The following is a 72,089-nucleotide window of genomic DNA, read 5'->3' on the forward strand; positions in this document are numbered from 1 at the left end:
CTATTTCCTGTGCTTTCACCTTTACGACATTTTTTTATTTTTTTTAATCTCTTTTTATTTATTTATTTATTTATTTATTTTTTAACATACTTTTTAGTATGTTTTAAAGTGTGTATTTTGTGTTTCTTCGTGTGTTTTGTGTGGGGGGTGGTGTGGGGGGGTAAAGGGGAAACCGCTTTGGTCGCCTCCTCCATGGAGAGGCGACTTTTTCCAGGTCGCCTCCCCCGTGGCCTAACATCAAGGATCGACGCGGCCTTTCCCGGAGACGCGCCCGGGGCTTCAGCGGCGGGCGCAGCGTGGACTCTCGGCGTGGAGCGGGTGACCCTCGCTGGGGCTCGCTGGAGGGGAGCGCTCCGTTTCGCTGGCCCGGGGCAGCCGGCAGCCTGAAGTCGCAGCCTGAAGCCGCGGTCTGCAGAGCTCCAGCTGGTGCGGCGTCTATAGCCCGGGATCTCACGTTGGGGACCCGGGGGAAGAAGAAGCCATCACTGCCGGCCCGCGGCCAACTTCTACCGCGGGTGCGGCATGGACTTACCATCACCCCTGGAGGGGAGCTTTGACCGCCGGCCCTGCAGTCTACGGTGCTTCTGGCTGCGGCGGGGACTTTAAATCTCGACCGCCGACCTGCGGCCTACAACAATCTAAAGCCGCGGTCTCCGGTGAGGAAGAGCCGATCCTGGACTGACTGGACTCTGGTCCTGTACACGGGGGGGAAATGGAGGAGGACTGGCCAAATTTTTGTGCCTTCCACCACAGTGATGAATGCTGTGGTGGATGTTTGTGTTACAGTTTTATTGTGTGTTCTTTATTATTGTACTGCTGCTGACAACCCAAATTTCCACCAACCCTGGTTGTGTGGCAAATAAATTATATCTATCTATCATATTATTGTGAATTTATACTCTTTCCATCTAATTTTAAATTTACAGTTAATAATCTTGCTAATTATTTTGCTCACCTTGAAAACCTGCATGATGAGGAAACCTGTTCAAGATTTATTTAGACTGCGTAACATTATTTACCAATATAGGCACAGTGCACGGAGGTTGTACGTTCTCCGTGTGACTCCATGGGTTTTCTCTGGGTGCCCCAGTTTTTTTCCACATCCCAAAGACGTGCAGGCTTGCAGATTAATTGGCTACTGTAACGATTATCCCTGGTGTGTAGCATAGAACCAGTTTACGGGTGATCGTTGGTCTGTGCGGACTCACTGGACTGAAGTGCCCATTTCCACACTATATTTCTAAACTAAACTAATATACTAATTGATAGTTTGTTCTGAAAACATATCTTGTGCATGATATTGTAAAATTATTCGGTCCTGGTTATTAAATTATCTAGTTTTGTGCACATAAAATGACGCTGGGAAGTTTTTTGGGCATCAATAATGGGTTCTTCAAATTTGCTTTTGGGAAATTTCCACATCAGGCAACAAATCTTAAAAGCAGACTAACAATATTACAAAACTTATCTTGATAAATTGTTTCAAGCTCTTTATTTTAGAAATGTATGCAATTGGGATCATTACAATTGAAACAAACATGAGAAATATCCTGCAGGTATAATTTCACACGTTTGGGTGTAATTTTAACATTTAATGAGGCTTTGTGATGTTACTGAGAAGGTTTCTCCTGTTGTTATTTTCCTTTGTGTTTTCATTTGCAATAATTGTATTGTTGCCAGGGTATTATTGTAAATTAGACTTTGGATGGATGAGCAGTTAGATACTGAGAGCAAGATAATGAGATAGATAATTACAATAATGCAGTAATATTAAATTGAATCTAACAGAAAAGGTTACCTTTTTCATTATGGGAACAAAATAATTAATCAAATATTAAAATAAGATTAATATATCACACATGACTTTGTGCTGTTAATTTTGGAAGTGATGAAACATGTTAGGTACAAACACAATAGATAATAGACAATAGATAGGTGCAGGAGCAGGCCAATTCGGCCCTTCGAGCCAGCACTGCCATTCACAGTGATCGTGGCTGATCATCCACAATCAGTACCCAGTTCCTGCCTTCACCCCATATCCCCCAACTCTGCTATCTTTAAGAGCTCTATCTAAAGGGCCTGTCCCACTTAGGCAACTTTTTTGGCGAGTGCAGGCGGCTGTCTTGTTGAATCGCCGAAAAGTGAATGTATCAAACACATCCTACGACTATGCAGAAGACATCCTACGACTAAGTAGAAGACAAGCTATGACTATCTACGACTTAATCGCCGATGCACTCGTGACAATTGGTGACCCAATAGTGGGGACTGAAGACGACCACCTTCGACTTACGGACGACTACACCCACGATCACAGAAAGCAAGCTACGACAAGCTACCACTGGCTACGACTCTATAGTCGTAAGATCACCTAAAAAATGACGTTAGATTTTTCAATGTGTATAAACATTATGTTTGTTTAAATTCAGTGTATTGCTTGTTTTAGTGTTAGATTTATCGAAATTTATAAAAAATGTTCCTTTAAATTTAGTGTATTGCTTGTTCTAGTGTTAGATTTATCTAAATGTATAAAAAAATGATCTTTTAAATTCAGTGTATTGCTTGTTTTAGTGTTAGATTTATCGAGATGTATAAAAATAAAATCCTTTTAAATGCAGTGCAGTTGAAGTGCTTGTGTCTGTTTTCTTCATCAAAATAAATGTGAAAAGTCAAACTTTAAATACAGTGCATTCCTTCCTTGCGATTGTGTGCGTTTCATCTAAATGATGTCCTTGAGACTCTTTAGGTGTCCTTGAGACTCTTGAAAGGCACCCATAAATAAAATGTATTATTATTATTATTAAATATATGAGGGATGAAATATGAGATATAAGTGATGACATGAGGGACTACTATGAAAAAGAATGATATTCATACATCAATTTGAGGTTAAAAAGTCTTGAAGCCTTCTCCTCGGAGCCATGTCTCACACCGTCTGAAAGAAAAATTGCGCAATGATCGCGCACTGGAATGACAGCGCATCACGTGCTGTTTACAAACCTTTTTTTTGAGCCAATAAAAATGACGGGTCAGCAAAGGCGATTAACTAAGACTACCTATGACTATCACGACTACCTACGGTTACCTACGATAACATGGTGACCCCACTACGACTAGACCTACGACTACAGGATTATCGATTTTCTCCATGCCATCCAATTTTTGGTCGCAGAAATTTTTTCAGGCCGTGACAAGTTCCCAGAATGCGGGAACTCCTCGCGACCATGAAGGAGACTCACCAGAGGCCACCAGTAAACATGTGGTGACCATGTGGCGATTCTTTGGCGAGCACAGATTCTCCTGCACTCTCCAAAAAGTCATCTAAGTGGGACAGGCCCTTAACTCTCACTTGAAAGCATCCAGAGAATTGGCCTCCACTGCCTTCTAAGGCAGAGAATTCCACAGACTCACAACCCTCTGTGTGAAAAGTTTTTTCCTCATCTCTAAATGGCTTACCCCTTATCCATTTAACATGATTGATAAATATGAATACATTGTTCTCAAAATTAGATCTAAATAATGCGAGGTTGTATCAAATTAACAGGACCAGGAAATAAAATTAAAAGGATAGGAGCAAAATAATTTAGTCTGAAGAAGCGGCCTGACCTGAAACATCGCCTGTTCATGTCCTCAAAGATGCTGCCTGACCCATTGAATTACTCCAGCACTGTGTGTGTGTGTTTTTTTTTAATTGCTTGTAATTTGTTAAACTAAATGGATGACATCTCTGCCCATTCTTTAAAATGCACGTTAATTATTTCCAAATCAACTTTGGATTTATCATAGTATCAGAATGTAAAGACAAAGAAACAGGAGGAGGGTGAGGTCAAAGAGTAGGTCAAATGGATCATTAAGCATAGTCCTCCAATCAATAAGATCATGGTTATCCTTTAACTTGTCCACTTTCCTATCTAATTCTCGATGTGATCAAAATCCCATCCTAACTTTGAATAGAAATAATCATTGAGCATCCTTGAGGAAAGATTTCTAAGAAAAAAAATCTTCCAATTTCTGTCCTAAATGTCCAATCTTTTATCCTGTCCTTTAGCTGCAGTCCCTTCAGCTCAAGGATCAGCCTCCCAGCATCTGCACTGTCAATCACACAGAGAGGTTCTTTCATTGGGAAAACTTTGTATTCTTCCAAAATCCAGTGAGAATAAACTAACCTTCCTCAATCGTTGTACCTAGGCAACCTTTTGATCCAGGGACAAATGATTACCATGTTGAAAACGGAGGTAGTGTTGAGATCATCAAATCCTTGACATTTTAAGATGGATTAATAACCCATTATCTGTTATTTGCACTTTATCAGTTTATTTATTCATGTGTGTATATATTTATATAATGGTATATGGACACACTGATCTGTTTTGTAGTAAATGCCTACTATGTTCCGTGTGCTGAAGCAAAACAAGAATGTCATTGTCCTATCAGGGACACATGACAATAAACTCACTTGAACTTGAACTTGGAAGATATGGAAGATGTGTTTGAGAGCAGAGGGGAAATGGCAGAAAGTGGTGTTGTTAGGAAGCCAGCTCTAACCCAGTAATTTCTGCATTTCTTTCAAATGCATCAGGCTGCACATTGTAATAAACATCTGATTAGAGCGAGAATGTAAGGACACGATAAACAGGAGTCAGAGTAGGCAAGCTGGCGCCTCAAGCTTGCTCCATTAGGAAATAAAGTCTTGACATCAAAATAATTTTTCAGCTTTCGCCTCGTAGTTTAAATGTCTGGTCATTTTCTGCCCTGAACACGTTTAAATATTTTACATTTCTACATTCTATTCTACATTTTCCTTGATTGTCATCTTCTTTGATGTCTTGTTTTCGCACCTTACCACTCCTTATCTCTGTGCTTCCGTTTCTCCTTACTCAGTCTGAAGCACGGTCTCGACCCTAAACATCACCCATTCCTTCTATCCAGAGATGCTGCCTGTCCTGCTGAGTTACTCCAGCATTTTGTGTCTATCTGCAGTGTAAACCAGCATCTGTATTTCCTTCCTGCACATTTAATTATTTCACAGTTCTCTGGGTTAAATAATTCCAAGGATTCACTTTGTAGGAGAAGTCCCTCATATCTGCCTGATATGGACAACCTCCTATTCTAAAAAAGCAATAAAAATATCTCAGCAGTAAAGACTAATAAATATATATTTTTTAAAGTAGCATTTATAATTACATCAACGCCTTTTTTTTAAACCTATCCACATAGTGTTGAGACCCATTCAATTAAAATGGCAAGTATATGGGATTTCAGTCCTCAGGAGTGATCCTCTATTTGTCTCTCATTTTAATTCCCCTTCCCACTCCAACTCTGATATACAGTATCTGCCTGTGCCGCATTACCCTGGTGCAATAATGTCTAACACAAACATGGGGGGCATCTCACTTTCCTTCCATGTAGATGGAAGCCTTTCAGACTCAATATTAAATTATTCTACTTCAGGTAACCTGGTCTTTCTTACCATTTGTTCCAGAATTAGCCATTTCAAGTCAAGTCAAGTCAAGTCAAGTTTATTTGTCATATACACATACAAGATGTGCAGTGAAATGAAAGTGGCAATGCCTGCAGATTGTGCAAAAACTACAGAACAGAATAGAACAGAATCAGTATTTACATATTATTTTTTTTTAAAACAGCAATTTTAAAAAGACACAACACAACAGTAAATTAGTCCCTGGTGAGATAAGAGTTCATAGTCCTAATGGCCTGTGGGAAGAAACTCCGTCTCATCCTCTCTGTTTTCACAGCATGACAGCGGAGGTGTTTGCCTGACAGTAGCAGCTGGAACAGTCCGTTGCTGGGGTGGTGGGGGTCCCCCATAATGTTGCTGGCTCTGGATCTGCACCTTCTGATGCATAGTTCCTGCAGAGGGGCGAGTGTAGTTCCCAGAGTGCATTCGGCCCGAACGCACTACCCTCTGCAGAGCCTGCCATTCATTCATGATTTTGGTGCAGTTTTATTTTCTCTCCATTAGTATAGTTCAGCCTGCTATACCACAGCCCTGCCATTACTAACACAGTCAAAAAAATAGTTTTGCTAATTATTTGCTGCACCTTCATACTAGGTTTTAATGTTTCAGATGCCAGGAGCCCCAAATCCCTTTTTACTGCAGCACTTGATAGACTCATTCTGTTCAAATCGTAATTGATTTTTTTTCATTTACGCTGATAAGGTGGAGCCGCACATTAAACTCTATCTGCCAACTATTTAGACGTTTAACCTACCTATATATTTTTTACAGGCTCAATGGATCCTTCTCACACCTCGCTGACCTATTTATCTTTCTGCAAAGTTTACTGCAGTGCCATTGGGTTCTTAGAATCATGAAATCATGGAATTATACAGCATAGAAACAGGCCTCTTGACCCAACTCATTCATGTCAACTAAGTTGACTAACCCAGCTACTCCTACTTGCTTGTGTCTGGCCCATATCCCTCCAAACCTTTCCTATCCATCTACATTTCCAAGTGATCTGAAGAAGGGTCTCAACCCAAAACATCACCCATTCCTTCTCTCCAGAGATGCTGCCTGACCTGCTGAGTTACATCAGCATTTTGTGCCTATCTTTGGTTTAATCCAGCATCTGCAGTTCCTTCCTATACCTATCCAAATGTCTTTGAAATGGTATAATTGTACCGCCTCTACCACTTCCTCTGCTAGTTGCCCCTCAGGTCCCTTTGAAATATTTCCTCTCTCACTATAAACCAATACCTTCTAGTTGTGGACTCTCCTACTATGGGGAAAAAGAATACGGCTATTCACATTATCTAAGCACTTCATGATTTTATAGACATTTATACCCCTGAACCAACTACACTTTAAGGTAAAAAATAATCCCCTATACAACTGTTTTTTGTAATTCAAATGCTATATACCCAGTAACATCCACACAGCTCTTTTATGCACCCTTTCCAGTTTAATGACATCCTTCCTACAGCAGGGTGACTCTTCATCCAAGTAATCAATGTGGGTTATAAATGGTTGAGGCCCCAACAGTGATCCCTGTGGCAGCCCATTAGTTACAGCTGGCCAAGTGGAAAATTACCATTTCATCCTGATTCTCCATCCTTGGTTGGTTTTCATTTCCTTGTGCAGTGACATTTTATCTGGGACCTTATCAAATGCCTGCTAGAAATTCAAATGCACTCCTTCCTCTTAATGCACATTGTTTATTACATCCAGGACACTGGTTTCAGACCCAAGTTTCTCAACCACAAATTGAGTTTGATTTTCTGCTCAGCAGTGATCACTCATTCCTTGGATATCTTTAACTATGAGGGCGGCATGGTGGAGTAGAAGTAGAGCTACTGCCTTACAGCGTCAGAAACACGCGTTCGACCCTGACTATGGGTGCTTATCTGTACCGAGTTTGCACGTTCTCCCCGTGACCACATGGGTATTCTCCAAGTTTTTTTGTTTCCTCCCACACTCCAAAGACATACAGGTTTGTAGGTTCATTTGCTTGGTGTAAATGTAAAATTGTCGCTAGTTCTGTAGGATAGTGTTAGTGTGCGTGGATCAATGGTCGGCGCAGACTCGGTGGGCCGAAGGGCCAGTTTCTGCGCTGTATCTCTAAACTAAACTATGAGTATTTTATTCAAAAGGCTTGTGCTGGCCCAGCTGACAAATATCACAAACTCCCTGCTGGACCCTCTGCAGTTTGCATATCGGGCCAATAAATCTGTGGATGATGCAGTCAACCTGGGCCTGCACTTCATCCTTCATCCTAGACTGCCAGGGGACCTATGCGAGGATCCTGTTTGTTGATTTTAGCTCTGCATTCAACACCATTGTGCCAGAGCTACTACACTCCAAACCTTCCGAGTTGACTGTGCCTGAACCTCTCTGTCAGTGGATCACCAACTTCCTGACAGACAGGAAGCAGCATGTGAGGCTGGGAAAGCACATCTCGGACCCGCAAATGTTCAGCATAGGAGCACCGCAAGGCTGCATACTCTCTCCTCTCCTCTACTCTCTCTACACCAATGACTGCACCTCCACAGACAACTCTGTCAAGCTTCTCAAGTTTGCGGACGACACAACCCTGATTGGACTGATCCAGGATGGGGAGGAATCTGCCTACAGACAGGAAGTGTCACAGCTGGCGTCCTGGTGCCATAGCAACAACTTAGAGCTCAATGCTCTTAAGACAGTGGAATTGATTGTAGACTTTAGGAGAGCTCCCCCTCCCCTCACCCCACTCACCATCAACAACTCCACAGTCACATCTGTGGACTCTTTTAAGTTCCTGGGAAACATCATCTCCAAGGACCTTAAGTGGGGGCTACCATCGACTCCACAGTCAAAAAGGCACAGCAGAGGATGTACTTCCTGCGGCAGCTGAGGAAGCGCAATCTGCAAATGGATACTGTTTTTTCAGCTCTAGTCATAAGGTTCTGATTATATGTTATCAGCGAAATATATGAATAACTAGATAATGCATCTTCCGCGGCAAGAGAAGCAAAACATTTTCCGTCCGTATGGTCAATAGAGGTCAATAGAGGAATGTTGGTTCCAAGTGGAATCAGTGACATCTCACAGAGGATGAGTAGTCTGCCCAAGAACAAGAGGGGTATATTTCTGATATTTCTCAAGATTACAGAAAAATGGAGCATGCCAAATCAAGTTAGGATTTGGCTAATCTGATCATGTGTTTAGTTATCCAGTTTGAGATGGATGATTGGCTTTCGGCAATTTAGCTGATTCAGAGAATCAATCTTGAAGATGCATACTTTGCCATATCTTATACACAAGCACAGATTATTTGGTGTTTTGATAACACAGCCAGAGGTGGAAGCTAATGCTGCCCAACTCAGATCTAGGGCATTGTGTCATCGAGTTTTAGATAACATGCAAAATTTGCAGCTGATAAAACTTAGGGGGTTATACTTAGTGGTATGTGCTTTCAAGCTTCTGTGTTATCTATCCAACAGGAAAGAAGAGAAAAGAGAATGACTAGGGTGACAGAGGTCTTTGACTATGTTGGTTGATTCCTGAGGCAGCATGAAGTGTGAATGGAGTCAGGGGGGCTAGTAAGTGTTAGGGACTGGGCTACACCCACAGCTGTGCAATTTATTTGCCATTGTAAATTGTTTCTTGTGTGTAAATCAGTGGTAGAATCTTGAGAGATTTCATGCAAGAGTAAAGAGAATGAAAGGAAATGTATGCATGCTAAATGTAGGAGGATGCTGCAAGTTCAACACGAATTTGGTAGGGTGTTATGACTCGAAGAATGATTTTGAAGGATTTCCTTTCATGCAGGAAAACTTAAGGAAGGAGTGCCTCCCTAGTTCTTGTGTATATTTTTAAGTAAACTTAGGGGTCTAACAGTAGCCTCCTGGAGAGAAAGCTTTCTACCTGACTTCTCACTCTCTGATTATATCATGTTGAAAGAGAAAATGATTAAAAAAAAAGTAAATAACATAGATTTAAAATTCAGATGGGAGGAGTAATAAATATAACCAAGGGTCGATTATTTTATAATGGGGTCAAGGAAAGAGTGTTCACGTCGCGGCCCTGTTTCCACCAATCTTTCCACCACCACGCACAAGAAGCACAAGAAGCGACAAGACAGACACCATTGTATGCAGATGCAGAGAAGTGTGTTCAGCTCTGGCTGAACAACTCTAATCTTGTGTGTGGACTCGATAAGAAGAAGATTTTATAATAGTTAGCAATCAGAATAGATTCCAGGGTTGGTCAGCAAGATTTCAGTAAGGAGGAGCCTCTGATATATGGTATTGATCATTGCACTAATGATGTGGTAAGGGAGCTATTAAGTCAAGTCAAGATCATGGTAAATGCCACAAATTAACACTCTAGAGCAATGAGATGATTCATTATGCAAAGAGATGGTAAGAAGAATCAAATCAATTATTTTGTGCCAATCATTCAATCATTAATTAGACATTTAGAAAAAGTACTATTTCTGAATTTACTGAAGATAGATGATGGAAATAAAGTAAAACAATCTGGATGTATTTTTCTTGGGAACCATCACCATCCAATGTCTTTTCCTCAAATGCATATTAATTTATGAATACATGCACATACTGTCATTAATAATTCTTCATAAAATCTTTCTATGTAGACGCAGCCCCATGTAATCTTATAACCTTGAGAATACTTACCCTTCATTTTGCATTTTTGAGTTTATATTAAACCTGTCTTTGCCCTCAACCCATGCAGTGCACAGCAAACTGCAACTCATGGCATTAAATGTTATTCTAATCTCCTTTTGGTTTTTATCCTATATCTGTGTTATCGTATCAAATCTCCTGCTATTTTAAAATAGTTTATCCTCTTAATTATTTATCACAAGCATTCATGTTTTTGAACATCTTTGACAGAGTTTCCCTTAAACTTCAGTGCTCTAAGGAGAACATTCAAGCTTCTTTGGAACACAACAGATACTCATGTCCATAGATTTAATGTGCTGGTCTCCTCCAACTCCTCTCCTAAAAGTCTGATGCCCAGAAATGGATACAAGAGTTCAGCTCCAGTATGTTAAAAACAGTAATTAACAATGGCAATTATTTTAATTTATCCCTTTATTTGCAAAGTAAAAGATCCTGTTTCTATAAACTGCCTATCAGCATGTCTTGCTGCCTTTAAAGATTTGTGGATGTTAGTCCCCTGGGCATTCTACTCTTTTCTTAATTGAAGTAATGGTATGCTGTAAATAATCATGTCCCGTTTACTTGATCTTTAATGGAGTCACAAGCATGAGTATCAGAAAGATTAGCTCAACAATGTAATCTGTTTATGACCCAGTCTCAGCCATTTGTAAATGAAACCCTCATTAAAGCCTGTGACAGGTATGGCAGTGGGCTAAGGCAGAGGAGATGGTTAGCTGTTGTCAAAGACACTTTCAGCGACACTTTCAGCTTGTTCTGCAGTCTGACACCCTTCCTCCCTCAATGCTCCACTGCCAACCAATGGAAATAGTCTATTTATTTATTCCCCATCACTCTTTGCTAAATAAGGGCAACACAGTGGCTCATAGGTAGAGTTTCTGTCTTGCAGTGCCAGAAACGCAGGTTCGATCCTAACTACAAGTGCTTCCTGTATGGAGTTTGTATGTTCTCTCTGTGACCGCGTGGGGTATTTTCTGGGTGCTCCGGTTCCCTCCCACACTCCAAAGATGTACAGGTTTGTAAGTTAATTTGCTTTGATACAAATTGTAAATTGTTACTGGTATGTAGGATAGAACTAGTGTACGTGTGAATTCTGGTCAGCGCGGACTCAGTGGGCTGAAAGATCTGTTTCCGTGCTGTTTCTCTAGTCTCTAAAGCCTAAATTCTAAAGTAAATAAAATGCGCTCGTGGGAACCAAATGCCTCCCAAATTAGGTCTTCACCATCACGTTTGACATATTTCATGCCATTTGCATCCCTATTTCTGTAATCTCCTCAACCACTCTGAGATTTCTGAATTTTACCAACCTCACTCACAGCCCCATGCATTTGGTGCCTCTCATCACACTGGCTTGGAATTCTCTTCCTGAACTTTTCCTCTTGTTAGCTTCTTTAGTCGTGCTTCTTACGATCATCTTTTTTCCTATATTGAAGGAACTAACTAAATAGAAGCTGGTTTTGAAGTTGATACAAGCTATTATTCACCCCAGAGAGGTGTTACTATAACATATTCACTTTCTTTGAAAATATGAATTTAGGATGCAATGATTACTACGGAATAATGGACAATAAAACAAAATTCTGTTCTTGATACATCAATTTAATATAACAAGTCAATAAATGCTGACCACGTCTTTTGGAAGTGGTCTGCTTTGCCTGCAAGGAGGAGTCTCATATCTTCCAGGTGTAATGTTTCGAACATATTTGAAATCCACATATTTATTGTTGGTATAGGAGCGTTTTTCCAGAATTTGAGTATAAGCTTTTTTCCCGTTATTAGCCCGTAATTAAATAAATTATTTTGAAACACGTTAAGTTCAGGACTACCTTCCATTATTCCAAAGATAATCCATTCTGCTTTTGGTATCAGTTTTATTTTAAATAATTTTGTGAAGATTTCAAAGATTTCGGTCCAGAATTTTTGAATTTTTATACAAAAAACAAATGAGTGTGCTATGGTAGCTTCTTGAGACTGGCATTTATCACAAATGGGTGAGACGTTAGGGAAAAGTTTATTTATTTTGGTTTTTGAATAGTATAGTCTATGTAATGTTTTGAATTGAATTAGAGTATGTCTTACGTTAATCGAGCTTTTATGCACATATAGTAAGTGTTTATCCCAGCTCTCTTTTGAAAATTTTATAGCTAGTTCTTGTTCCCAGTCTCTTCTAATACCGTCAGTTGTAGGTATTTCTATATTTAAAATAGTGTTATATAAGTATGATATTAAGTTTGCTGATTCGGCGTGGTCTGCATTTATTGACTTATTACAGGTATAAGGTGCAACAGTAATTAAAAAAATAAATGGTGCCAGGATCTGGTATTGGGGGATGAAAAATATGAAGTTGGTATATCCCTTATTTGCGTGGTTTTTTATAATAGAGCAATTGTTTCTCTTTCTTTCTTTCTTTTCTAGGGTCTATTTCTTAACTTTCTTCTCTAACTCTTTTTCTAATGGGCTTTTTTTTTCTACACTTTCTCGCACTATCACGACTCTTTCTCACTTTCCTTACTTCCTTTATTTCTTTCTTAAAGCTCAAAAATGAAGGGGTACAAACAAATGTAATAAGATATATGTGGTGTGTACTACTGTAACTTATTGTACTTCCAATAAATAAATAAATAAATAAACAAATAAATAGATTTAAAAAAAATTTAATATGACAATATAACAATCTGGTAAATATATAATATGCAAAATGGCCTCATGTCTGAAATAAAATCTGTTTCAATAACTGAATAACTACAGATTTGTGAAGTGGGGAATGTCTGGCCACATACAAGGCACATTCCCAGGAGATGGAAAGGAAGGGCATCAGAATCGAGATGACTAAAGATATCAAGGTTAAATCAAGACAGAAAAGGAGTCCGATGACAAATGCAAGCTTCCTGATACATTAGAGAACCAAGCTGAATATAGAAAGCGCAGAGAAGATCCAAAAAAAGAAAGTAGAGGCCCAAGGAGGAATATGAGAATAGGATCAGCTACTGACACAAAGTGAAACCCTGATGTTTTGTTCTGATAAATGTATCAAGAGTGAATGTACAGACAAAGGGAGGATGACAAAGGAACCATAATAATAGCTGAGGGCATAGTTTTGCAATGTGAATACTTTGCAATTGTCTTAACTCCATCATAGTAATGGAAAAGGTATTAGCAGCCTCTAATTACATTAATCCTCATTGACTACAATTTCTCCTCCAATAATCTGGGATAAACTGACTCGGTTTTGGAAACATGTGAATTGATAAAGGTCAACGTTGGTCTTTTCAAGGGCAACTCACATTCAATTAGGTTATTTGATAAACAAACCAAGAAGATTGATGAGAAAACTACAGTTGACAAAGAACCACAAATAGACTTGTAAGAAAATAGGAATTCTTGTGTACATAGTTAATGGCAAACAGACTCAAAATTGGACAAGAGTAAATAAAAACATACAATAGTGGTAATACAGTTGTCTCAGAAGGGGCAAGGGAATAGTGTGGTGTACCTCAGGGATGGATCAAGGATCGTTGGTCAATTTGATAGAATTACATAAATGTAGTAATGGATTTAAGGTTTTTTCAAAGTGTAAAACTCAGAAATGAAATGAACAGTGAGGATGAAAGAATCCAGTAGTGCACAGAAAAGCTGCCAGAATGACTGACACCTGCTAAATGAGCGTTAATGTTTAAAATTGATACATTTCAGGAAGTTGAAGAGTGCCAATATAGTTAAATCATACAATTCTGAAGCAGGCAGAATCGACAAGATTGGGGATATATATGCATGAATTATTGAAAGTAGCAGGACAAGGTTAAATAGGTGTAAAAGCTGTGAGTCTTGGTTTCATTAATAGAATATAACAACCGAGGGAGTGATGTTAAACATGTATTGGAACAGACTTTTCTCCATTGTCCATGTCAGATTTCATTGAACAGGAGAGTCTTGCAATGTATTTTCTTTCTAACAGTGTAATGTTACTTTAAATACTTAGCTTGCAACAGTAGCTTAGAATCTCCACATGTAAATGGTCTGCTGCCTTGTAATAAATTTCTGCCACTGCTGTGTCTCGATGTGTTCATGAAGACATGACAAAACATTTTATGAAACACTGATTAGGTCTCAGCTGGAATAATGTACTCAGTTTCAGTCACTGACCCTTTAGGGAAGGATGTCAAAGCTTTGGGGAGATTGCAGAAGTAATTTACTTGAACAGTACCAGGAATGAGAGACCTCAATTATGCGCAGAGACATGGCTTTGAGATTTTGATCCTAAATCCAGTGATGGCCAGGAGAAGATTTGATAGAGGTCTTCACAGCCATGAATGATTTTTGATAGAGTAAATAAAGAGAAATGGTTTTCACAGCAAGTAGGTAGGAGAGGAGCAGTCAGTGATTTTCAAAAGTACCGGAGGTGACATGAGGAAATAATTTTTTCACATCAAGTTATTGTGACGTGTGTCTGATAGGATAGTGGATTAGGTGTCAATGTAAGTGATATAGGAGTACTGGGTAAATGGAGAAAACATTAAGAGGTCAATGGAGAAAAGATCGAATTGGACAAGCCAAATCAAATATCCACAACAAGCTCAATGGGCTGAATTAGTTACTTTTATACTCTGGTTAGATGTTTCCATAAATAAGGGTACCAACCTGTGACATGGGTGACCAAATTTGAAAGTTATTAAATCATAATGAAATACCACAGCATTAAAAATGGGCCTACTTATGATCCTTTTGAGCTAATTTGTGATCAAAATTTGACCACATTTTAATACTTTCAAAATTTGAAGAAAAAAAACAGATTTTTAAAAACTTTTATAAGAGATACAAGACATATGGGACACTGCCTCTTATACTGATTTTTAAACTCCATTACAAAATGTCGGCACATAACCCACCACGAGGCTCTAGCCCACGTCAGGGTCTTTAAAATCGCGTTGTTTTAATTTTTTTTTAAATCACCACGAGTGCTTCATAACATTGACGACGTCAAAAAACGAAAGGGACTACAGAATGAGAAATATATAATATAGGTGAGCAAACTAGTTTTATTTCATGATTTTAAGATCTATTCATTATTAAGTATTTCACTATAAGCTTAAACGCAAAATATAAACAATAAAAAAGAAACAATAAATATAAAAACGGTTACTCTGCTTTTAATTCACACAGTTCACACTTGACCAAATGGACATTGCAACTCACATTGTGCTTCAAAAACGTGGGGCATCAGAAAGCCATCTAATCGGGAGATAAATGATAAAAATCATAAGCATAATCAGAATTTGGCTTACATAGAGTTGTTTATTTTTCAAAATTAATGTAATCATTCTGGTATAAATTAGCCTAAGGATTTGATGAAATCCTGCTTGAAAAATGTTACAAAAAAAAGGAAAAAAAACACAGAGATATATCTGATATTTTTCTTTGTAAAAACAGATTTATTTATTTTTGCTTCCTCTCATTATTTTGGCTCTACACCATAATCTATCATCGTAATCATAATCATACTTTATTAGCCAAGTATGTTTCACAACATATGAGGAATTTCATTGGCCATACAGTCATACCAATAAAAAGCAACAGAACACACAAAATACATTTTAACATAAACATCCACCACAGTGACTCATACCACATTCCTCACTGTGTTGGAAGGCAAAAAAAAGTTCAATCTCTTCCCTTATAACCATATAACCATATAACAATTACAGCACGGAAACAGGCCATCTCGGCCCTACAAGTCCGTACCGAACAACTTTTTACCCTTAGTCCCACCTGCCTGCACTCATACCATAACCCTCCATTCCCTTCTCATCCATATGCCTATCCAATTTATTTTTAAATGATACCAACGAACCTGCCTCCACCACTTCCACTGGAAGCTCATTCCACACTGCTACCACTCTCTGAGTAAAGAAGTTCCCCCTCATGTTACCCCTAAACTTCTGTCCCTTAATTCTGAAGTCATGTCCTCTTGTTTGAATCTTCCCTATTCTCAAAGGGAAAAGCTGGTCCACATCAACTCTGTCTATCCCTCTCATCATTTTAAAGACCTCTATCAAGTCCCCCCTTAACCTTCTGCGCTCCAGAGAATAAAGACCTAACTTATTCAATCTATCTCTGTAACTTAGTTGTTGAAACCCAGGCAACATTCTAGTAAATCTCCTCTGTACTCTCTCTATTTTGTTGACATCCTTCCTATAATTGGGCAACCAAAATTGTACACCATACTCCAGATTTGGTCTCACCAATGCCTTGTACAATTTTAACATTACATCCCAGCTTCTATACTCAATGCTCTGATTTATAAAGGCTAGCATTCCAAAAGCTTTCTTTACAACCCTATCTATATGAGATCCCACCTTCAAGGAACTATGCACGGTTATTCCCAGATCCCTCTGTTCAACTGTATTCTTCAATTCCCTACCATTTACCATGTACGTCTTATTTTGATTTGTCCTGCCAAGGTGTAGCACCTCACATTTATCAGCATTCAACTCCATCTGCCACCTTTCAGCCCATTTTTCCAAATGGCCTAAATCACTCTGTAGACTTTGGAAATCCTCTTCATTATGCACAACACCCCCTATCTTGGTATCATCTGCATACTTACTAATCCAATTTACCACACCTTCATCCAGATCATTGATGTACATGACAAACAACAAAGGACCCAACACCGATCCCTGAGGCACCCCACTAGTCACCTGCCTCCAACCCGACAAACAGCCATCCACCATTACCCCCTGACTTCTCCCATTCAGCCACTGTTGAATTCATCTTGCTACTCCTGCATTTATACCCAACAGTTGAACCTTCTTAACCAACCTCCCATGAGGAACCTTGTCAAAGGCCTTACTGAAGTCCATATAGACAACATCCACTGCTTTACCCTCGTCAATTTCCCTAGTAACCTCTTCAAAAAATTCAAGAAGATTAGTCAAACATGACCTTCCAGGCACAAATCCATGTTCACTGTTCCTAATCAGACCCTGTTTATCCAGATGCTTATATATATTATCTCTAAGTATCTTTTCCATTAATTTGCCCACCACTGAAGTCAAACTAACAGGCCTATAATTGCTAGGTTTACTCTTAGAACCCTTTTTAAACAATGGAACAACATGCGCAGTACGCCAATCCTCGGGGACTATTCCCGTTTCTAATGACATTTGAAATATTTCTGTCATAGCCCCAGCTATTTCTACACTAACTTCCCTCAATGTTCTAGGGAATATCCTGTCAGGACCTGGAGACTTCTTTGTTCTCCCGCGGTTGGAGGCCTCGAGCCATCCATTGACGGGATGATCTTGGCTTCCATAGCCGGCGGCGTTTGGGCCCTTGGGCCCAAGCTCCTGCATCGGGGGGGGGGGATTCTCTCAGCTCTCCCACGCCGGACGATCTGACCTCGGGTCGGGTCTGGTCAAAACTTTCTGCTTGGTTTGGAGCTTCCCGACATCGGTCTCCACCTGAGACTGCGAGCTCCTCGATGGCAAAATCCATAGGCCGCGTTTGGAATGTCGATCCCAGGCAAAAGATCACCTCCGTTGGTAAGTCCACGTCCCCGCGGTGGGGCTCAAAGTCAGTGTAGATTGGTTATTTCCTACCAACCAATTGTAGTGCTTGTCAGTAGTTGCTCCGCCTAATAAGCGATTTATATTACCAAGAGTTTGCTTACGTAATTCAGTCTGAGTAGCTGTTAGGTACTGTAACATTCTGCAGACCAATGCTGTAAGTGGACTTTAATAAATATGTGTTGTGCTTTGATGTGTGTACGACTCCACTCATTAGTCAGATTCAGATTCACATTCAGATTCACATTCACATGTATTGTCACATGCACCAATTAAGGTACAGTAATATTTGAATTACCATGGAGCCGTACAATTAAAAGAATACAACACAATTAAAAGAACATAAATATCCAGCACAGTGATCACTGTGATGGAAGGTAATAGAGTTCAGTCAGTCTTCCTCCTTTTGTTCAACCGTGTTCGTGGCGACCCTCTGCAGTCGCCGCTACGGACGGCTCAACGTACAAGCCCTTTCGTCGGGACAATTGAAGCTCCGACTTCGGGATGGATGGAACACAATCTTGGAATGGCTTGGAATGCCCGAATTGGCCACTTTCTTACCGGAGACCGCGGCTTCTCGATGTTATAGACCGCAGACAGGCCAGCGGTCGGAGCACTTCTCCGGCGAACCCACGCAAGGGATCCCTGGCACCAGGATGGTAAAGTCCGCTCCCTGCCTGCTGCTAGAAGCTCCACAAAACGCGGCTTCATGATGTTAAAATCAGCAGGCCGGCAGTCGGAGCCTTTCTTCTGGCTCCATGATGGAAGTCCACACCGTGACAGCTGCTGAAGTTCTGAGCTGTCTCTGGGAAAGGCTGCACCAATCCAAGTTGTTAGGCCGCGAGGGAGGGCGAAAATGCGACTAGGAGAAAAGTTGCATCTCCACCTAGGTAAGTGACTGGAAACGGTTTCCCCATCCCCCACATAAAAACATACCGAGAGACATTAACACATACATTTCGAATTACAAAAAAAACAAAAAAAGTTCAAAATGACAGACCCACTGCTGGAGGGGCTGCCACCCGATGCCATTGGGTAGTTAGTCCCAAGCAAGGTCTCCAGCTCCATGATGTTAGGCCGCAGAGCAACCGGAGATACGATCTGGAAACCAATCGCATCTCCGGCAAGGTAAGAGATTGAAAAAAAGTTTCCCCCACCCCCCACATAAAACAAACCCGAGAAGATTAACACAAACTTTTAACACACCCTAAAAATAACAAAAAAAAGACGAAAAGACAGACAGACTGTTGGCGAGGCTGCCATCATGCAGCACCCCCTGGGAGTTCTGTATGTTCTATACTACTTAAAATACAGGATATGAAACAATGGGGATATTACATAAAAAACAGGAACATAACTTGGAAGTTTGGAGACCTTCAGTTTCACTACTGAGTGCTGTATTTCCAGAAACACCCATATTTCTATAATTCTCGGACAAGAAAATGAGCTGAGACTTGTGACTGAGTTGTAGTTTATAAACTGCTCTAATGGCCCCTCTAATTCATTCTATTCAGAATTATAAAGGGAAGGAAAACATGGTTATTGTTTCAGGTTGCTGATCATCATTCTTATGCAAATCGGAAAACTGATCATTTTAAACTATTAATTGCAACCTGAGGGGCTGTAATATATCAAATCAAGTCAGATGCTCTTGCTTGAAAATAAGTCAGGCTTCTTTGGGAGAATGCAAGAGGCCAAAGACAGTGTTCAGAATGGGAGTGGGGCGGAAAACTAAAACGACAGGCAAATGGAAGTTTACAGGCAAATTTCAGACCTCGGTCTGACAATAAAGTGCCATCGTATCGTATTTACACTGTTCTGCAAAGCACTCACCCAATCTCAACAATGCAGAGGATACCATATCATAAGCAATGAATGTAATTCTCTGAAATGAGTACAGATACATTGATAGGCAAAACATTTTGTTCTCAGAATTGTGGAAAGAGAGAATGTAAAAAGTCAGTTTGTATCTTCTGTTGCTGCATAGGATGTCATCTTGATAAAAGGCATTGGTATTAGTGGAAATGGAAAAGTGAATCAGGGAGTCAGGAAGGGAATGATCCCTTTCGAAGAAAGGGGTATATGGGTTGCTGTTGTCATTATTTTGAAGGTAATGGACTTGCAGAACAACAGCCCCATGTGTGAAATTTGTTGTATTGAGATCTGAACAAACAGCATCAAAGAAACAAGAAGAATAGACTGAAGTTCTCACTGGATATAGGGAGGGTGGAGATATAGTCAAAATAGCCGAGGACCCTGTGGCACTATAATGAATATTGATTGTTAACCGTTTCCCTGAGAAAGGGAAGGAGAGAGTTAAAAATTTGCAGCATCTGCTTTTTTTTTTTTGCTTCTTGATGACTGATCTGATCATTAGCCTCAATGTATTGGAGCAGACCGATAGCAAGGGACCCAGAAAGGCAACATGGGAAATTGGGCTGGACATATATTTAAGGGTTGGTGGAAATTGAGAGGAATTAATTTTTCAGACTGAGCACAGTGACTGCCCAATCCTTTCTTTTAGATTTCTGTAAACCGGACACGGTGAAATCCGAAGATAAGCACTTAATGTTTCACACTTCTCAATTCCAGGCTGATTAAAGACTGATTATCCACAGAGCCATATATAACAATCAAACTGTTCCAATTCAGGTTTTCAAAATATTTTACTTTCCTGCAAGACAATTTTCCAAGACTTGCTTGCTGTTGTTTTATGCGAAGGTTTCTTTTCTTCAATGCTGACCGTAGCTAATTCTTTGTGATAGAGATGTTTGCTGGTGTGAATACATTATGTGACTGTTTTATTTACTGAGCTTGCAGAATTATTGCAGCGTGGAAACAAGATAGAGATCGGGTCTGAACCATAATCAATTTGCTTAATTTCAGATGTGGCTTTGCAGCCATTAAGTGAAACAGACTGTTGGTCTGTTTTATGGTAAGTGCCAATTCTTTATTATGACCTGTAACATTACAAGGTGGTTTCAATTTACTTGCAAAATATACTCATTTTGCTTCTGAGCTCTGCGACTTGTTCGGGACGGACAGATTCTACCTCAGTACATCTGAGGTCATCAGTCTCATGGGGAGTTACCTATCATTGTGGGGAGAAATGATAGGTACCATCATAAAACATTTGAGTCGGAAGATGTCATATAAAAAGACTGAAAGAAGAGACAGTGTCAGAGTAATGAATATTGTACAAATAGGATGACTATACAGGGGAAACAGATGCACTGCTGCAAATAAAACTGTGATATGAGGCAACAAAATAATGATATGAGACAATAAATAAGACCTAACACAATGAAGGGAGAGAATGCAAACCTAATAAAAGTTAAGAAGAAAAATCTTGGGACCACATTGTTCCTAGCCAACAATTGGCCCATCAGAACCACCCTCCCTGATGCCATCTGTTGCCAGCCCTAATTTGTCGTAGTCTTTTCTTGCTTCCAGTTCCCCCCCTTCCTATCTCCACAATCAGTCTTTAGAAGGGCCCCAAGCCGAAACATAATTAGTCCATTCTCTGCTCTGGTACTCAAATTCACTAGCCTTCCAAATTGTGTGCTGAACCTGTATTTTAACTTCCAGCGATCCATGTACATGGACAGTCAAGTCCTTCTGAATAACAACACCTTTCGACATCTCATTTTACAAAACATTACATCTTTCCATTTTTGCTACCAAAGTGGACGGAAAGCATGGTTGAAATCCAAAATGAGTATATTACATTGGTCTTCAGTAAAAATAATGCTGACAAATCTTGAGGGATATGGGTAGATAAATTGCACTTTAGACTGTTTTGACTGTTTCACTGTTTTACTGTTCTTGTTATAAATCTTGTTATGTTTCTCGGGGTATCTAAATCTAAATGTTATTAGTTGTTAAGTTATGACATCGGATGGAAGCTGCATACCAAATCTCGTTGCACATATGTGCAATGACAATAAAAGATATAATTATTATTATTATTATTATTATTATTATCATTATCATTATTATTATTATTATTATTATTATTATTATTATTATTATTATTATTATTATTATTATTATTATTATTATTATTATTATTATTATTATTATTATTATAAGAAGAGGCAGTAGAAAGCTTTGTGATCAGTCAATTAGAAAAAGTGGAATGAATGTTAGGATTCTAATAGAAGTATATGAAGAACATTTGCCTACAATCTTTAACTACCTCATATGTGGAACTGGAGGTTTCTGAAAGTTATGCTTCTGTCCAAGTTCACCACTTTATTTACATTCCCTGTGAGAACTTGCTGGATGAATCTTGCTTCAGGCTCCACAGTGTCGTATAGAAATATAAAAAAATAGGTGCAGGAGTAGGCCATTCAGCCCTTCGAGCCAGCACTGACATCCACAAGTCCAACCTCCGCAGTTTTGGGGACAGAGCCTTCTCCAGGGCAGCTCCCAGGGTCTGGAACTCCCTCCCCCAACTGATCTGCAATTCCGTGTCCCTCACCATCTTCCAGTCCCGCCTCAAGACCCATCTCTTCACCTCTGCCTATCCTTAGCCCCACGTCCCCCTCCCTTTTCATCTGTGCATTAATTGCCTCATATTGTGTTTTGAATTGAATTCTGTTTTTACTTTGTGTACTAGTCATGTCTCTACTATTTATTTCATTCCCCTTACATGTTTTTCCTCTACATGCTAAATTTTTGTAAATTTTCCTTGAGACTCTTGAAAGGCGCCCATAAATAAAATTTATTATTATTATTATTATTATTATTATTCAATATGTTCATGGCTGATCATCCAAAATCAGTACTCCCCCGTTCCTGCTTATTCCCCATATCCCTTGATTCCGTAAAGTAGTGGCACAGTATTCCTGGAGTATGTTGGGCCAAAGGGCCTGTTTCTGTGCTGTATGACTCTCAAAATAAACATATACATTTAAGATCCTTGATGCATTTAAAGACTTCCAAAAATCTTTAAACAAAGTATAGTAAAAATCTTCATTCCTCAAATTCATTTTCTTTGAAATGATGGAGAGCTATTTTGATCAGATCTAGCAAGGCTCCCTTTGTTTGCGTTACTTCAGTGGAGAATTGCAACACTTTCATGTCCTGCAGCTAATTTCATTGTAGAGACGGTTGTTGGAAAAAATACTATGAACTATGGTCAAGAATTTTGAGACTCCACATTAATATGTGCATAGATAAGAATCCTGAACCTATTGGCACTTTAATGGCGAGTCCAATAGTGATACAGTGTGGAAACAGGCCAAGAACATAAAGGAATATAAAAGCTTCTTTAGGTATGTGAAGAGAAAAAAATTAGTTAAGACCAAAGTTGGACCCTTGAAGACAGAAACAGGTGAATTTACTATGGGGAACAAGGAAATGGGAGACAAGTTGAACAGGTATTTTGGATCTGTCTTCAATATGGAAGACAAACAATCTCCCAGATGTACTAGTGGCCAGAGGACCTAGGGTGATGGAGGAACTGAAGGAAATTCACATTAGGCAGGAAATTGTGTTGGGTAGACTGATGAAGTTCAAGTGTTCAAGTGAGTTTATTGTCATGTGTCCCTGATTTACACACAGAACATAGTAGGCATTGACTACAAAACACATTAATAAATAAACTGATAAAGTGCAAATAACAGATAATGGGTTATTAATGTTCAGAGTTTTGTCCGTGCCAGGTTTAATAGCCTAATGGCTGTGGGGAAGTAGCTATTCTTGAGCCTGGTAATTGCAGTCTTCAGGCTCCTGTACCTTCTACCTGAAGGTAGCAGGGAGATGAATGTGTGGCCAGGATGGTGTGGGTCTTTGATGATACTGCCAGCTTTTTTGAGGCAGCGACTTCGATAAATCCCCTCGATGGAAGAAAGGTCAGAGCCGATGATGGACTGGGAAATGTTTACTACTTATTGTAGTCTCTTCCTCTCCAGGGCGCTCAAGTTGCCGAACCAAGCCACGATGCAACCGATTAGCATGCTCTCTACTGTGCACCTGTAGAAGTTAGAGAGAGTCCTCCTTGACAAACTGACTCTCCGTAAACTTCTCAGGAAGTAGAGGCGCTGATGTGCTTTCTTGATAATTGCATCAGTGTTCTCGGACCAGGAAAGATCTTCAGAGATGTACACGGCCAGGAATTTGAAGCTCTTGACCCTTTCAACCATCGACCCGTTGATATAAACGGGACTGTGGGTCCCCATCCTACTCCTTCCAAAGTCCACAATCAGTTCCTTGGTTTTGCTGGTGTTGAGGGCCAGGTTATTGTGCTGGCACCATATGGACAGTTGCTCGATCTCTCATCTATACTCGGACTCATCCCCATCAGTGATACGTCCCACAACAATGGCGTCGTCAGCAAACTTGATGATGGAGTTCGCACTATGACCGGCTACGCAGTCATGAGTATAGAGTGAGTACAGCAGGGGGCTGAGCATGCAGCCTTGAGGTGCTCCTGTGCTGATTATCGAGGTTGACATATTTCCACCAATATGGACAGACTGTGGTCTGTGGACGAGGAAGTCAAGGATCTAATTGCAGAGGGATGCGTAGAGACCCAGATCTGAGAGCTTGGTAACTAGCTTGGATGGGATGATGGTATTAAATGCCGAGCTGTAGTCAATTAATAACAACCTGACATATGAGTTTTTGTTGTCCAAGTGGTCCAGAGCGGAGTGGAGAGCCAGTGAGATCGCATCCACTGTTGATCTGTTGGCGGTAAGCAAACTGCAGTGGGTCGAGGTTCTTGTCGAGGTAGGAGTTGATATGCGCCATAATCAACCTCTCAAAGCACCTCAACACCTCAGACGTTAGTGCCGCTGGTTGATAGTCATTGAGGCACGTTACCTTGCTCTTCTTGGGCACCGGTATTATTGATGCCCTTTTAAAGCAGTTGGGAACCTCTGACCTCAGAAGTTTTTTGTTGGGGAAATCGGTATTTCTCACATAAATGCAATAGAATGTACTACATAGAAACTGGATTTTTGAAAATCAGTATTTTGCATGCAACCTCATGTATTCTCAAATATCAGTACAGAATACTGAAAATCAGTACTACTGAATTGTGAAACCATTTTTGAAATGTGAATTTATAATTCTTGATTTTGATTCAATCATATCTCGATACTTATAAAACTCTGATCTTGGATGAGTGTGTGTGTGTGTGTGTGTGTGTGTGTGTGTGTGTGTGCACACATGTGCGCGTATGTGTGTGTAATCATACTGCTCAAAAAAACGACACCCTGACTATAACTTTTTACATATCCTGTAGAGATTTATCCAGTGAAGTCAAAAATCGGCCTACCTGAAAATTTCGACCTTTATTTCTTGTTATTAATTAAAATGTTCAAAAATTTCAAATAGCTTTGAAAATGAAATCGCTTTGGCTGATGATGTGATGACGTCACAATGGCTGCAGGTTGTGTTCACGCGCTGAGAGTCACGTCGCCCGGCCGAGACTCTCACAAGACCTTTGAAAAAAACCCATGTAGAACAAGCCTCTGCCCTCTCTGTCATTGAGCACAACGCCAGGGTCATCCAGTGGCTGTATGGCTGCAACGGCAAGGCTCACTCTGTCCTGGTGTAGAATAAAAAAATATTGCGCCCCAATTTAAGAAACATCTTTTCACTCTGGATTTTTTTAAAAGGTGGGTGCGACCGCACCCATCACAAAAAAAACAAACAAATGCCGATCGTGAATTCACAATCGGCATTTTATTTTTTATTTTTTGCTTGCCAAGCCGGGCAAAATGACACGGCTTTTAGGTTGCCCGGCGGGACTTTAGGTGGCCACTGGCAACCGGGCAACCGTTAATTTCGAGCCCTGTACAATGTCCTACCTAACCCAAATCAAGACGCCCTTAAGGTCACAAATGACGGATACCCATCTAGAAGACCAGCTGAAACTGCGTACCTCCATGTTGCAACCAAATATTGAAATGGTTTCCCACAAAAAGCTGTTACAAGAAAGTCATTAAAAGGTTAGTTAACTTTTGAATTAACACATTTTTTTCATTTTCTTGAAGTTAGTACACAGTAGTTAGATTTTTACAAAATAATGTACATTTTGAAGTATATCTAATTGAAGTTTCTTGGATGCAGCCTTATTAGATTCCAGTTAACTTAATGCGGCACTCCAACATGAAAAGGTTCCCCACCCCTGTTCTAACTCCATCTTCTGCCTAGCTTCCACAGCAGCAACATCATCAATGGACTGCTGCATTACTGCGGACAGATCCTTGATGACCCTGAAAACATGCAGATTTTTATAATATTCAAATTATATTAAAAAATATTATGCAAAAAGAATTCTGCAAACTATGAAATTCATATTTTTCAGTATTGTTATTAAAGAAAATAAAGCAGTTCCAATTGTTTGATATTATTCATATGGAGGTGAAAAAATAATTGCTCTAAAACATACCTTAATTTTGCAATCTCACGGAAGATAATCTCCCTTTAACTCTCCCCTTCCCTCTTCCCCTCCACCTCTCTCTCCCTCCCCCATCTCTCTCCCCTCCTCCCTTTCCCCTCTCTCTCTCTCTCTCTTACTACCTCCCCTCCCTCTCTCTCCCCACACCTCCGCCTCACATTCCCCCCTCTCTCTCTCCCACTCTCTCCCTCCATGGGCCCGGCGGGGGAGGGGAGGCATGGGCCCGGCGGGGGGGGGGGGACATAGGCCTGGCAGGGGGGAGACAAGGGCCCACAGCGGGGGAGAGGTGAGGTCCCGCGGCGTGGTGGGGGAGGCGTGGGCCCAGTGGGGGGGAATGGCGTGGGCCTAGCAGGGGGGGGAGGAGACTTCGAGGTGGCGGGGCAGGGGAAGGCGAGGGGCCGGCGGGGGTAGGCGTGGACCGGGGGGGGAGGACGAGGGCCAGCAGCGCGGGGTTGGGGAGGCGTGTGCTGGGTGACGCATCCATCACACCCCACTTTGGACGGCCATGATCCATATACCTGTTTAGCTGTTTTTTAAATGATGGGATAGTCTCTGCCTCAACTATCTCCTCTCACAGCTTGTTCCATACACCCACCACCCTTTGTGTGAAAAGTTTACCCCTCAGATTCCTATTAAATCTTTTCCCCTTCACCTTAAACCTCTGCCCTCGATTCACTTACTCTGTGCAAGAGACTCTATAATGTTCTATGCAAGACCAAACCAAGTAAGACTTGAGGGTTGTGCATGCACAAACCTTTGAAGGTGACAGCAGTAGCTGATAAGCCAGTAAAAAGCTGTGCTTCATTCATTGGCTTTATTAATCGTGGCCTAAAATAAAAGATAATGTTAATTAAGTTTTGCTAAACCTTTATAAAACACTGGAGGATTGAGCTCAGTTGAAAGCACCACCACACTTCTGGAAAAATATCAACTCTTTGGAGAGAACACTGGAAAGATTTGCAAGTACAGATTGTTAATTTATATTGCAAAGATCAATACAGTGAATAACGAGCTTGTTCTAATTCCATGCTCAAAGTCTGCCATCCACCACATAGGTTAAGATCAGCCAGTCTGAAAAAAGGATACTTATTGGCTAATACAAAACAGCATTTTTGGATATCCCAAGGCTGCAGAACTAAACAGCACAGGTTCAAGGTTGTGAAAGCCAATTTTATTTTAGACAGCAGCAATCATTTCTCGGCACAGCAGGTGATCAACTGATAGAATGGGCAGTTCCTGAGACCCGCTCACTGGGCTCATTTAAGAAACAGCTGGATAGAGTAATGAGGAGAAAGGAGCCTATCTCTTCTAGCAAAATGTAATCAAATGAATCAGTCTTACTTGAACCAGTTTTTGTGATCTCATGGTGCACTTTTGTGCAGTTTCTGAGCTAATTGGAGATTTGGGGATGAGATATAATTGGGGAAGGGATGCATATTGTACATGAAAGGTGTAAAAGGGAAAAGCAATAATTAATATTGAAGAACCATGCATGAATTCTATTAGTGCTGAGTAAGATACATTTAAGTTGCCCATTTGAGAAAATCTTCCAATCTGTCAATTCCACCATGCATCTTATTATTGTAAGATTTATGGCATCAATGAGTCAAAGAGAAATAAATATGAACCTCATGACAAAAATATACGCAGTTTGCAGATTTGGAGCTTTAGTTGGGACAGTTCTGATAACTTAAATGCAATGCAATATCAGTCCCCATTTTCATGGTGAAACACATGACAAGAACTGGAAGCAGCTAAATAACCACATGATACACTACACAAGTCGCACAGATAATCACAATTAGTTATCAAGATGCAATGTTGTCATTTATTAGCAACTGCCTGCCTCAGTGCAAATCAGTAGTAATATGATAGCTGACACAACATCTTCTGGAAATCCAGTGTCACCATCAACTCAGGCATAATTAAGGTCTCCCAAGTCAAACCTTGAATGCTCAAAATGGTGGCCTGAAAATTACAAGAGCGCTATGATTTTTGATTGCTTCCCGTTCAAAATATAGTCTCACTGCGGTGAGAGTGACTGCTGAATTATGATTTGATTTATTTCTAAATTGTTATAATAGAGATTTGAGTGAAACAATGTTCCTTGAAACTTCCATACATAATTTAAAATGTGGACAAATAATAGTCCACAGATCTCCTGGGACCATGCTACAGCACACAGCTTTTCCCTGCAGTGTTACAAGGCATTTAAGTGAAATTGACTGCTAATTTAAATCTCACTACATGAGAATTGAATGGATCATTAAATTTGGAGTGATCAAAACAGAAGCTTCTAAATAGGAATCGCCTATGATAAATATTCAGCATTCAGAAATTAGAGATTAGTTTAGAGTTTAGAGATACAGCGTGGAAACAGGCCTTTTCCTGGCCACCGGGTCTGCTCTAACTAGGCCCTTTCCGCTCACTGGGTCCGCTACGACCAGCATATTAACACTATCCTATACCCAGTGGGGACAATTTTTACATTTACTAAGCCAATTAACCTACAAACCTGTACATCTTACGAGTGTGAGAGGAAACCGATGATCTCGGAGAAAACCCACGCAGGTCACAGGGTTAACATACAAACTCTGTACAGACAGCACCCGTAGATGGGATCGAACCCGGATCTCCGGCGCTGCATTTGATGTAAGGCAGCAACTCTACCTCTGCGCCACCGTGCCTCCCTATTATAATGAACCTGAACTAATTATCCTACAAAATCGCGCATCTTTGGGACGTGGAAGGAAACCAGGAAGAAACCCACCATGGGGTGAACGTACAAACTCCATGCGGACAGCATCCATGGTGAGGATCAAACCTGGGTCTCTGGCGCTGTAGGCAGCAACTCTACCAGCTGTGCTATGGTGCCGCCCAAAATAATTTTGCCGCCCATTAGAATGAAAGCATTATGGGCCTGTCCCACTTAGGCGACTGCAGGAGATTATGCAGTTGCCACATGGTCGCCACGTGTTCGCGGATGGTTGCCAGGGAGTCGCCTTCATGGTCGTAAGGAGTTCCCATGTTCTGGGAACAAGTCACGGCCTCATTATGGTCGCCGAGAATTTTTCAACTTGTTGAAAAATTAGCGGCAACTAGAATGAAGCCACCATGGAGAGCAGCGAGAATTCTCGAGCCGTAGGTGGGTCGCAAGGAGGTCTTAATGGGTTGCCAGGCGGTCGAAGGTTCTCGTAGGTTCTCGTAGGTTGTAGCCGGTGCTGACCAGTGAATTTCATTGGCTCATTGGGGAAAAAAAATGTAAGCAGTAGTTTTCAGAACCAAGGGGAACCGACTGGTAATGTTAAATGTCCACCGAGCTTCATAGCTGTGCATCTCTGGCTTATTAATAGTTGCTGGCTTCTTAAAAGTTGTCCCCATTTCTTCTCCCTCCTTCTCCCCCCTTTGCCCCCCTTCTCCCCCCTTCTACCCCCTCTCCCCCCCCCCTCGCCCCCCTCCCAACCCCTCTCCCCACCCCTCTCCCCACTCCTCTCCCCACCCCTCTCCCCACCCCTCTCCCCACCCCTCTCCCCACCCCTCTCCCCACCTCCCTTCCTCTTTTAAAGGACTTACTGTACACTGTGCTAGCCGTCTTAATTACAGCGCCAACCTTCCTGTTCATCATGGTGTGTGTTTGTATCACCTTGGCTTTGCACTGTGTGAATTTCAGGCAGCACTCCTCCCGATTGCCCTGGCCCCCGCCTTTGTGATGTGTTTGCGTGTGTGTGTGTGTTCAACTCTGACAGTTGCTGTTCCAGTTCCCAGTTTTTCAGGCGACTGCCGGCAACTTGACAGTCGCCGGCAGTCTGCTGAAAATGGCCCAAGTGGGACAGGCCCATCAGGAGCAACATAACACACAAGGATGTGGAGACCAAGTCAGTGGATATTTTTAAGGCAGAGATAGATAGATTCTTGATTAGTACGGGTGTCAGGGGTTATGGGGAGAAGGCAGGAGAATAGGATTAGGAGGGTGAGATAGATCAGCCATGATTGAATGGCAAAGTAGACTTGATGGGCTGAATGGCCTAATTCTGCTCCTATCATTTATGAACTTATGAACTCATGAAGAACTAATTTAAATATTTATTTAAGGAGCTGCGGGAAGAAGTTGACCATAAACTTTTATAAAGTGGTTAAAAAAAGAAACCAGAGGATTAATGCAAGTAGTATATTATAGGATAAATAGGTAGCTGAAGGGTGTGAGGGTGGGAATTCCAGAAGGCCAGAGGCAAACTAAGGTTCACTGGGAAACACTCCAGAATATTGTTTTACTTATGTTTATGTTCCATTTCAATGGAGTTCCAAAATAATAATCCTTAACGTTCAACCAGGAGACAGCAAACAAGCAAAACAAATCTGTCATTCATCTGTGACATTCTGTGGACATCAAGGAAATAACTAAGATAGACTCAAAATGCTTGAGTAACTCAGTAACTCTGGAGAAAAGGAATAGGTAATGTTCTGAGTTGAGACCCTTCTTCAGACAGAGATTCCCAATCTGATGTTACTGACTTACTCCAACATTTTGTGTCTTCACTTCTGAGTTACTCCAACATTCGGTGTAAGCCAGCATCTGCATATCCTTCCTACATAAGGAACTAACTAACATGCACCTTGCCCTTCCTTACATTAATCTTCCAAGCTTGAAGCTTAATGTGAAGGCAGCAGAGCTGTCTGCATCACAAACCCACTACATGGGGGCATCAAAACAAATCCAGGTTAAAAAAACCTGCTGGAAAAAAGCTGAACACATGGAAAAGGTAACACTCACCCACATAATTGCTGGCATATGATCACATAACTGACCACAACTTTGGGATATCTTCACAGACATGGAAAAACCAAAGTCGTAGACAGTTCTGCACATAGTTTTGCCAAGACTCATGAAGTCCAATGCAGGCGTTTACAGTTGTGGAAATTTGCCGACACTTTCCTGGATAATCCATCCATACAACCTGCACCAGGGAGGAGAGGCCCAATAAATTTTAATTGAAGGAATTGACAGCACAAAATGTAAGTAATTAATGCGAACTGTGCAGGAATTATTCAGCAGGACAGGCAGTATCTTGGGGAGGGAAACAGAACTCATGCATCAGAACTCATGCATCAGGACTCATGCATCAGGACTCATGCATCAGGACATTAAACATGTAAGAACTTTGTTCACAATTTTTTTATTGTTTTTGTTTTTTTCAACATTGAATACATTTTCCAATACTTTAACAGTTTAAATAAGCTGAAATGGCTTTGGAATGTTTTTGAATGCTTCTGATTGCTTCTGAATAGTAGGACTATTCTAAAACAATCATTGTATTTTAACAGACGATACAGGCCATTGTTAGCCGTGGGCTGGATGAAAGCGGGTTACAGACAATAAAACTCCCAGGACGTTACTTTCTTGCATATCTTTCATTCATTTGTTCTATATCTCTCAATATTGTCTACATCTTTCATTTTCCTTTCCCCTGAAGCTCAGTCTGAAGAAGGGTCTCGACCCGAAACGTCACCTATTCCTTTTCTCCAGAGATGCTGCCTGTCCCACTGAGTTCCTCCAGCATTTTGTGTCTATCTTCGGTTTCATGTCATAAGTGATAGGAGTAGAATTAGGCCATTCAGCCCATTGTTTACTCCGCCATTCAATCATGGCTGATCTATCTCTCCCTGGCAGCAGCGGCTCGCCTGCAGTCCGTTTGTTTTTACTTTTTGTTGGTTTTTTTTCCGTTTTGTCTAGTTAAGTTTTTGGTTTTTAGATTGTGTTTATGTGGGGGGGGGGGTTGAAACGGGGCTTGCTGTCTCTCCCTTCGGGGGAATGTGACTTTTTTGTCGTATCCCCCTTCTCTGCCTCCGTCTGCGCTGAGGCCTAATGGCGGAGCTGGCGACCTCGAGACTCCGGAGGCAGAGCCAGTCAGGACTTGCCCTGGACTCGCTCCCGTGAGGGCAGTCCGGCTCGGGGCTGGAACGGCGCTCCCATGAGGGGCTGTGACGCTCCTGTGAGGGCGGCCTGGCGCGGGGCTGAGACTCTCCCGTGAGGGGCTGTGGCGCTCCCGTCGGAGCGGCCCAGCTCGAGGGTGGAATGGCGCTCCCGTCGGAGCGGCCCAGCTTGAGGGTGGAATGGCACTCCCGTCGGAGCGGCCCAGCTCGAGGGAGGAACGGCACTCACGTGAGGGCGATCTGGCTAGGGGCTGGAACGGTGCTCCGGTGGCTGGGACGGCGTTCTGGCGGCGGTGACCTGAGTCCGGGGTTCAGCCGCGAGCCAGCGGCTGCGTCCGCTGGACTGGAGGGCGGCAGCTTCGACCACCCCTGGCCGCGGTGTTTGAGCCGGCCCGTTTGCGGGGTTCGGTGAGCCGCGGGACTGTTTGTACCATCGCCCGGTGGGGTATCGCCTCAGCGCAGAGGGAGAAGAGGAGGGAAGAGACTGCAGCCCTAAGATTTTTGCCTCCACCACAGTGAGGAGGTGCTTGGAGGACTCACTGTGGTGGATGTTAATTTGTGTTTATTGTTGTTTATTATTGTATTATTGTATGTATGACTGCAGGCACGAAATTTCGTTCAGACCGTAAGGTCTGAATGACAATAAAGGTAATTCTAATTCTAATTCTAATCTCTCCCTCCTAACCCCATTCTCCTGCCTTCTCCCTATAACCTCTGACACCAGAGGTTTAAACCTGCATCTGCAGTTCCTTCCTACACATTGTATTTTTACAGACTTGCTATGTCTGGAAGCAGGGTATAAGAAGTTTAAATTTTCTTAAAGTGATTTGTGGCCAGGGCATGTTTTGACACCTATGTGTGATGGTTTTGTGATTTAAATGGCCCTGCCACTTAACCCCAGAGGATTAGGTGGTCTTGGGTGTGGGTGTTTATTGCCAGGGAACTGAATAATGTACTTCCGATGTTTCTTGTAGGTCAGTGGTGATTGTGGGTAGTTGCCATTGATTGTAGAATTCAGCCCATTGCCTTGTAATAGTGGTCTTTGAAAATTCCATAGTATGCTTTTGTCACAAGTAAACAGCCTATGACATAAAATGCATGCAGAACGACAGATCTATATCCTATTGCAAACCAAAATTAGTGCACAGGGGATTATTGCATAGGTGTACCATGTATAACATTGGATGGTACCATTTTAAGAATTGTACCATGAGACCAACCATTATATGTTGATGCATCGTTTCACTACCGAGGCCAGCAGAGGCTCTATGCTCTGGGGAGGAATCTGTCTGGTTCAGCAGAAGATATCACTGTAATATATGCTGCCTTGCACAATGTATGTTCTTTTACAAAAACTTGAAATGTTGTAAAATATGGTGTTAACCAGTTAGTGGCAATTTGGGTGCTTAATGATATGGGTAACTGATGCATTGAATATGGCATATGGTGCATTGAAACTGGCTAAGCTAACTCTTGAACCTTTCACTTAGAAGTCATACAACATGGAAACAGGCCCTTCGGCCCAACTTGCCCACACCGGCCAACGTCACAGCTGCACTACTCCCACCTGCCAGTGTTTGGTTCATAACCGTCCAAACTTGTCCTATCCATGTACCTGTCTATCTGTTTCTTAAATGTTGGGATAGTACCAGCCTCATCTACCTCCTCTGACAGCTTGTTCCATACACCCACCGCCTCTTGTGTGAAAAAGTTACCCGTCAGATTCCTATTAAATCTTGGGCAATGGGGCAGTGGGAAAGTCTTGGGCAATGAGGCAAGTCTTATGGTGCAAAACAAAGATTGAAAAGAGTGGAGCTAAACTGAAGTAAATGAGTTAGTCTGGTGGTGCCAGCGGGAATATAGGAAGGAGTACAGCTGTATTGTAAGGCCTGGTTAGTGGATAGAATTTTAAAAGAATGCAGTTATCAAGCAAGTTGAAACTGACAAACAAGAAATTGCAGATGCTGGTTTACAAAAAAAAGACACAAAGTACTGGGGTAACCCAGTGGGTCAGGCATCATCTCTGGAGAACATGGATACATGGTAGCTTTTCCCCAAGTGTGTAGGGTAGGGGTCGGCAACCTTGTTCTGCATAGGGGCCAGGATGCATGTCTGTGAGCAGATGGCAGGCCACATCTATCACGTGTACACATGGATCCCGCCCCCATCACAACCCGGATGGCAGGCATCAAATAACGTGTTCACATAGATCCCGCCCCTTCAAGGACACCACCCGGAGCACTGGCCCCTAGTTACGGGCGCTCACGAACATGACCATTGCCTTGGCTCTATCCTGAAGGTGGTGGCTCAAATACTCATACTCACTCATCCACGGCTTACTCACAACCCCGATTGGAACAGTGAAATATGCCTGCGGGCCGGATGAGTTAGGGTTACGGGTTGCATTTGGCGACCCTTGGTGTAGGGAGTGGATGCGAACGTGGGATAACACACAACTTTTGTGAATGGATAATAGGCAGTGAGCATGGGCTTGCTAAGTCACAGGGCCTGTTTCCATGCTGTATCGTTCAATCTATAAAAAAATCAGGTCATATTGTCCTTTTATTTCTCTCAGTGTAGATGAGAGTGCAATATTTAACTAGTTCTACACAACGTGAATGAGCAACAGAAGTTCATAATAAAGTTTTTATTTCTCTCTCTCTCTCTCTCTCTCTCTCTCTCCCCTCAGTGGGCCACGTAGCATCTCTGGAAAAAAGGCTGAGTGATGTTTTGGGTTTGAACTCTTATTCCGAGCCAACCCCAAACTTCACCCAGCCTTTTTTTCCCAGAGATGCTCCTTGACCCGCTGAGTTACTCCAGCACTTTGTGTCTATTGTTGGTGACAACCATTAGCCCAGGCCACATTGCACTGACCTTTGTGGATATGCAAGATTCAGCAGCAAGTGATAATAGGATACTCTCGGATCTGAATATACATAGGGATATGAGTCATGAAACATTTCCAGCAGTAAGCGGAGATTGTAAAGTGCACCGTGTAGGTTAAAGTGTTTAAAAATGGGAGGATTAGATCACTGTAAATGCTGTTTTTGCTTACTAAATTGCTATATTAGAAGGTCCTCCTTTTGCTGCCCTGACAAGGTAATTACACAGTTTTACACTGTCATTTCTAGGTGGTGAAGGTGACATTCAATATTATTGTTACATTTTGCAAAGCTAGCCCTTCATATTGGTTTTAATGGGGTCTATTCAAGTGAAAAATAGATAAAATCATCTTGGTCAGCAGTTTGATTACGTAGGGGCTGAAATAACAGCTTTAAAGAGCTACTGCTTCTCATTATAACTATGGAGTGTTTGCTACACTTAATTCTTTTCATATCTATAATCAGGGGTTGGGATAAACTTAACTCTGTTCCTGGCAATAATCTTTAGGCCCTCCAACAAATGATTACCTAAAGGCAAATGTACTTTTAGTAATAATAGTTGATTTTCACATGAAATAAGGGGTGTAAATAATTAGATCAAAATAGACTAAGCTGTGCAAAGATAATGGCATCAGGAGAAATGCAAACAGATTGGTTTTGGCTGTACATTTTACTATTAGATCATTATTCAAATTGGTCAAAACCGTCTTTGACCTGTGTGACCATGATAAGAAACTAACATGATAGACGTAGAACAGTATTGCCAATTTCCCTCGCTCCATAGATGCTGCTGCACCCACTGAGTTTCTCCAGCTTTTTTGTGTACCTTAGAACAGTACCACACAGGAACAGGCCCCACCAGCCCAAAATGGTTGTGCCAAGCCTGTAGCCATGTTAAACTAATCTCCTCTGCCTGGTAATCCATATCCTTCCTTCTATTCATATCCATGTGCCTATTTAATAGCCTCTTAAACACCATTATTATATCTGCATTCACCACCATCACTGGCAGTGTGTTCCAGTTCCCGACCACCCTCTGTGCAAAAAAATTGCCCCATACATTTCCTTTCAATTTTGCCCTTCTCACCTTAAAGCTATGCCCTCTAGAAATATTTATTTTTTTACACACTTATTTTGCAGAAAGGCAAGAGGTTAACATTTTGTAGGGAAAACAAATATAAGATAAATGTTGATAGATTACCAAAGGTGTATGGTTTAGTTTAGTTTAGTTTAGTTTAGTTTAGTTTAGTTTAGTTTAGTTTAGTTTAGTTTAGTTTAGTTTTGTTTAGTTTAGTTTAGTTTCGTTTAGTTTCGTTTAGTTTAGAGATACGGCGTGGAAACAGGCCCTTGACTTTGCAAAACTACTAGTCTTTACTAACTCAGAGGATCAGACAGCATCTCTGGAGAAAAGGAATAGGTGATATTTTTGGTCAAGACTTTTATTGTCACCTATTACTTTTCTCCAGAGATGCTGTCTGACCCGCCGAGTTACTCCAGTTTATCGTTGGTTTAAACTAGCATCTGCAATTCCTTCCTACACTTCTAGTCTTTACTCTTCTTCCTCAGAATTCAGGTACCCTCAATGAAACTTCTATGGGTTCAAAAGGGTTGATATAGACCTTCCAGGTAGCCATAATAGCTAAGATGTTCCTGGCCTGATTTTATTTTTAGTTTTCTAGCTACCTACAGAATCCATTACATTTTGCACAAGCAAAACCTGGAGCAAACCAAGATAGTGTTTATCTCAGGAGTGTTCCAAACAAATAGCAGAACATGTTGAATCTATCACTCAATGGTACTTCTATCCGTCAGAATTCAGCCCATAATATCTTTCCACGTCTTTATTATGTGCATATGAAATCCGTCCGAAATAAAGGTTTGTCTTGCTTGTGTATGATTAGTTTATCAGTTATCTCCTCCTTTCTGATTTACAGTTCCCTACATCTTTTTTTCATTTCCTTGTTTAAATAACATGTTAGATTTAGAGCTACCCATATTAGATTATCTGGGAATTAATGAGACAAAATAATTAGACAGTGTTGTTGTTATTCTGCTCGTTTCTGCTTTTTACTTCCGTTTACTTCCATTTCAATTTTGCCTTTATCTCTTTATTCATCCATATTAGCAGGTTTTTTGTATATTGTATATTGTATATTGTATATTGTATATTACATATTGTATATTGTATATTGTATATTACATATTGTATATTGTATATTGTATATTGTATATTGTATATTACATATTGTATATTGTATATTGTATATTACATATTGTATATTGTATATTGTATATTGTATATTGTATATTACATATTGTATATTGTATATTACATATTGTATATTGTATATTGTATATTGCATATTGTATATTGTATATTGTATAGTGTATATTGTATATAGTATATTACATATTGTATATTGTATATTGTATAGTGTATATTGTATATTGTATATTGTATAGTGTATAGTGTATAGTGTATATTGTATATTGTATAGTGTATATTGTATATTGTTTATTACAGATTGTATATTGTATATTGTATATTGCATATTGTATATTGTATATTGTATATTGTATATTGTATATTGTATATTGTATATTGTATATTGTATATTGTATATTGTATATAGTAGATTGTATATTGTATATTGTATATTGTATATTACATATTATATATTGTATATTGTATATTGTATATTACATATTGTATATTGTATATTGTATATTGTATATTGCATATTGCATATTGTAGCTTTTTGTCAGGATATATTTATTCTAGACCCATTCATTCTATTGTTTCTGGCTTTATATGTTTTCAAGTGTTGTTCTTTTTCTTTGTTTCCCCACTTAATTTTCATGAGTTCCTTTCTCATCTCCTCAAATTCAGTTTTTCAAATTACTGAACTATACCAAGCAATAGTTTCAGTTTAGTTTATTGTCACAGGCACAGTGAAAAACTTTTATTGATTGCTAATCAGTCAGCAGAAAGACAATCCATGATTACAATCGATCCATTGACAGTGTATAGATAGAGATTTAAGAATGTGGTGCAATTGTAATATGAGTTTGTAGACCTGCTTCTGTGGCTGGCACGCAAATATATGCCTGGGTTGAGTGCCATTTTGGAAGTTTTTGTGAAATATTCATGTGTAATATTTGTAATATTCAATATTTTGCTTAACCCTTATCACACAATAATCAATATTGATCAGACGTTTCCCTGCGCTCATCGATTTTGGATAGTTTCCCAGTTCTTCCACTCATGTATATTTTATGGACCAAACACGCATTTACTGTAACCCTTTTTGTTTTCCCTTCTTTCCAGTTTATTCAGGTCCCTTTAACATCTCTCATGATTTTTATTCCATGCACTTAAGTCATCTGATATATTTCCACTCACCTCCTTTCACTTTTTTTTCATTGTTAAGCAATTTGAATGTCCTACTATTAATATGAATGACACTTTGACATAGATAAATTTGGCATATTATATATTACTTGAAGTCAGTGTCAGGATATTGTGCTTTTAAAACTGCACGGAATAAATTTTACATAACCTTCCTTTAGTATTTTTATTAATTGTTATCTTTCCAGTTGTCTTTTTTACACAAAAGATACAAAATGCTAGAATAACAGCGGGGCAAGCAGCATCCCTAGAGAGGACTGGGTGATGTTTCTGGTCGAGACTCTTCTTCTGACTGACAGTCAGGTGTGAGGGAAATGAGAGATATGGAAGGTAAGGTGTGAAAACAACAGATCAAAGTAGACGATGCTCAAGGAAATATAGAATAGTTCATTGTTGGCTGGGGGGAAGGCGACAACGAGGCATTCAAACAGTAAAATTAATCAGAAGGACAGTGAAACTAGTCGGAGAACTAGCGTGGGGGAGGGATGGAGAGAGCCATTTTTATATGCTTGGTTTCTTATCTTTCTCATTTTACCTTTACTTCAGATTTGTTCATTATCCTTTTTTTTTACTTCTCTGTGTTTGTTCCTGACTTCCTTCATTTGCGAGGCCAGTTTATTTTTACATATAATTAACGGAGCATGGCAGGCTTGTTCAGGCTAACTTCAGGGCTGGATTTAACCCACAGAGCTTATCTCTGCCCCATAGCATCCATTTATTCAGCTCTGCTCAAAGTATTTGAATCTTTAATAGAGCCGTCACTGTTCTGTACCGTGAAACAGGATTGTGTTGCCAAGTAACTCGGGTTTCAGTTGCTCAGTGGGCAATACGGGTTAGAAATCAGCTTTTTGTTCTATTTATTGCGAATTACCGTGGAAATTAATTCCTGTCTTTTAAGGTCAGCAAAGTCAGGGTTATTGTGTTGTGTGTATGCCAAGTGCTGCCTGCTTTCTGAGCCTTGCATTTACACCTAATCTTATTCAAGCTTGCAAAAATATTGTTAATTTCCCTGTTTAATCCATAATTGAAGGATTAGTTCTGTCCTTGGCATTGTGTGTTTCTTGCATTTTAACCAAAATAATAGCAGCGTAGTTTTCAACAATCTTGAATAGAAGGAACCAGTACTAAAGTATCCAGCCAGTGTCATGAGTTGCTGATAATGATCACTGTGGGTTAAGGAAGAGGTTAATGGGAAGGGAGCTGAGTCAGGGTTAGACTTATCTTTATTCTTGTGTTTTCTTAATTCATTTCCGGAATTGGCAACTGCTCCATGTTGCAGGAGTGCTGACAGATAATCCCACATGAAGACAGCGCATCGTCAATGAACTAATCTTTGGAGATTTAGAGGCTATGAAGTTTCCTTGCTCAAGGCATCCTATCCTCAGAGAACAGTCACTTGTTTCCATTGAATACATTGACTCGCACTCAACAGGCTTTGATTTTCAGCAACAAAGATAAAATGGTACATGATTCATTTACTAATTGTAGTTTTATGGCACCATCATGTGTTTGCAGTCAGATAGGTGCAAATGCACCAGAACTACATCATCTCCAAATTAGGACTTCTACAAGGCATGTTTTAGAAATGCAGATTGTGGTAAAGCTTTTGCTCCTGGTTCAGATAAAATTCAGTCAGGCAAAGTCATCTTAGGTAAATGAGTTTAACCAGCTGCCGATAACTTCTCCTTCACTCTAGTCAGTGCAATGTGATCACTAAACCTCATATTAAGAATTCACTAAAACACAAGAAGGGTTCCAACTTGAAAATATCATCTGTCCATTTCCCTCTGCAGATGTTGTCTGACAAGCTCAGTTCTTCCAGCACATTGTTCTATTGCATTAAAAAAAAATCATCTTTGATGAACACCCATATCACCATATTACCATTGCACAGAACATAGAATAGTTCAGCACAGGAACAGGCAATTCAGCGACAATGTCTGCGTGAAACACGATGCCAAGTTAAACTTATCTCTGCTTGCACGTGATCCATATCCATCCATTCCCTGCTTATCCACGTGCCTTGTCTCGTAAATTGTGAGGAAATGGATGTAGGGATGTTGGTTCCAGTTTAGTAATGGATCAAGAATACAGCAAAAGCAGAACATTGCGATGAAAACCATAGAACCACCACAAATATAATAGAAACCACTAATGGAGTTCCAATTATGCCTGGAGCTGGCTAAAGGTCGTTAGCACCTCCTGGCACAGGCAGTTTCTGATGGATCTTGAGAATTTCCAAGCCCCTCACTCCAGAAGACTTAAGGGCCTGCACAGTGGCACAGCAGTTGGGTTGCTGCCTTATAGCACCATAGACCCGGGTTCAATCCTGACTATACGGAGTTAGGTAAAAATGCTGGAGAAACTCAGGGGGTGAGGCAGCATCTATAGAGCGAAGGAATAGGTGATGTTTCGGGTCTTGACCCTTCTTCAGACTGATATGGGGATGGGGGGTGGGCGGGAAGAGAAAGGAAAAAGCAGAGGCAGTGGGCTGTGGGAGAGCTGGGAAAGGGAGGGGAAAAAGCAAGGACAACCTGAAATTTTAGAAGTCAATGTTCATACCGCTGGGGTGTAGACTACCCAAACAAAATATGAGGTGCTGCTCCTCCAATTTACGGTGGGACTCACTCTGGCCATAGAGGAAGCCCAGGACAGAAAGGTCGGATTCGGAATGGGAGGGGGAGCTGAAGTGCTGAGCCACCGGGGGATCAGGTTGGTTATTGCAAACTGAGCGGAGGTGTTTGGCGAAGCGATCGCCAAGCCTACGCTTGGTCTCACCGATGTACAGCAGCTGACACCTAGAGCAGTGGATGCAATAGATGAGGTTGGAGGAGGTGCAGGTGAACCTCTGCCGCACCTGAAAAGACTGTTTAGGTCCTTGGATGGAGTCAAGGGGGGAGGTAAAGCGGCAGGTGCAGCATTTCTTGCGATTGCAAGGGAAAGTGCCCGGAGAGGGAGTGGTTTGGGTGGGAAAAGACAAATTGACCAGGGAGTTACGGAGGGAGCGGTCACTGTGGAAAGCAGACAGGGGAGGAGATGGGAAGATGTGGCCAGTGGTGGGATCCCGTTGGAGGTGGTGAAAATGTCAGAGTATTATCTGTTGTATGTGACGGCTGGTGGGGTGGAAGGTGAGGACAAGGGGTACTCTGCCCTTGTTACGAGTGGAGGGATGGGGAGTGAGAGCAGAGTTACGGGGTATAGAAGAGACCCTGGTGAAAGCCTCATCTATAGTGGAAGGCAGGAACCCCCGTTCCGTAAAGAATGAGGACATCTCCGATGCCCTGGTGTGGAACACCTCATCCTGGGTGCAGATGCGGCATAGATGGAGGAAATGGGAGTAGAGGATAGAGTCCTTACAGGAAGCAGGGTGGGAAGAAGTGGAGTCCAGATAGCCATGCGAGTCAGTGGGTTTATAGTAGATGTCGGTCAATAGTCTGTTGCCTGCGATGGAGATAGTGAGGTCCAGAAACGGTAGGGAGATGTTGGAAATTGTCCAGGTGAATTTGAGTGCCGGATGAAAGTTAGTGGTGAAATGGATGAAGTGAATGAGTTGTGCATGGGTGCAGGAGGTAGCATCAATGCAATCATCAATGTAGCGCAGGTAGAGTTCGGGAATAGGGCCACAGTATGCCTCGAACATGGATTGTTCGACGTATCCTACAAAGAGGCAGGCATAGCTGGGGCCAATGCTCGTGCCCACAGCTATGCCTTGGATTTGGAGGAAATGGGAGGAGTCAAACGAAAAGTTGTTGAGGGTAAGGACCAGCTCTGCTAGGTGGAGGAGAGTATCGGTAGATGGGGATTGGTTGGTTCTGCAGTTGAGGAAGAAACGGAGGGCTTTAAGACCCTCCTGTTAGGGGATGGAGGTGTAGAGTGACTAGACATCCATGGTGAAGATGAGGGAATGGGGGCCTGGAAAACGGAAGTTATGGAGGAGACAAAGATCGTGTGAGGTGTCTTGGACATAGATTGGGAGGGATTTAACCGAGGGGATAGGATGAAGTCGAGATATGTGGAAATAAGTTCGGTAGGACACGAACAAGCAGAAACAATGAGTCTGCCAGGACAGTCAGGTTTGATGATTTTAGGGAGAAGGTAAAATCGGGCCATGTGGGGCTGAGGAACAATGAGGTTGGAGGCTTGGGAGGGAATGATGAGGTTGGAGGCTTGGGAGGGTTGACAATGAGGTTATACGGAGTTTGTACATTCTCCCTGTGACCATGTGGGTTTTTTCCTGGGTGCTCTTGTTTCCTCCCATATCTCTAGTATGTAGGATAGAATAGTGTCTGGGTGGTTGTTGGTTGGTGTGGACTTGTTAGGCCAAAGGGCTTGTTTCCATGCTGTATCTCTAAATGAAACTAAACTAAACTAAACTGAACTGGAACTTATTTTTGGTAGACAATAATGCTGGAGAAACCCAGCGGGTGAGGCAGCATCTACGGAGCAAAGGAAATAAGCGACGTTTTGGGTCGAGACTCTTCTTCAGACTTTTTTTTCCCCCATTACTTCAATGCCAAGATGTCTATAGACATACCAGTTCATTTTTGTCTTCCTCCTTCTGGCCTTCCTAAACCTATGGAATGGCTTCCAACAGCTTTTGGAAACTAAAAGTGAAGAGTTTAATTAGCATCAATTAACAACCCCTAAAATAGAACTTTGTAGAAAAGTGGCAATGTGATAAACTCCACTTCTGGAGCTGGCTGGTTCACCCATAAAGGGTAATCAGTTGGGAAGTTCAAATTCTAGGTGCAATCAAGATTGGGCTAAAGCAAGAATTACTAATATACAATAATTCAAAGACACATTTCAGTGTGATGCAATTTCACTGCTATTGTGAGTAGAATTTCCTACTAGTAATTGCACAACGATCTCACCCATTTTCCATTTTAATAACGTACAATTTAATAATGCTGTTCCCACAGAAATGTTATCTTCATAGAGCAGTTTTACTGTGATGACTGCATTGTTTTAACACTTCAAGGATGTTATTAAAATGTTGAGCAATAAACAAAGTGCTGAAGGGTCAGGCAGAATCTGTAGAGGGAAACGGACAGGATAAGTTGTCTTTTCGGGACGGGATAAGTCGTCTGTTCATTTCCCTCCACGGATGCAACCTGATCTCGCTGTGTTCTTCCAGCAACATGTGTTTTGGTCCATATTCCAGCATCAGCAGTCTCTTGTGTCTCTTTATTAAAATGCTTGAAGATTTACAATCCGCTCTGTAGGCAAATCTAATTTATTATCATTCCACTCCATGCCTTCTTCAGTAGATCAATGCAACTAAATTTTGATATATGCAAAATAGTGGAAGAAGAAAGGACAGGGGTGTTCCTGTAAACACCAGGGAGGGCTTCTTGGAGTCCGGAATCGAGGCCGCCAGGCAGGATCTCCCAGCAGCAATGGAGCTGGAGGTGCCGACTGTAAGGGAATCCCCGATCTCAGGGGAATCCCCGACCTCGCGGAGACTCCCAAGTGCAGTACCTTTAAACACCAAGGAGGGCTTCATGGAGTACGGAAATGTGGCCGTCGGGCAGGACTACAAGTAAGACTGAAGTGCAGAGGACTTTGGCCACCTCTCCCTACCATCCTACTGGCCAACGTACAGTCATTAGAAAGCAAAGTGGAGGACTTAAGGCCAAGACTGCTTTACCAAAGGGAGCCGAGGGAATGCTCTGGGTTCTGTTTCACAGAGACATGGCTCACCCCCAGCTCCCCAGACTCAGCGGTCCAGCCTGAAGGGTTCTCCATCCACCGTATGGACCGCACGCAGGCATCTGGGAAAGGGAGAGAAGGGGGCGTCTGCCTCAAGGTCTACTCTTCGTGATGCTCAGACGTGGCAGTCCCATCCAACTCCTGCTCTCCACACCTCAAACATCTGGCGGTGAAGTCCCTTCTACCTACCGAGGGAATTCTCCTCCATCATTCTGACCGCGGTCTACATCCCACCCCAGGCAGACGTCCCTCTGGCACTGGAGGAGCTGCACACCGTGGTCAACAAGCACCAGACGGCTTACCCCGAGGATTTACCACAGTAGCCAGGGACCTCAACAAAGCCAACCTGAAGAAATCGCTCCCTAACATCCACCAACATGTCTCCTGCAGCACCCGAGGACCAAACACCCTTGACCACTGCTACACAGCCATCAAAGACGCCTATCACTCTATCCCTTGCCCTCACTTCGGAAAATCCGACCATTCAGTGGTGCTGCTTCTTCCTGCATATAGGCAGCAATTACAGAGCGCACCCCCAGAGGTGAGGACTGTCCAGAGCTGGTCGGGGGAGGAGAGGGGGGGGGGGGGGGCAGAGAAACAATTCCAGGACTGCTTTGGAGTCTGTATACTGGGCAATGTTCAAGGACTCCGCAACAGACCTGAATGAATACAACACAGTCATTACAGACTTCATAAGGAAATGTGTGGAGGACTGCGTTCCACCAAAAACCTTCTGAGTGTTTCCAGAAGCCTTGGATGAACCATGAGATCCGCATTCTTCTGAAGGCAAGATCCCGGGCATTCAGGTCTGGCGATGCAGAGATCTATAAGAAGTCCAGATATGACCTTGGTAAGGCCATCAAAAAGGCCAAAAGAGACCTGCTCTCAGCTGGAGGATGAGACGGATGTTCGGCAACTGTGGCAGGGCTTGAATGCCATCACCTCTTACAAGGCGAAATCAGGAGGCAGCTCAAACGACAGCGAAACATCACTCCCTGATGAGCTCAATGCGTACTACGCATGGTTCGATAGGGAGAACATTGATGTGCCTTCCTGGGCCCCTATTCACCCTGTCGGTGTTACAGTCATAGTCACAGAGGCCAACGTCAAAAAATCCTTCAGGGCGGTGAACCCTCGGAAAGCGCCTGGACCTGATGGTGTACCTGGCCGTGTTCTAATAACCCGTGCGGACCAACTGGCTGGAGTTTTTATATACATTTTCAACCTCTCACTTCTGAGGTCTGAGGTTCCCACCTGCTTTAAGAGGGCATCAATAATACCGGTGCCCAAAAAGAGTAAGGTGACATGCCTCAATGACTATCGACCAGTGGCACTAACGACTGTGATGATGAAGTGCTTTGAGAGGTTGTTTATGGTGCACATCAACTCCTACCTCGACAAGAACCTTGACCAACTACAGTTCGCATACCACCACAACAGGTCAATGGTAGATGCAATTTCACTGGCTCTCCACGCTGCACTGGACCATTTGGACAATAAAATCACCTACGTCAGGCGGCTGTTTATAGACTACAGCTCGGCGTTTAATACCATCATCCCTTCCAAGCTGGTTACCAAGGGGGGCCCCGGTGGGGGTCCCTCTATGCAGGAATTCTCCCCCTCTACATTGGGGACCTGGGGTGGAGGGTATTGCACCAAGGAGTTCCCTGCAACCTGTTTCTCTCGCGGTTCACAGACTCGCCAGCCGCCTGCCACTTTTGCGGGCTGGAAGAGTCTGTGTACCACGTGTACATGGAGTGCGTGAGGCTGCAGCCACTGTTTCAATACCTAAAGGGGCTGCTCCTTGCCTTCTGGCTGCATTTTTCACCCACCATCCTCATCTTTGGACACCCTGTGCGTAGGGGAGAGGGTAGGGCTGAAGATGTGCTGGTTGGGTTGCTCCTGGGCCTGGCCAAGCTGGCCATCCGCGAGTCACGGCACCAGACGGTGGAGGGCTCTACCCGAGCCGGCTGCCTGCCCCTTTTCCGGGGATACGTCCGTGCCCGGGTGCGGATGGAAAGGGAATACGCCCTGTCTACGGGCACCCTGAGGGAGTTCCGGGACCGCTGGGCACCGAGGGGGGTTGAATGTATCCTTGACAAGGATTGCAATATAATTGTTTAGTTCGTCTTGTATTATGGTGGTGTTTTGTTTTATTGTATTGTCAATACTATTTTAATATGTGAATAAATATTTTTGATTTAAAAAAAAAAAAAAAAAAAAAAAAAAGCTGGTTACCAAGGGGGGCCCCGGTGGGGGTCCCTCTATGCAGGAATTCTCCCCCTCTACATTGGGGACCTGGGGTGGAGGGTATTGCACCAAGGAGTTCCCTGCAACCTGTTTTTCTCGCGGTTCACAGACTCGCCAGCCGCCTGCCACTTTTGCGGGCTGGAAGAGTCTGTGTACCACGTGTACATGGAGTGCGTGAGGCTGCAGCCACTGTTTGAATATCTAAAGAGGCTGCTCCTTGCCTTCTGGCTGCATTTTTCACCCACCATCCTCATCTTTGGACACCCTGTGCGTAGGGGAGAGGGTAGGGCTGAAGATGTCCTGGTTGGGTTGCTCCTGGGCCTGGCCAAGCTGGCCATCCGCGAGTCACGGCGCCAGACGGTGGAGGGCTCTACCCGAGCCAGCTGCCTGCCCCTTTTCCGGGGTTACGTCCGTGCCCAGGTGGGATTAGAAAGGGAATACGCCCTGTCTGCGGGCACCCTGAGGGAGTTCCGGGACCGCTGGGCTCCGCAGGGTGTTGAATGTATCCTCAATAAGGATTGTATCATAGTTGTATAGTAGGTTATTACATGTTTGTATTGTATTATGGTGGTGGGTTCTGGCTTGTTTTATTGTAGTGTAATATTATTTTTTAATAATTGAATATTTTTTTTAAAAATAAATAAATAAATAAAAGGGAAAAAAAAGCTCGTTACCAAGGGGGGCCCCGGTGGGGGTCCCTCTACGCAGGGATTCTCCCCCTCTACAATGGGGACCTGGGGTGGAGGGTATTGCACCAAGGAGTTCCCTGCAACCTGTTTTTCTCGCGGTTCACAGACTCGCCAGCCGCCTGCCACATTTGCGGGCTGGAAGAGTCTGTGTACCACGTGTACATGGAGTGTGTGAGGCTTCAGCCACTGTTTTAATACCTAAAGGGGCTGCTCCTTGCCTTCTGGCTGTATTTTTCACCCACCATCCTCATCCTTGGACAACCTGTGCATAAGGGAGAGGGTAGGGCTGAAGATGTCCTGGTTGGGTTGCTCCTGGGCCTGGCCCAGCTGGCCATCCGCGAGTCAAGGCGCCAGGGTGGAGGGCTCTACCCAATCCGGCTGCCTGCCCCTTTTCCAGGGATACGTCCGTGCCCGGGTGCGGATAGAAAGGGAATACGCCCTGTCTACGGGCACCCTGAGGGAGTTCTGCGACCGCTGGGCACCGAGGGGGGTGGAATGTATCCTGGACAAGGATTGCGATATAGTTGTTTAGCAGTTGCTTAGCATATTTGTTCGTCTTGTATTCTGGTGGTGTTTTGTTTTATTATATTGTAAATACTATTTTAATATTTGAATAAATATTTTTTAAAAAGAAAAAAAAGCTGGTTAACAAGCTCACGGAACTGGGTCTCTGCGCATCCCTCTGTAATTGGATGCTTGACCTCCTCATCCAGGGACCACAGTCTGTTCGAATTGGCAGAAACACTTCATCCTCAGTAACAATTAGTACGGCAGCACCTCAAGGCTGCGTGCTCAGCCCCCTGCTTTACTCACTCCATACCCATGACTCTATAGCCGGATATAGTGCGAACTCCATCATCAAGTTCACAGATGACACCACTGTTGGGCAAATCGCAGAAGGGGATGAGTCAGAGTATAGAGGTGAGATCGGCCGACTAACCAAATCGTGCCAGCTCAACAACCTGGCTCTCAACATCAGTAAGACCAAAGAACTGATTGTGTACTTTGGTAGGGGAAGGATGAGGACGCACCATCCTGTTCACATCAATGGGACGATGGTGGGGAGGGTCAAAAACTTCAAAATCCTGGGCATGCATATTTCTGAAGATCTTTCCTGGACCCAGCACACCGATGCAATTGTAAAGAAGGCACATCAGCGACTCTACTTCCTGAGAAGATGATGGAGATTCGGCATGTCGAAGAGAATTCTCCTAAACTTCTACAGGTGCACGGTAGAGAGCATTCTGACTGGTTGCATTGTGGCCTGATTTGGCAACTTGAATGTCCAGGAGCGAAAAAGACTACAAAAGGTTGTGACCACAGCCCAGTCCATCACCAGCTTTGACCTCCCCACCGTCGAAGGGATCTATCATAGTCGCTGCCTCAAAAATGCAGCCAAAATCATCAAGGAGCCACACCATCCTAGGCACACACTTATCTCACCACTGCCATCAGGAAGAAGGTACAGGAGCATGAAGACTGTAACGTCCAGGTTAAGGAACAGCTTCTTCCCCACAGCCATCAGGCTATAGAAACATAGAAACATAGAAACATAGAAATTAGGTGCAGGAGTAGGCCATTCGGCCCTTCGAGCCTGCACCGCCATTCAATATGATCATGGCTGATCATCCAACTCAGTATCCCATACCTGCCTTCTCTCCATACCCTCTGATCCCCTTAGCCACAAGGGCCACATCTAACTCCCTCTTAAATATAGCCAATGAACTGGCCTCGACTACCCTCTGTGGCAGAGAGTTCCAGAGATTCACCACTCTCTGTGTGAAAAAAGTTCTTCTCATCTCGGTTTTAAAGGATTTCCCCCTTATCCTTAAGCTGTGACCCCTTGTCCTGGTCTTCCCCAACATCGGGAGCAATCTTCCTGCATCTAGCCTGTCCAACCCCTTAAGAGTTTTGTAAGTTTCTATAAGATCCCCTCTCAATCTCCTAAATTCTAGAGAGTATAAACCAAGTCTATCCAGTCTTTCTTCATAAGACAGTCCTGACATCCCAGGAATCAGTCTGGTGAACCTTCTCTGCACTCCCTCTATGGCAATAATGTCCTTCCTCGGATTTGGAGACCAAAACTGTACGCAATACTCCAGGTGTGGTCTCACCAAGACCCTGTACAACTGCAGTAGAACCTCCCTGCTCCTATACTCAAATCCTTTTGCTATGAAAGCTAACATACCATTCGCTTTCTTCACTGCCTGATGCACCTGCATGCCTACTTTCAATGACTGGTGTACCATGACACCCAGGTCTCGCTGCATCTCCCCTTTTCCTAATCGGCCACCATTTAGATAATAGTCTGCTTTCCTGTTTTTGCCACCAAAATGGATAACCTCACATTTATCCACATTATACTGCATCAGCCAAACATTTGCCCACTCACCCAGCCTATCCAAGTCACCTTGCAGTCTCCTAGCATCCTCCTCACAGCTAACCCTGCCCCCCAGCTTAGTGTCATCCGCAAACTTGGAGATATTGCCTTCAATTCCCTCATCCAGATCATTAATATATATTGTAAATAGCTGGGGTCCCAGCACTGAGCCTTGCGGTACCCCACTAGTCACTGCCTGCCATTGTGAAAAGGATCCGTTTACTCCTACTCTTTGCTTCCTGTTTGCCAGCCAGTTCTCTATCCACATCAATACTGAACCCCCAATGCCGTGTGCTTTAAGTTTGTATACTAATCTCTTATGTGGGACCTTGTCGAAAGCCTTCTGGAAGTCCAGATACACCACATCCACTGGTTCTCCCCTATCCATGCTACTAGTTACATCCTCGAAGAATTCTATAAGATTCGTCAGACATGATTTACCTTTTGTAAATCCATGCTGACTTTGTCCAATGATTTCACCACTTTCCAAATGTGCTGCTATCCCATCTTTAATAACTGACTCTAGCAGTTTCCCCACTACCGATGTTAGACTAACTGGTCTGTAATTCCCCGTTTTCTCTCTCCCTCCCTTCTTAAAAAGTGGGGTTACGTTTGCTACCCGCCAATCCTCAGGAACTACTCCAGAATCTAAAGAGTTTTGAAAGATTATTACTAATGCATCCACTGTTTCTGGAGCTACTTCCTTAAGTACTCTGGGATGCAGCCTATCTGGCCCTGGGGATTTATCGGCCTTTAATCCATTCAATTTACCCAACACCACTTCCCGGCTAACCTGGATTTCACTCAATTCCTCCAACTCCTTTGACCCACGGTCCCCTGCTATTTCCGGCAGATTATTTATGTCTTCCTTAGTGAAGACGGAACCAAAGTAGTTATTCAATTGGTCCGCCATATCCTTGTTCCCCATGATCAACTCACCTGTTTCTGACTGCAAGGGACCTACATTTGTTTTAACTAATCTCTTTCTTTTCACATATCTATAAAAACTTTTGCAGTCAGTTTTTATGTTCCCTGCCAGTTTTCTTTCATAATCTATTTTTCCTTTCCTAATTAAGCCCTTTGTCTTCCTCTGCTGGTCTCTGAATTTCTCCCAGTATGCTGCTTTTTCTGGCTAATTTGTACGTATCATCCTTCGCTTTGATACTATCCCTGATTTCCCTTGTTATCCACGGATGCACTGCCTTCCCTGATTTATTCTTTTGCCAAACTGGGATGAACAATTTTTGTAGTTCATCCATGCAGTCTTTAAATGTCTTCCATTGCATATCCACCGTCAACCCTTTTAGAATTAATTGCCACTCAATCTTGGCCAATTCACGTCTCATATCCTCAAAGTTACCTTTCTTTAAGTTCAGAACCATTGTTTCTGAATTAACAATGTCACTCTCCATCCTAATGAAGAACTCAACCATATTATGGTCACTCTTGCCCAAGGGGGCACGTACAACAAGACTGCTAACTAACCCTTCCTCATTACTCAATACCCAGTCTAAAATAGCCTGCTCTCTCGTTGGTTCCTCTACATGTTGATTTAAATAACTATCCCGCAAACATTCCAAGAAATCCTCTTCCTCAGCACCCCTGCCAATTTGATTCACCCAATCTATATGTAGATTGAAGTCACCCATTATAACTATTATAGTCACCTATTAAACACAACTAATAAGCTATGAGCTCTGAACTGCAAAATACTACATTATTATTTGTTATTTGCACTATATTTGTTATTTATTGCACTTTTTCTTCTTTTTTTTCCGTTATATACAATGTTTACATATTCACATATTCTGTTGTGCTGCAGCAAGTAAGAATTTAATTGTCCCGTCCGGGACATGTGACATTAAAACACTCTTGACTCTTGACTCTTGAGTTTATATGTAAATCTTTAAAAGTGTTAAGACAGGATAATAATGCAGTGTATGCGATCCTAGGCTTTAAACATAGAGGAAGAGAATGCAAAGAAAGGTTTACTGGAAAACTGTATCCAGTCCTAGCACCAAGTTTAAGAACAAGTGTAAAGCTATGAAGAGGAAACCAATTTATCATTAGACTCAGGATGAGGAACTAGATAGAAACATAGAAAATAGGTGCAGGAGTAGGCCATTCGGCCCTTCGAGCCTGCACCGCCATTCAATATGATTATGGCTGATCATCCAACTCAGTATCCCATCCCTGTCTTCTCTCCATACCCTCTGATCCCTTTAGCCACAAGGGCCACATCTAACTCCCTCTTAAATATAGCCAATGAACTGGCCTCAACTACCTTCTGTGGCAGAGAATTCCACAGATTCACCACTCTCTGTGTAAAAAATGATTTTCTCATCTCGGTCCTAAAAGACTTCCCTCTTATCCTTAAACTGTGACCCCTAGTTCTGGACTTCCCCAACATCGGGAATAATCTTCCTGCATCTAGCCTGTCCAACCCCTTAAGAATTTTGTAAGTTTCTATAAGATCCCCCCTCAATCTTCTAAATTCTAGCGTGTACAAGCCGAGTCTATCCAGTCTTTCTTCATATGAAAGTCCTGCCAACCCAGGATTCAGTCTGGGAACCTACATAGATATATGGAAAGATTAGATAAGCCGGGACAGGAGATTTCACTAGGATGTTCTTTAGAAGCAAATAAAACTTTAATTACTATTAAAGAACTTCCTTCACAAATGAAGGGCTTAAAGTAAATAAGGAGGATCTGTGTCTAATGCCTGAGAGTGACAGATTTAAGATGACTGGCAGAAGAACCAGAGGCAAAGTGGAGAATCAATTCTTGTACAGTGTATGTGGTTAGTTGGGACGCTGTGTAAATATTCAGCAGTCGCCATTGAATGGAAATGAGTAAATAACTAGGGGTGAAAATATCAAAAACATATGAGGAAATTATAGGAAGTAAATTAAGGGTGTATAAAAAGAGAATGCTGGAAATACTCAGCAAGTCAAGTGCGAGCATGGCAAGAGAAACAAAGCTCTAACATTAGCTTTGTTTCTCTTCCCAAAGATGCAGCTTGACCAGCTGTGTGTTTACAGCAGATTTTGCTCTTATTTTCAGATTTCCTACATTTGCATTTTTTTCTTTTGATTTTCATGTAATCAGGTGGCTGTGCTCCGTTGGACTTAGTATAAACTGGAAGGGCTGAATGGCATCATCAAGCTCTGTATCATTCCGTGATTCTAAGGTTAAAGTCTGCGCTAAGTACTTGGATGCACAGAACCAATTTTAATCCTGATGAGAAAAGGGAGTTGTGGGTGTAAAATCTGGCAGCCGCATAGTCCATCTGTTCGTATTGCACTTGCCCTTCCAGGGCCTCATCAGCAGCCAAACCATAGGGGCTGATTGTGCCGTATGGGCCACTAGCTCTGCAGCCCTACCTGCTTGCCAAGCAGTCCACAGAAAGTTGCCAAAGGAGAGATGTTAAGCGGAGGAGGCCCAGCTAGTTGGATTTTAAAATACCATGATACCTTACCTTGAGGGTCAGAGGGAGCAAAAATGCTCATTCAAGGGTGGCTCCTACGAGATATTGTCCTTTCCTATGATCAATGTTCCTTCCTTGTCCCTGCCATCTCCTCCAATGTTTTGGCTAGATAGCAAGACCATTCCTTCACAATGGCTTCCAGCTATAATGAGCGGGCAGCAATGAGCTTTTGTATTTAAATAAGGCCAACATTTAAATCAGCTCATTCCTTGCATAACTACATTCAATAATTTGTCATTTTTCTTTGGCCCATGCACACGCATTTGTATCTCATTTAATATCAGCATTGTAAAAAGCTCGAAGCTTTTGACTATAAAACACGTAAAGATGAATGCAATATTTTGGTTTATATTTTGAAATATTTTTCTCAATTAAATCAGGTAATTATTATTAAATTGCAAAATACCTCAAGCCAATACCAAATGCTAAGTTAGCACGTGATTTTCAAACATCAACAATTTGCACATCCTGGCTGGTTAATCACCACCTTACATTCACGAACCATTGCCAATCGAACAGAGCAGATAAAAGTCAACAGATGCTCTCAGTATAGCCACATCACCCAGGTTAATGCCACAAGGCATGTGAAAGTTACCTCACAATGGCAGACGACACACTCGCTATTGCCACCAGTAGGTCTGACTTGGAGACATAGGTACCAGGCATCAGGGTGAACTGCATCCCTTGAGACTAAAGAGAGGTGGGCCACCTGGAAGATCCATAACCCTGTCTGAATACAATCTGGGAAGCCAAGATTACGGGGCAGCACAGTGGCGCAGCGGTAGAGTTGCTGCCTTACAGCTCCAGAGACCAAAGTTCGATCCCGACTATGGGTGCTGTCAGTATGCAATTTGTATGTTCACCCTGTGACCATGTGGATTTTGCCCAGGTACTCCAACTTCCTCCTACATTTCAAAGATGTGCAGGTTTGCATGTTAATTGGCTTCTGTAAATTGTCACTAGTGTGTAGGGTAGAACTTGTGTATGAGAGATTCTTGGTCGGCACGGACTCTTTGGGCTGAAGGGCCTGTTTCCACAGTGTGTCTAAACTAAACTAAGAGAGAACGTATTTCTCTTAATTCGAAATCCTCCTGATTGTGACATCCACTTGTGAATATTGAAATGTAGTCACCGTTGGAAAAAAGTATGTAATTGGTGGATGGATAAGGAAGTAGAAGTTTGCCAGAGCACCCACTACATACCAGTTATAGTCATAGAGTCATAGAAGGATCAGCATGGAAACAAGCCCTTCGGCCCAACCTCCCCACCCCGACCAATATGTCCCATCTACATTAGTCCCACCTGCCTGCGTTAGGTCCATATGCCTCTAAACCTGTCCTATCCATATACATGTCCAAATATTTCTTAAACATTGCAATTTTACCTGCCTCAACTACCTCCTCTGGCAGCTCGTTCCATACACCCACCACCCTCTGTGTGAAAAAGTGACCCCTCAGGTTCCTGGTAAATCTTTCGCCCCTCACCTTAAACCTATGTCCTCTGGCTTTCGATTCCCCTACTCTGGGCAAGAGACGCTGTCCGATTTATTCCTCTCATGATTTTGTACACCTCTGTAAGATCACCGCTCATCCTCCCAGACTGCTCATCCTCTCCTGATAGCTCAGGCCCTCGGGTCCAGGCAACATTCTTGTAAATTTTCTCTGCATTCTTTCCAGCTTGACAACATATTTCCTCGGACTGAACACTATACACTAAATGCGGCCTCATTAATATCCGATATAACTGCAGCATGACCTCCCAACTTCTACACTTGATACTCTGACTGATGAAGGCCAATGTGCCAAAAGCCTTTTTGACCACCCTATCAACCTGTGGTACTACTTTCAACGAATTATGTACCCAAACTACATGCACACACTTCTGTGGCAGATGAATCAAATGATGTCTTCAAGGGTTCAGACTATTATAAAAGGCTCAGGAAATAGTAAATGCCCCAGGTAGCCTGCGTACTTCCCCATCACACATCCCACCAGCAACCACTATTAGCTGGGTCAATCGTTGACCTTCCAAAGTAACAATCATTACCCACTTACTTTAATTTACTGCATGTAAAACGATTCCTATGAGACAAGTTGCTATACAAGTGAAAATCTTTCTTTTTAATTTCCTTCCTTGCATTCTTGCACACTGTATTCTGGGAGTTATGCCAAATCTGAGGGTTACTAAGGATAGAGAAGAAGAAGCAGCTTGGATTAGTTCATCAGTCATCAAAAAAATCAGTTTTAATAAGCAAGAAAAATGGAAATGCGTGGAGACTTTGCACATTAATTGGGCTATACACTTAGACTATGTGCACTTAGACCTGCTCCCTAGGCATAATATGAAGAAAGTACTTCATTCATTAACATATATTATTTTTAATTAATGATATTATTCCTACTGAGCTCTAAAGTGGTAAACCAGATGGTAAAGATGATGGATACTGAACATTTCTCGTTGGACAATCACCATGTGACAGCTTTACTGCTGTGTTATCAAGCACATTGTCTACCTGAAGTGGTGAATCACATCGAAGTAGCATACAGTTAAATTCCTTCACTCGCGTTTTTTTTTGTAACCTACTCTAATTAAATTTAGATATACTTTTACAAGTAGCGCACTTGAGTGGTAAGGACAGTGTTCTGGGTGAGTGACCATCTACATTTACCTGTATTAACTGACTATCAGTTTCAAGGAATGCTTAAATTGATTTTAATAACAGGATCTGGAGGAAAATGTACTGTGGGTAAAAAGCTGGTGAGTATATCTTTCCCTCTTCCCAACAGCTTGTATTGTGTCAATATTTTTAAGGATCTATTAGTGAATTTGATGCATGACCTTGTTGTGTCTAAGGCATTTAAAATGCAGTCATATTGGTTGAAACATTAATCAAATTGCAAACAGAATTGAACACTGGCATTGAGTTTTTAAAGGGAACAGCTGGGGAGCTAAAATCAGTTTACTGATAATGTTTCTGAATTATAATTTCAGGTTTTTGTTGAGCATTCTACAAAATCTCACAGGATTCACTGGCAAAGACTAATGGCGGATTACCTGGCAGATTGTGTGCAGGTCACAGTAATCCATATTTTAAGAGCCCTCAGTTCTTTCTGTGGATATTGGAGTTGATACCTCCAGCAACATTCTTTCAAGCTTCAGTCAAGCATGTTTTTTTCCAAGATCGTCATTATCAATCACAATTTTAAATCCATCTTGAGCTTATGATTGCATGTCTTTTCAACTCCCCTTTCCATTCCCACACTGACCGGTTTGTCCTTGGCCTTCTCCACTGCCATGGTGAGGCCAAATGCACACAGGAGGAAGAGCACCTCATATTTCCCTTGGGAAGCCTACTGTTTAAAGGCACGGAAATTTCACAATTTCATGTAACTTACTCTCCCTGTGTGCCTTTCTTGTTCTCACCAGTGTTCTCCGTTCCGACGCCGGAGCTCCGATCATCGCGGCGAGAGGGCCTGAAACATCGGGCCGCCTTAGGCGGACGGCTCAAAGGCCCCGACCACGGGTGAACAATGAGGAAGAGGACTGAACTTTATTGCCTTCCCTCACAGTGGGAAACATTGATTCTGCTGTGTGGGGATGTTTAATTTAATTCTATCATATATTATGTTCTTTTTATTTGTATGGCTATATGGTAATTCAAATCTCACTGTACCAATTGGTGCATGTGATAATAAATGTCTCTTGAACTCTCTCTTGAACTCTTCTTCCTATGTTGACCTTTCCTATTCCCTCCCCATTCTGATTCCAACTGCCAACTGTAGAGTTATAGTCTTACAGCGTGTAATCTGGCCCTTTAACCAAATTTGCCCACACCGGCCAACGTCTACACTAGTCCTACCTGCCTGCGTTTGGCCCATATCCCTCTAAAGCTATCCTATCCATGTACCTGACTAAATGTTTCTTAAACATCGCGATTAGTACCTGCCTCAACTACCTCCTCTGGCAGCTTGTTCCATACACGTACCACGCTTTGCCTGAAAAAGTTACCCCTCAGATTCTTTCCCCCCTCCCCTTAAACCTACGTCCACTGGTTCTCGGTTACCTTACTCTGGGCAAGAGACTCTGTGCGTCTACCCGACCTATTCCTCTCATGATTTTGTACACCTCTAAAAGATCACCCCCATTCTCCTGCGCCCCAAGGAATAGAGTCCCAGCATGCACAACTTCTCCCCATAGTTCAGTCGCTCGAGTCCTGGCAACATCCTGGTAAATCTTCTCTGCACCCTTTCCAGCTTGACAACATATTTCCTATAACATTGTGCCCTATCTGGTTCCACCGTTCACCCACCAACCTTTGTCGCTGCTCCACCTACCCACACTGCTTGGCTCCATCTGCCCATTATTCCCCCCTCATCTAGTTCTACATTCAAAGACCCAAGCAGTCGTTCCAGGTGCGACAGAGGTTCACTTGCACCTCCTCCAACCTCATCTTTTGCATCCACTGCTCTAGATGTCAGCTGATCTACATCAGTGAGACCAAGCGTAGGCTTGGCGATCGTTTCTCCGAACACCTCCGCTCGGTCGCCTTAACCAACCTGATCTCCCTGTGGCTCAGCACTTCAACTTCCCCTCCCATTCCGAATCCGACCTTTCTGTCCTGGGCCTCCTCCATGGCCAGAGAGAACACCACCGGAAATTGGACAAGCAGCACCTCATATTCTGCTTGGGCAGTCTTTTCCGGTAGCCCTTGCCGTCTCCACCCCTTCTCAGCTCTCCCTCAGCCCTCTGGCTCCTCCTCTTCCTTTCTTCTTCCAGCCCCTCCCCCCCCCCCCCCCCCCCTCACCCTACATTAGTCTGAAGAAGGGTTTTGGCCATAAATGCTGCCTCACCCGCTGAGTTTCTCCAGCACTTTTGTCTACCTATCAACTACCCGCTTCTGTATCATGCATCCCTCTCACTTCTATATACTGGCTCTCTTCCCTCTGCCCTCTCAGCCCTGGTGCTGTGTCTCGACCAAAAATGTTAACCATCCTTTAGCCTCCATAATTGTTCGACCTACTGAGTTTTTTCCAGCAGTTTTTTTAATGTTATGTATCCAGTTTAAAATATTCACAATGTTGGTTATAAATTTCACAATAAAAACTGCCATAAATTATTAAACTACTGTAAATTCAGTAACAGGGTATGTCAACTGGTTTCCTGTTAAAATTCAATCAAAGGAGATGAAAATATGTATGCTTAGAAGTCCAGTTTCATTGCTGGACTTTTTATGTACTATATAATTAAATTTCAATATAAAATTGATTGCTGAATGTGATCATTACTTTCTCACCGACATTGGATCTTTCATTTGCATAGTTCAGTGTATGTTATGAATTCAGAGGATTTGGGTTGATTAGCTTATATCTCCCTTGTGAAAGTGACATAATCATCATAATCATAATCATAATCATACTTTATTAGCCAAGTATGTTTTGCAACATACGAGGAATTTCATTTTTCCATAGTCATACCAATAATTTACATAAAATACATTTTAACATGAACATCCACCACAGTGACTCCTCCGACTTCCTCACCGTGATGGAAGGCGAAAAAAAGTTAATTCTCCCTTCTTTGTCCTCCAGTGGTTGGGGGCCTCTAACCTTCCGTTGACGGAACGATCTTACTCCTGTAGCTAGTGGCGGGCCTCCTCGTCGGGGCGATCAAGCTCCTGCATCGTGGGGGTGGGGGGCTTGGAGCTTCCCGACATTAGTCACAAGCCGAGACTGCAAGTTCCTTGATTTTAAAAGTTCACAGTCCGCGGTTGGAACATCGATCCCAGGCAAGGCCTCCAGCTTCACGATGTTAGGCCACAGAGTGACTGGAGATACGATCCGGAAAACAATTGCATCTCCGGCAAGTTAAGAGATTGAAAAAAAGTTTCCCCCTATCTCCCCCCCCTCACCCACCCGCCACATAAAACAAACCAGAGAACATTATCACATACTTTTTAAACACATTAATGGATAAGTTGGTTTCTGAAAAAAACTGGGCAGGCTAGGCTTGTATTTGCTGGTGTTTAGAAAGGTGAAGGTCCTGTCCCACTTACGTGTCCTTGGCACGCAAATTACGCGACCTCGTCATCTCGTTGAGGTGCACGGACATCGGGTGGGCATGCGGGGCCGGTCCCACTGAGAAACGTGGAGGGGTATAGAGTTGTGCGCGGTATCTCGCGGCGCTCCGGGATTTTGTACCAAACGAAATCTTCATGCGCCACCGGCCTGTCGCATAACTGACAGCCAAAGTGGGACAGGCCCAAAACCCTGGCGCGATGCAACGTCTCACCTCCAACAGCAGCAGAAGCCGGCAAACGATTGCCGAACTCGGCCTGGGGCTCACGGCCGTTACGGTTCGGATACGCCCTCACTTCTACTCCTAGAGCGGGGCCAAGAAAATTGAGGATGGACACAAAATGCAGGATTAACTCAGCGGGACTGGCAGCATCTCTGGAGAGAAGCAATGGATGACATTTCAGGTCAAGACCCTTCTTTCAGATTGAAGAAGGGTCTCGACCGGAAACATCACCCATTGCTTCTCTCCAGAGATGCTGCCAGTTCCGCTGAGTTACTCCTGCATTTTGTGTCCATCTTCAAATGGCGTCACGCGCTCCAGACGGCTGTGCGGGCGCATGAAGACGCACGCGACCTTCGCAGGACCGTCGCGCCTCAGCGTGACGAGGTCTCGTAATTAGCGTGCCAAGGACACGTAAGTTGGACGGGCTTGAGAGAGAAGTTGATAAGGCCCTGAGAGTCCTGACGTTTCCTTGTGGGGAAGAATGCCGAAAATAAAAGATGGCCCATTTAGGGTAGAGCGGAAGGACTTTTATCTCTGAGATTTGTGAGTCTTTTAACTTTTCTTCCTCAAAGGATAGTGGAAGCAGAATCCCTGAATATTTGTAAGGCAGGGATAGATAGTTTTCTGATTAGTAAGTAGGTGAAGAGTCATCACATGATCAGCTTTAAAATTACACTCAGATCAGCCATAATGTAATTGAATGGCAGACCATATTCATGTGGTTGAGTGGTTTATTACTGGTCCTAATTCACATGTCTTCATGCAATTTGTACTCATCACACCAACTAGCTTCAAGTAGCCACGGCCACAAACGCGGCCTGCACTGGCACAGTGGCACAGAGGTAGAGTTGCTGCTTACAGCACCAGAGACCCAGGTTCGATTCTGACAGTGGGTGCTGTCTGTACAGAGTTCTCCCTGTGACCACGTGGGTTTTCTCTGGGTTTACTCCCACATTCCGATGACATGCAGGTTTGTAGGTTATTGGCTTCTGTAAATTGCCCCGTGTGTAATTTTACGAAATTGGGATAACATAGAACTAGTGTAGGGATGATAATTGGCTGGCATGGACTCAATGGGCCGATGGGGTTGTTTCCACGCTGTATCTCTAAACTAAACTAAACTAAACTTGCATCAGAATACAATGTTGGCAATGCTATTTCAGTACCCTCCAAGAGTAGGTGGAGAGGGATGCAGGCAAGTTTGCTCTTACAGTGGACATCAAAAGAGAAGTAAAGAAACTGTTTGATATTGGATCCTGAACCTGGAGCATCAAACAACCTGCTGGAGGAACTCAGCATGCCACGTAACATCCATAAATGGAAATGGACAGTGACATTTTGGGGTAGGACCCTTGGTACGAGAAAGAATTCTAGTGAGAATTCCAAGAGAGAATTCTTCATCTCAGGCAGAAGAACTCAGGTCATTAGATCCATCTTGCATGATTCTTCAATGTAAAGCCTCGATTACAGGCCAAAAGATGGGTCCTATCCCAAAATGTTTTCTATCCATTTCCCACCCTAAATGTTGCCTGACCCACTGAATTCTTCCAGCATCTGCTATCTCTTGTGTGCCTCTCTAAGATTATAGCCTGGCAGGCAAACCCATGTGGGGTTCAGTTCAACCTGCCAACCTGAAGCGCTCCATGAACAATCAATGCCATTATAAACTACAACCATCAAGCCCTTGCTGTGTGTGAGATTAATTAAACAAATTGACAATGTAACACAATGGCTGCCTTCATTCAAAATAAGGACACGCTGAACATGGTTTTAAAGGGAAGACACACACAGAGTTCTTAATAGGAAAATATGGAAACAATTAATAGCTGTGTGCCTCATGCAGTTGATTGCCCGCCTCTGCAGTTATTCTATTTCACAAGAACTGTACCCTCCTGCCATAAATCTCATTTGTTTCTCTAGTTTTCATGGTGTTCCTCTTAGCTTGGGTGATGAACATCCATCTCTCATGGTATCTCTGGGAAACTCAAAAGCATAAAGGGCCTGTCCCACTTACGCGTCCTTGGCTTGCAAATGATGCAACCTCGTGGTCGCTTGAGGCGTATGGGCACCATATGGCCGTGTTGGGCCGGTCCCACTTAGAAGCGCGGAGCGGTATGGAGTTGTGCGGGGCCGGTCCCGACATCGCGCGGGGCTCCGAAATTCTTGCAGTGAACGAAATCTTCGCTCGTCAACGGCCTGTCACGGAACTGACGGCCAAAGTGGGACAAGCCCAAGACCCTGGCGCGATGCAATGTTTCACCTTCAGCAACAGCAGAAACAGGCAAACGATCGCCAAACTCGGCCTGGGGCTCACGGCCGTTCTACTCCCAGAGCGGGGCCAAGAAAATTGAAGATAGACACAAAATTCAGGAGTAACTCAGCGGGACCGGCAGCATCTCTGGAGAGAAGCAACTGGTGACGTTTCGGGTCAAGACCCTTCTTTTCAGACTGAAGAAGAGTCTCGACACGAAATGTCACCCATTCCTTCTCTCCAGAGATGCTGCCGGTCCCGCTGAGTTACTCCAGCTTTGTGTCCATCTTCAAATGACGTCACGCGCTCCAGACGGCTGTGCGTACGCATGAAATCGTGCCCGACCTTCGCTCGACCGTCTCGGCTCAACGCGACCACGAGGTCGCGTAATTTGCGTGCCAAGGACACGCAAGTCCTCAAGTTATGCAAACACAACCGTAGCCAACAGAATTCATGTCATTGAATGTTGCGTGAAAATCTTAAAAGTTTTTCCTGCCTTGATTTTGCATGGTTGGTTTCTTTAACTTTTGATTGATTGATCGATTGAAAGAAACAAGGCGGAAACAGGCCCTTCTGCTAACCGGGCCCATACTGACCATCAATCGAAGGTAGACACAAAATGCTGGAATGACTCAGCGGGATAGGCAGCATCTCTGCAGAGAAGGAATGGATGAAGTTTCGAGTCAAGACCCTGCTTCAATCCCGAACAGAAACATCACCCATTCCTTCTCTCCAGAGATGCTGCCTGTTACTCCAGCATTTTGTGTCTATCTTCGGTTTAAACCAGCATCTGCAGTTCCTTCCTGACCATCAATCACCTGTTCACATTATTTCTATGTTATCCCAATTTCTTATCTACTCCCTATACATAAGGGTCAACGAACCTACAACCTGCACAACTTTGGGTGTGGGAAGAAAACTGGAACATCCAGAGGAAACCAACGCAGTCACAGGGAGATAGTGCAAATTCCAAACAGACAGCACATGAGGTCAGGATCGAACCCAGGTCTCTGGTGCTGTGAGACATTGTGCTTCTCTTTTGCATAAATTTCTCTACTATATTAATGACAGAGTCACCAACACATGATCTTGCAATGAATGAAGCCTAGGAAATTGATACATTTATAAATAAGTAATTGTTGTTATGTTGTTGAATACAACACAGACATACCGAATAGTGAAAGACGTGGATAGAGTGAATGTCGAGAGAATGTTTCCACTAGTGGGAGAGTCTAGGACCAGAGGCCATAACCTCAGAATAAAATGAGAACAACCTTTAGAAAGGAGATGAGGAGGAATGTATTTAGTCAGAAGGTGGTGAAGCTGTGGGATTCATTGCCACAGATAGCTGTGGAGGCCAAGTCAATGGATATTTTTAAGGAACGAATTGTCAGAGGAAATACTTGAGGCAGGTACAAAAACAACATTTAAACAACATTTGCACAGGTACATGAAATAAAAAGGTTTTGAAGGATATGGGCCAAATGGGTTTAGATGAGTTAAGCCGAAGGGCCTGTTTCCGTGCTGTGTTACTCTATATCATAATTTTTTGATGTTGCAAGTTTAATAGAACAACCTATTTTTACAAACCAAATCTTCTTTAAATGTGTTCTTTTTTCATGATGGTCTATATGCAGTATGGCAATATGCAAAATGCATCCTGTTAACAACTGCGAAATGATGTTGTAATTAGCTGATAGCTCAGGATTTGAGTTGAGAGCGATCAAAGAGCATTATGAGGTTGTTGCAAATCATAGAACATCATTATCATCTCTGATAATCAGTTTTCATTTTAGCGATTGGATTGCTGCTGGAATAGCATATTGTGTTGGTTTATTTTCACTTAGTGTCACAATTTGAGGCATTCTGTTCATTACTGCATTGCTTATAAACTGTTCTGAAACTTTTTCTCAGGTAATGAGTGACCTGTTAGAAGTGCATGGAATCATGAGGTGAATCGATATGATGGATACACAGTCTTTTACCCAGAGTGGGGGAATCAAGAACCAGAGAACATGGGTTTAAGGTGAGAGGGGCAAGATTTAATAGCAACCTGAAGGGCAACATTTTTCACTCAATGGGTGGCGGTTGCTACAGTAGGCAGTTGAGGCAGGTGGTATAACAGCATTTATGGATAGGAAAGGTTTAGAGGAATATGGGCCAAGCATGGAGAAATGGAGCATCTTAGTCGACATGGATGAGGTGAGATCAAGGCCCGTTTCCCTGCTGTGTGACTGTGGTTTAGTGGCTTTAGGTTGTAGGCACTGCATATGTGATCCCTGCATTGAAAAGAGATGCTTGGATCAAAACTCAAAACAGCATCACATAATAGAATCACTTAAGTTTATGTATAACGTGTTTCAATAAACTTGGATTTGAATATCATGTTTGAAATTAAAATGTCCCCAGCACTCCTAAGGATGTAGTCCAATTGCAAGAAAATATCCTGACATTTCGTCACTGAGTTAGAACAGCACAATAGTGAAGATTATTGTGGGTTTGTTGCAGTTTAGTTTATTGTCACGTGAACCGAGGTACAGAGAGAAGCTTTTGTTGCGGTCTGTCCAATCAGCAGAAAGACAATACATGATTACAATCTGGCCATTTCACATCAACAGATTCTACTTAAACGACCAATACCTTGATTCCCAAGTGTTCAGCAAATGTTCACTACTTTCTGTTGCTGAAACTCTAACAAATGTGAATTGTGGTGGACATATGTGTAAGCTTCAGTACCATCTGAGGGTTCAGGCACACTGGATTTACTCAATGGTTAGATCTCATGAGGTGGATGTTCAGCATTGTGAAGGCAGCTGCGACCACAATAACGGCATTACTCTGAGCTGCCTATCCTGGTGATGCTGACAATTGTTCACTGTTAAAGGTTTTGAGTAAAGATTCTGCCCTGCTGTTTATCTGCTCTTCTGATCCTATTTACAATAGTACCTTGTGATCTTTATAGCTCAGCTATTCCATTTTGTGAATGTGACAATAATCTTGCTGAGTTGAGCACCTCAGATAGCTTGATTTCCTTGCAAGACTTTCTGAAGTTGCTTTTAGTCCAATCACCGGTTTTCCGGTGACCTGCTACGACTATGACAGTCGCCGTCAGTCGCCGAAAAAATCGCCTAAGTAGGACAGGCCCATTAATCTGCATTTTTCAAAGATTTTTGTATTCAACTCTCACTTAGGATTTTTAAAATCATGTTTTGCAAAAATTTGTCACAAGGGCAGGCAATATTGACCAATTGTTTTGTTTGTAGGTCATAATTGAGAGGCGCAAAGTTGAAAGGACATGTGCAGGTCAAGATTTTTTACATAGTGGTGGGTGCCTGAATGTGCTGATAGGGTGGCGATAGAGGCAGAAACAATAGTGGCATTTAACAGTCTTTTGGGTAGACACATGGAAACACAGTGTATGGAGGGATATGGACCACATGCAGGTGGAGGCAATTAGTTTAACTTGGCTGTGTAGGAAAGAACTGCAGATACTGGTTTAAATTTACATAGATACAAAATGCTGGAGTAACTCAGCGAGACAGGCAACATCTCTGGAGGGAAGGAATGTGTGAAGTTTTGGGTCGAGACCCTTCTTCAGTTTAACTTGTCATTGCGTTCGGCACGGACACTGTGGACAGGAGGGCCCATCCCTGTGTTCAATGCTCTACGTTTCTGTCTTGTATAATGGATATAATTAACATATGCCACTTTCTGCTGTGGAGTGAATAGCATTAGCAGTAAGTGGCCTTAATGTTGTTAGCAGTTGTTAAGAGCAACACTTCACAATTCCTTTGAATTTTTCACCATCATATATAACAGCAGTGCTTTTTTTAAACTAATATTATCTGCACTTCCAGATTCTGTTGTTGCCTCTTCAAAAATGTGCAAAACCACCATTCATAATGGGATGGGAACAAAGCATAGCTGGGAAGATACATTGAACGACCTGAGATTGGTGGAAGCCATTGCTGTCTTCAGTGCATAGATGCACTGAATGCAGTAAGATTTAATGTTTATTCAAACATTTTTGATATTGTTTAATTCCAATTAATTAATTAGAAATCTTGTCAGCAGCTGCAGAGATAACCAGCAGGCTGATTCAGTTATGAGCACTGTGCAATGGAATTAAAAATCTATAGTAAAAGTAAAGTCTGAGTGATATTACACAAAAAAGATTCAAAATTACCAACTGCTTTCAGCTTGTTCATCAACATTGCCTGTGTGATTATGTTATTAATTAGACAAACTCACTACTGCATGATGTAGAACAAATCTGTGCACTAAGGGCACGTGAAAACCACTCATATATGGGATCAAATTGGGTCCAGACCACCACGCAACAGTCTTTTAGACCATCTTTGTGTTAAAGAATTAATTTAAAGGCCATAATGGGTTAGTTTTTTTTTTTGCAAGGGGTATAGAAAATGAACTGTAAACTTGAGATGTTTCTAAATACACGTAAGAATTAGAAGATGCATTAGTATATTTCTAAATATTGATTTTGGGAAAGAGTAGCCAGTTGACATTGATTTCCACTTCCCTTGTTTTACAGTAATATTTTCTAGGTTACCAGTTAATGGATGTTATTTTTTCTTTATTTTGCAATGATTTTGATATAAAACCTATTGCATTTTGCTCCTCATTATATCTGTTATATAATCCATGCCAGCTGTGATATACTGGTGGCGCCATCAGAGATGGCAGCCTTGCCAACTCTGTCTTTTCGTCTTTTTTGGTATATTTAGTGTGTTTTAATAAGTATCTGTTAATGTTCTATGGTTTGTTTTATGTGGAGGGGTGGGGGAGGGGGAGGGGGAGGGGTGGGGGAGGGGGAGGAGGAGGGGGAGATGGGAGTCGGAGGGGGAGGGTGAAACTTTTTTCAATCTCTTACCTTGCCGGAGATGTGATTGTTTTCCGGATCGTATCTCCGGTCGCTCTGCGGCCTAACATCATGGAGCTGGCGGCTTTGCTTGAGATTGACTTTGAGCCCCACCGCGGGGCCGTGGACTTACCATTGGAGCCTGCGATCCCCTGCCTGGGATCGACGCTCCAGCCTGCGGATTTCAACATCGAGGAGCTCGCAGTCTCTTGTAGAGACTAATGTCGGGAAGCTCTAAAGTGGCAAGAGGTTCGACCAGCCCCGACCTGAGGTACAATCACCCGGTGCGGGAGAGCTGAGATCCCCCTGATGCGGGAGCTAGATCGCCCTGACGCGGAGGGCCCGACTGCCGGCTACGGGAGCCAAGATTGTCCCGTCAACGGAAGTCTCGATGCCCTCGACCGCAGGAGGACAAAGAAGGGAAGAGATTGAACTTTTTTTTCGCCTTCCATCACAGTGAGGAATGTGGAGGATTCACTGTGGTGGATGTTTATATTAAAATGTATTTTGTGTGTTTTGTTGCTTTTTATTTGTATGACTGTATGGGGCAAATCAAATTTCTCATATGTTGCACAGCATACTTGGCTAATAAAGTATGATTATGATTATTATGATTATATGATCGGAGTTTGGCCATGACTGAGCGATAGCCACACTGGAGTCCTCACCTAATCAAAAATGGAGTCAAAAACACCTGCATGTTTCAACACTGGCACAGGCTTCTGCTCCCTTTGTCATTAACTTTTAATGTTACGAGAGAACTGTGATCTTATTTAAACTCGTCAAGCATTCCACAGAGGTTGCGTTGTCTTTAAACCTGCTTCTATTCTCAAATATCAACAAGCCTGGCATCAATAATAACAGTGTAACGTTTAGAAAAAAGCTGTTAAATATCATTATATTTACCTTGTTTCAAGCAAAGATACTACAGCAATATTGTAAGTAAATTGTGCAGATGGGCTGAACTGTCCTCCAGACATGGAACCTCGTGGCAACATCCATATGGAGAGCCTAGAGTTCTTATTGATTATTTTGCAAACGCTATCCATTGGGGATAGAAATAGTGTGTTTTGCTGGAGCTTCTTATCATGGTTAACATTTGAAGTTTTGGCACTGTGGCGAAACATTGACAAGGGAACAGCTGGAGTATGTACACCAAAGGAACCACTGACTAGATGCTCTATTTTGATGGAGACACAAATATGTTCCAGGTCACTAGATGGTTTCCTTGTTCACTAAAAAGATGCCTCAGAAGCAGAGATGCAAACAATTGCAATGAGATCAGACATTTATTGTACATTCTCCCTTTATATAAAGTGGAGGTGGAGGATGCTGATGGGAGATATGTGACAATTCATCACATTAAAATATTTTTTTAAACTGCAGATGTTGGAAGTCTGAAATAAGAACAGAAAATGCAGAAGAATTTGTCTAATTGTCCTTGAAGGGAGAGCAGGAGCTCGCATAACTTTGCAGGCATAAGACACTTCCCTCAGGTTCAAGAGTGATTGGCAGCACCTTTTTCATTAAGGGATCACACCAGAACCTAAACTTGTTCAATAACCACAAGAGGTTTCTTTCTCTAAATATTCCACAATCTCATCCAGATATTCATGAAGTCCAGTTCGAAATACCTGAACAGCTCATATATTACATATATTCTGAGATAGTCAACTGAACCATCATATTTTTATGTTTATTACTGTCACGTGGATCAAGATACAAAACAAAGCTTTGTTTTGCATGCTATCCAAACAGATCAGACCTACCATACATATAAACAATCAAGTCAAAATTAAGTTCAATAGTTAGAGCAAAGGGGAAGATACAGTGAGCAGAACATTGAATTGAATCCTTTATTTGTCATTCAGACCTTTCGGTCTGAACGAAATGCTGTTGCCTGCAGCCATACATGTAATAATAACAAAACACAATAAACACAAATTAACATCCACCACAGTGAGTTCACCAAACACCTCCTCACTGCATCAGGTCCAATATCTACAATTGGGTAGAGGTGAATTGGACAGTGCTCTAGCTTATGGAAGGATCATTCAGATATGTGATAACAGAGGGGAAGAAGCTGTTCTCGAGTATGGTGGTGCACTCAAGTTTCCGTACCTTCTGCAGGATGGGGGCAGGGAGAAGAAGGAATGACTGGGGTTCAAGAACAAATCTTTGAATGTGTTGGCTGCTTTTCCAAGGCATCGTGAAGTGTAGATGGAGTCAATGGTGGGAAGTCTGGTCTCTGTGATGGACCAGGCTATAGCTACACCTCTCCCTGCAATTTATTGTGGTATTAGGCAGAGCTGTTCCCTTACCAAGCTGTGGTTCATCCCCACAGTATGCTTTGTATGGTGCATCTGTCAACCACCTTGGCTTGTGGGGAACAAGTGATGTCATCTGACACCCTGGCTTCCAACTGAAGTTGTCGCCTCGATTACCAAAGCAGATTACTTATATTAAGAGATGCAGAGGTACCTGTCTGTTTATGCGAAGCTCTATAGAATCATGAAGCAAAGGGTCTCATGTGTAGAGTGGTTTAGCAGCTGCAGCTCTGTATTACCTTGTAGTAATATGGTCCAAAGCCACAGCTGCACAACAGGGAGAGAAGGAAGAAAATGAAAGGTGAAGGTAGGGGAACAAGAGATTGGGGAAGGAAGGAACTGAAAGATAGGAGAAGGAGGAGGAAAAGGAAAGCAAATTTAGATAGGAGGATTTAGCACAAGGCTCCCTTTGGACATCCTTTATGGGTTCAATTAATAACTCTTCACATCAGTCAAAGTTCACTGGCGTTATAAGTGAATGAGGCTGTCCATGACGTCTGGAGCAAGATTTGAACATTCAGCATTGGGTGAAGGTTGTAAGTAGTATTCACGTAACTCAAATGACAATAAATAATCATCAAGAATAATCAAGGGTGGCACAGTGGCAAAGCGAGTTTGATCCTGACTATGGGTGCTGTCTGAACAGAATTTGTACATTCTCCCTGTGACTGTGTGGGTTTATTTCAAGGTGCTCCAAACCACACACCCCCAGTCCAAAGATGTATAGTTTTCAGGTTAATTGGCTTTGATGAAATTGTCCTTAGTGTGTAGGATAGTGTTAGGGTAAGAGTTGGTCACTGGTCAATGCGGGCTATTTTGTCATGACATCGAGGGAGGTCATTTTGGCCCATTAAGTTTAATCTGGCTCATACTGCAATCTCCCACATTAATTCTCAGAGGTAATCCTGTTTCAGGGCTAACTTTTGTTGTGTGGCGTGTCTGTATTTAAAGTGGAGGTTGGAGTATTAAATAAATGGTGAGCAAGATTGTGATGAGGGGAAAAGAAAAGTGAATCACACCAGCAGCAGCTTCCAAATCAGAAGAGATTGTGAGATGAGGATAAAGTGAAACTGCAAAAGAGGATTAGATATGACAATCTTCACCAATTTCAAACCCACTGCCAAACACAACCTCAGCAGAGGTCGCTTCACTGATAACCAGCACAGTTTATTCCTCAAGTAAGATTATTCACCTGTTCCCATCTCCTGTCCAAATGCTGCTGTCTTTGAATGTGTGCTGTTGAGAGAGGGAAGCGTGCCCGTGCTTGAGGCAGCCATGGTTGATTGGTAACAAATGTGTACAGCTATGTGGCGTGAGCAGTGGCAATGCCAGCTCTGTGAGGAAGAGATGAACCATCTATGTGTAGGAATGAACTGCAGATGCTGCTTTAAACCAAAGATAGAAATAAAATGTAGCAGTAACTCAGTTTCTCTGGATCGAAGGAATGGGTTTCGGGTCGAGACCCTTCTTCAGACTGGTCAGGGGAAAGTGAAACGAGAGATATAGAGAGTGATGCGTAGAGAGATAGGCAGAACTCTTGTCGGAGAGAGGAGGAGAACATCAAAGCAGGCAGAACTCTCGTCGAATAGTATATGTTATGTTAACTAAGAATCCAGATTCATGGAGATTGTTTCTGGATGATTGTTGGGGCTGAGGCCAGTTATGCCATTGGTGGGATGTGGCATTGACAGCGCACTTAAGCTCATTGAACTTCTTGTAGCAACACATCCAATATCCTTTGTACTTGACTTCTGGCATTGATCACTGCAACCACTTACCCCCCTCCCATTATCTTTGCTGATGCTCTTTCTGCAGCTCCCTTCACTCCTTGCAGTTTATCGTGCACCTCCATTTTGCAAAGTGTAGGCTAACCTTGTCAGAGTTATCGAGTTTCAGAGTTCAGTAAGGCAACATGATTACAATCGAGCCATCCACAGTGTACAGATACATGATAAACGGAATAATGTGCAATATAAAATTCAGTAAAGTTTGATCAAAGATAGTAATGGTAGCTTAGACTTCTCTCTAGATGTTGGAAGGATGGTTCAGTTGCCTGAAAACAGCTGGGAAGAAACTACCCCATAATCTGGAGGTTTGAGAGTTCAAGAAGAGAGTTTTATTGTCATGTGTCCCTGATAGGACAATGAAATTCGTGCTTTGCTTTAGCGCACCAGAACATAGTAGGCACGAATACTGAACAGATCAGTGTGTCCATATGCCATTGCATAAATATATGCACACATGAATAATTAAACTGATAAAGTGCAAATTTTTGTAGTCTTTTCCGCTCCAGGAAGCTCAAGTTTCCGAACCAAGCCACGATGCAACCGGTCAGCATGCTCTCCACTGTGCACCTGTAGAAGTTAGAGAGAGTCCTCCTTGACATACCGACTCTCCGTAATCTTCTCAGAAAGTAGAGGCGCTGATGTGCTTTCTTTATGTTTGCATCAGTGTTCTCGGACCAGGAAAGATCTTCAGAGATGTGTACTCCCAGGAATTTGAAGCTCTTGACCTTTTCCACAATCGACCTGTTGATATAAATGGGACTGTGGGTCCCCATCCTCCCCCTTCCAAAGTCCATAATCAGTTCCTTGGTTTTGCTGGTGTTGAGGGCATTTGGTCAGTCGGTCGATCTCACTTCTGTACTCTGACTCGTCCCCATCAGTGATACATCCCACAACAGTGGTATCGTCAGCGATCTTGATGATGGAGTTCGCACTATGACTGGCTACGCAGTCATGAGTATAGAGTGAGTACAGCAGGGGGCTAAGTACGCAGCCTTGAGGTGCTCCCGTGCTGATTGTTATTGAGGCTGACACATTTCCACCAATACGAATTGACTGTTGTCTGTGAATGAGGAAGTCGAGGATCCAATTGCATAACAGCCTGACATATGAGTTTTTGTTGTCCAAGTGGTCCAGAGCGGAGTGGAGGGCCAGCGAGATCGCATCCACCGTTGATCTGTTGTGGCAGTAAGCGAACTGCAGAGGGTCCAGGTTTTTGTCGAGGTAGGAGTTGATTTGCACCATGATCAACCTCTCAAAGCACTTCATCACCACAGACGTTAGTGCCACTGGTCGATAGTCATTGAGGCGCGTCACCTTGCTCTTCTTGGGCACCGGTATAATTGATGCCCTTTTAAAGAAGGTGGGAACCTCAGACCTCAGAAGTGAGAGGTTGAAAATGTCCGTAAAAACTCCAGCCAGTTGGTCCGCAGAGGAACACGACTGGGTTTACCATCAGGTCCAGGCGCTTTTCGAGGGTTCACCGCTCTGAAGGATTTTCTGAAGTTGGCCTATGTGACTGTGACTGAAATACCATCACAGCGAATGGGGGCTCGAGAAGGCACATCAGTATTCTCCCTATCAAATCGTGCGCAAAACGCATTGAGCTCGTCAGGGAGTGATGCTTTGCCGACATTGCCTCCTGAACTCGCCTTGTAGGAGGTGATTGCATTCAAGCCCCGCCACA

The 72,089-nt window shown here is 42.6% G+C and overlaps 1 long non-coding RNA gene across 1 annotated transcript; it reads right to left on the reverse strand.

Moving 5' to 3' along the window:
* Nucleotides 1–19,013: 19,013 nt before the first annotated feature.
* LOC116972820 lies at nt 19,014–44,466 on the reverse strand. Its single transcript, XR_004411896.1, has 3 exons — nt 44,436–44,466; nt 27,134–27,136; nt 19,014–19,132 (listed from the first exon to the last, which is right to left on the reverse strand). It is a non-coding gene; the product is annotated as an uncharacterized LOC116972820 (long non-coding RNA).
* Between the last annotated feature and the right edge of the window lie 27,623 nt (nt 44,467–72,089).

The sequence above is a fragment of the Amblyraja radiata genome, chromosome 5, assembly GCF_010909765.2.
Source record: "Amblyraja radiata isolate CabotCenter1 chromosome 5, sAmbRad1.1.pri, whole genome shotgun sequence".
Taxonomy (NCBI): Eukaryota; Metazoa; Chordata; class Chondrichthyes; order Rajiformes; family Rajidae; genus Amblyraja; species Amblyraja radiata.